General features: G+C 36.6%; 1 protein-coding gene across 4 annotated transcripts; it reads right to left on the minus strand.

Annotated features, from left to right (window-relative positions):
• Nucleotides 1-11,583: 11,583 nt before the first annotated feature.
• ifnlr1 (interferon lambda receptor 1) lies at nucleotides 11,584-54,054 on the minus strand. Of its 4 annotated transcripts, none has more exons than XM_051865344.1 (8): nucleotides 53,886-54,054; nucleotides 26,290-28,087; nucleotides 24,690-24,816; nucleotides 20,163-20,335; nucleotides 19,775-19,941; nucleotides 17,312-17,453; nucleotides 16,068-16,192; nucleotides 11,584-14,316 (listed from the first exon to the last, which is right to left on the minus strand). In XM_051865344.1, exons 2-8 carry the CDS (start codon nucleotides 26,330-26,332, stop codon nucleotides 13,561-13,563), a joined length of 1,533 nt encoding a protein of 510 aa, XP_051721304.1. In that variant the 5' UTR covers nucleotides 26,333-28,087; nucleotides 53,886-54,054; the 3' UTR covers nucleotides 11,584-13,560. The 4 variants fall into 4 exon arrangements, with proteins under 4 accessions (XP_051721304.1, XP_051721305.1, XP_051721306.1 ...); XM_051865345.1 differs by lacking the exon at nucleotides 53,886-54,054 and adding an exon at nucleotides 29,702-30,345 and having other exon boundaries at nucleotides 26,290-26,807; XM_051865346.1 differs by lacking the exons at nucleotides 24,690-24,816; nucleotides 53,886-54,054 and having other exon boundaries at nucleotides 26,290-28,226.
• Between the last annotated feature and the right edge of the window lie 18,035 nt (nucleotides 54,055-72,089).

Raw genomic sequence — 72,089 nt, forward strand, 5'->3', positions numbered from 1 at the left:
TCAAGATCAAAGATCTCAACATACCATGAAACATCTCCAAATAATTGAAGGATCAACATCTGAAGCATAACATTTTCCTCTAGAAACCCTCATTTAAACTCTGTAACATGGAAAATGTGTTGTGGAACGCCTTAAATGTGACCTATAATGCCCCTTTTACAAGATGTAATATAAGTCTCTGGTGTCCCCAGAATGTGTCTGTGAAGTTTCAGCTCAAAATACCCCACAGATCATTTATTAGAGCTTGTCAAATTTGCCCCTATTTGGGTGTGAGTAAATTTTTTTGTGTGTGTCCCTTTAAATGCAAATGAGCTGCTGCTCCCGGCCCCCATTCCAGAAGAGGGCGGAGCTTTAACAACTCGTGCTTTGGTTGCTCAACAACAACAAAGCTGGAGAATCTCACGCAGCCAAAATGAGGATTGTCAGTAACGGTGTTCAGCCTTACATTGTTCAAACCGGAGTCAACACTGATGGAGAGACTCAGGAAGAAGTTACAACTTTTAGAATGAAACGGGACGTTTCTGAATGGTTAGTGGATAAATTTATGTAGTTGCTGTAGAGTGGATTCAACTCATCGACTAGCATGTGCCGTCATGTTAATCTTTTGTGCAAATCCAGCATTGAATTGATCCTCGTTTGTGAAGCAGTCCGGTGTAAAATGATGGCATGATAACAACACTCTACTACAACAACTCTTCCTCTTCTCTAAAGCAGCCCAACATGGCCTCACCCCCTTTGTTGTGTGTTTTCGGGGGCGGGGTTTATGTTAATTTTAGGGTTTGTGATGTCACTAACCCAGGATGAAGCTCAGTGTAGTCCCTACCAGCCGTTTGTTGTAGTCCTTAAAAAACGATTTCTGTAATAGAAAATATCTCCCCTTGCATTGAACTTTGAGCGTCGTAACTTTGCAGATGTTGTTTATGCTCAAACAGCAACATTACACTACATGATCATAATTAAGGACACCAGTGTTCACATTGTAGTATGAACTCTAATAATTTAAATAAACAAGTTCATTAGTTTTAAAGTTCATTATTGTGTGACTACAGACTGTCAAATGTCATAAAAGTGGTGCTTTAATATATAATGTGTTACAGTGTCGTTATTTTAATTAAAACTAAAACTTTTGAAATAAAGCTGAAATAACATAAAATATAAATATTAGAACTTTCTGTAAACTTCAAAAACTTAAATGAAAATAGAAATGTTGGCTTGGCAACTAACTGAAATAAAATATGTTTAAGCTGAAGTAATGAAATTACTAAAAATGAAAACAAAATAAAAATAAATGAACACTAAGTAGATATATAAAAAACCCCAGTAAAAAAGACAAAAATACTAAAAGTTAAACTAAAATTAAAATAAACTAAGAATATAAGAATGTAAGCTAATAACATATTAATAAATAATATAATTATATAACATTTACATTCATTAATTTGGCATATTTTTTTCCCCAAATCAGCTTACAAATGAGGAATATCACAAGCAATATGTCATAAATGGTGCATTTTACAACAGCTTTAAATGCAGCTTATCTAATTTAGAGGTGGAACTTTGACTTTATAGTTTTTTAAAGGTCATTTAACGAGTGTCACATGCACGATACCAACCAGATGTTGCTGTTGCTGTGTTGGGAAAAGTTACTTTTAAAAGTTACAATATTACATTACAATATTGCGTTACTCCCTAAAAAGGTAACTAATTGTGTTACTTAGTACTTTTTCTTATCTGGGCTGGACTTTCTTGTTTGATTTTTAACAACAACAGCAAAAAAGTTCTATTTTTGGCAAATGTTAAGGCCCTTTCACACCAGAAGTGAAATGAATAAGCCTCAGGCTGAAGGAAATGCAAATTGACTCCTGTACAGTAGAGGGCGCAGCTCAAATAAACCTTTCAGCTGTGCAGCCGTTTAAGATTGCAAAAGAATAGGATGCAGGAGAAAAAAGTATAACACTTTTAGGCCCTGTCTCAAATGTCACCCTAAACACTTGAGGTATTGCAGAGTCCGCACTTTCATGACGTAACGCCACTTTAAATTAATGGACGCGCACATGGCGACCATTGTAAGTCAAGACTGTATGTGTATATAAAGTGTGCCATTTGGGACAGGGCCTTACTTCAGCAATAAAAACAAAAAAATCAAACACAAATGTGATGTTTATCTAAAGTCATTTTTGCTTATTAGTATGGTTGCATTGGATCATTGAAGAATAGCAGCAAAGACATTGGTTAATAACGTGAGATTAAATACATAAAGTATATTTGTGTCATTTAACATATTTAATTACTTGTAATTCATTACCCCTGACACTGTTCACAGCGTGTTTGAGTGTACATGACTCAGGTAATGTTCAGGGAGTGAGAGCAGCGCTGAACTCCAGGCTTTGTGTGGAGAGGCTATTTATGAGCATTTATTGCCACACCTGCCGCTCAAATACCACAGTACACAATGTGGTGAGGAGGTGCCTGACCACCTCTACAGTTTCATATGTGACATTGAGACTAAGAATAAACTGCATGAATAGAACAACAGCAGGCGAGCTTTGTCTGTTTCCATTGTGACAAATGCAACCATTCCTGCAGGCCTGTACAGGCCAAAAAACATCCACTCAAATCCGTCCTTGTTGAGCGAGGCATGATTAGAATGTCTGACTGCTTCTGATAATACGGCCAACCGCTGTTACACACAATCACAGTGACATTCAAACAAATAGTCCACCAAAAAATTAAAGCACTGACTTTATTTACTAATCCTCCTGTGGTTTCAAACATGCCATGACTGTCAAGGGCAAAAAACCAAACATAAAAGCAGCATTAAAGTCCTCATGAAACAAAATTCACAAGTTCACACTTAAATATAGTCAGATAGGGTAAAGGTTATGGGTATTTGGCATGCTGTCCGAGAGGAGGGCTCTGAGCTCGGAATTTGGCCCGAACCCAGAGTACAAGGCTGGGATAGGAATAATTAGGAGTGAGGAGATGGGGTGGTGGAGGGATGCTGGAACAGAGGTAAGTCTGCTGTATATATACCTCCTATCGTGCTAACTGAGTTTATCTGAACATGCTCCTCCCAAACTTTGTTAATAAAACATCAGGTTGTGATAGTCTTTTCTTCTCTTTTGTGACATATATCTGAGTGAAGCGGCTTCTGAAACAAGAACAAATGTAGGCCCCGCCCTCACGCCAGTAAACACATCAGAGGATAGAAGATAGAGATAGAAGAGATGTCGCTGCAAGAGAGAGGGGAAGTTATTTTATTAAAAAAAATATATGATATGCACGGATAAATCATTTATGAGAAATACTGCTATATTCCTTATAATATATATATATATATATATATATATATATTCCTTTATAATATAATAAGTAACAGTAACTATATTCTAGTCTTTGAAGTCATATGATGATTTGTGTATTGAACAGACTAAAATGTAATGTTATTTGCAGTATTATTTTAGTATCATTGATAGTTTTTATGTTTTGAATAAGGTTTTATTTTTCTATTTTTGTTTTTAAATGTCTATAGTTTTAATTGTTAGTTTTAGTTATTTTAGTACTTAAAATAAACAAAAATGAGGAATGTTGCCTTGGAAATGTTTAAAGGTGACCTATAATGCCACTTTTACAAGATGTAATATAAGTCTCTGGTGTCCCCAGAATGTGTCTGTGAAGCTTCAGCTCAAAATACCCCACAGATCATTTATTATAGCTTGTCAAATTTGCCCCTGTTTGGGTGTGAGCAAAAACACACCATTTTTGTGTGTGTCCCTTTAAATGCGAATGAGCTGTTGCTCCCGGCCCCCTTTCCAGAAGAGGGTGGAGCTTTAACAGCTCGCGCTTCGGTTGGTCAACAACAACAAAACTGGAGAATCTCACGCAGCCAAAATGAGGATTGTCAGTAACGGTGTTCACCCTTACATTGTTCAAACTGGAGTCGACACTGATGGAGAGACTCAGGAAGAAGTTACAACTTTTAGAATGAAACTAGAAGTTTCTGAACGGTTAGTGGATAAATTTATGTAGTTGCTGTGGAGTTGATTCAACTCATCGACAAGCATGTGTCGTCATGTTAATCTTTTGTGCAAATCCAGCATTGAATTGACCCTCGTTTGTGAAGCAGTCCGGTGTAAAATGACGACATGTCAACAACACTTTACTACAACAACTCTTCCTCTTCTCTAAAGCAGCCCAACATAGACCCACCCCCTTTGTTGCGTGTTCTTGGGGGCGGGGTTTATGTTAATTTTAGGGTTAATGATGTCACCAACCCGTGAAGAAGATCGTTGTAGTCCCTAACAGCCGTTTCTTAAAAAGTGATTTCTGTAAAAGAAAATATCTCCCTTTGCATTGAACTTTGAGCACTGTAACTTGCAGATGTTGTTTATGCTCAATTGCTTTAAATAATATAAGTTCAATTTTTAAATATTTAATTTCAAGTAAAGAATTGCATTGTTGCAGCAGTTTTGAATCGCAACATATGCAAATTTAAAAGCTTTAGTGGAGGGAAAGATTTTCAAAATTTAAGTCTGTTCCTCACACAATTAAAGGATCATATGACTTAAAAGACTTGGAATATTGTGCACAGAATCAAATGGACGAATGTTATATTTTTATGGGTTTTTTTTGTTGATGTCCTTTTTGAAGTTTGCAGTTTGGTTTCTATGAACTGTTGTGTGTTGGAAGAGGTGCAAAATTTCTCCTTTTGTGTTCATCAAAATAATAACATTTTCATTTTTGCATACAGCAGTTTTCTTTTTTTCCTTTTAAATAGCAAGTCATAAAGATCACATTAATATGCAAAAATGGAGGGAATGTGTGAGTGAGTGTGTGCGCGAGCGCCTGTGCATCCAATTAACTCAAACGATGCATCTATCAAGCTGTTTGGTGATATAGTGAAAAAGTGCACTGGAGAGAGAGAAAGCAAATCTGCCCACATGCTAATTAAATGCATTTCACAGTGCAGGAGGAGACGGCATCTGTTAGTCCTCGCTTATGCATGAGACGCAAACATTTTTCACGTGAGTTCTGGACAAAGAACATCACTCATAGAGGTGGAAATAATCTGCGACATATCCTCTATGAGATGAATAAAACATTGAAGTATTCAGTGTCCACCATACTAAAGCCTATACATTCAGATTAGCACACTACAGTCATTTCTGCAGTACACATGTGTGGTTTTCTTAAAAATGAATAAGAATCCTGTAAAATGAAATGACATTGACTTGTATCATGTAGAATTGAAAGATCAGGGTTAGCAGGTTAATATGTATATATATTAGGAAAGTGTTTCCTATTCATTACCTAGACCGTTGGCATTAATATAGCCGTGGAATATCGAATATGACCATGATGTGTCTTCCTACACAGTTGTTTAAGAAATGAAAAGCTACACACTCCATTAGTTAGGGTTAGAAGAACAGATGCCAAACATATAACATGCTAGAAACATAATAATCACAGCAATAATGATCCAGTCATAGACTCTTAAGCATTTGCCTATTTAAATCCAAACGACTTTTCTTTTTTTTTTTTTTGGCCGGGCAGTGTATAACATATATATATATATATAACATCACTAGCGTAGCCATATATAACCGTAAAACCCTTGTGAGATTTACACCTACAATCCTCCAGCTTGGAGATCATTCACTTCTCATTTACACACCTGTGAGGAGTGAATGTTTAATCACCGATCTCACATTAATGCCCACAATGCACTGCTCTTTACAACAGACTGACATTCTTTGGAAAGATCATTCTTCAGTCATATCAGATCTGTCAGATAGGATCAGAGTTCAAGGAAATGTCCATCTCATGTGTCAGATAAAGCAATCGCTGGATGAATCTTCTGGAAACACTCCAGGCCAACCAAGATAAAAAGATAAAAAACAAGATATTATATTTTTGCTTAATTAAAGATAGTGAAGTCTATTCTGTTTTCTTTATTTTGGCTTTTATTGCAGAACATACAAAAATATTGAATAAAAGTCACACTTAGAGTCACCATAAAATCAATATTGACAATTCATATTTTTTATGGAATATTGCAGTTTTTTTTTTCAAATAAAAATTAAATTAAATTCATGTTCCTTGTAATCTTGAATACAAATAACTTCTCCTCCCTCTCACAGCGACATCTCTTCTCTTCTCTGATGACGAGGGCGGGGCAATCTGTCACTCACATGAGATCCACCAATAGCAAACCACAAAAATCCAATCCATTCCCCATGGATAAAAGTCCCGCCCTACATTTGTTCTTTTTTGAGAAGCCATTTCACTCGGATATACGTCACAATAGGGAAGAAAAGACTATCAAAACTTCCAAATGGCAACTTTAAAATGGCATAGAAACTATGCCTGAAGTTCACTAATTTCTACACACTGAGCTCAGTAAAAAAAAGTTACAAACTTACACAAACTCCTGAAAATTAACATTCCAACCTTCATTAACAGGGCTGATAAAAATACAAACATTATGCATTCATGACCATGGGATGATACACCTGTTCTATGATTTGATTATTGCTCATTAAACACACATTAAGTTAATTACCTGTCTCAAGCAAGCACAGAATGACTCAGAATGCAAAACTCCTTCACAATTAATGAACTGAACAGGATTAGGCAGATTAACTAATTAACAAGCACTAACTTCATAATAAGCTATGAAAATCCAAAAATATATCTAATGAGTGTATTTCTTTTGGAATAAAAAGGAGATCTAGTGTACCAAATTATTTTCGCACTGGAACAGAAGCAGATCTGAATGAATTACGCCTCAATATGAGACACTGAAGATAAATAACTGATGAGAGATATTTAACATCATTAAAGATCTACAGATCTATAACTATACTGACATATATAGATCTTGTTTACAAAAAAGTTTGACTGAAACCCATTAAAAACCTGTGTTATACAGTTGTGGTCAGAATTATTGGCATCCTTGATAAATATGATCAAAGATGACTGTAAAAATAAATCTGCATTGTTTATCCTTTTGATCTTTAATTCATAAAATTTGCAAAAATATAACCTTTCATTGAAGGGAAATATTTGAAAGTGAGGGGAAAATCACTTATGAAATAAATGTTTTTCTCCAAAACACGTTGGCCACAATTATTGGCACCCTTTTATTCAATGCTTTTTGCAATACTAACCCTAACCCTAACCCTAACAGCTCTGAGTCTTCACTTATAATGCCTGATGAGTTTGGAGAACACCTGACAAGAGATCAGAGATCATTCCTTCATACAGAATCTCTCCAGATCCTTCAGATTCCCAGCTCCATGTTGGTGCTTCGTCTCTTCAGTTCACTCCACTCATTTTCTTTAAGGTTCAGGTCAGGGGACTGGGACGGCCATGGCAGAAGCTTCATTTTGTGCTCAGTGACGATTTTTTGTGTTGGTTTTGATGTTTGTTTTGGATCATTGTTCCGATGGAAGATCCAATCACGGCCCATTATTGGATTTCTAGCAGAAGCGATCAGGTTTTGATTTTTTATCTGTTGGTATTTGATAGAATCCATGATACCATGTATCTGAACAAGATGTCCAGGACCTCCAGCAGAAAAATAGGCCCACAACATTAAAGATCCAGCAGTATATTTAACCACGGACATGGGGTACTTTTTATCCATGTGTGCACCAAACCCATCTGGTGGGTTTGCTGCCAAAAAGCTCTTGTTTTAGTTTCATCTGACCATAGAAGCCGGTCCCGTTTGAAGTTCCAGTCTTGTCTGACAACTGAATATGCTGGGGATTGTTTCTGGATGAGAGCAGAGGATTTTTCTTGAAACCCTCCCGAACAACTTGTGGGGATGTAGGTGCTGTTTGATTATTTTTTTTAGGCTTTCTGAGACTGAAGACTCAACTAATCTCAGCAATTCTCCAGCTGTGATCCTTGGAGGGTCTTTGGCCACTCAAACTCTCCTCCTCACCGCGCATTAGGACGATTTAGACACACGTCCTCTTCCAGGCAGATTTCAAACATCTTTAGTTGATTGGAGCTTCTTAATTATTGCCCTGATAGTGGAAATGGGGATTTTCAATGCTTTAGCTATTTTCTTACAGCCACTTTCTATTTTGTGAAGCTATCTTTTGCTGCAGATCAGAACCATATTCTTTGGTTTTACTCATTGTGATGAATGATTACGGAATTTGGCCTTTCTGTTTCCTGATGTTTATACTCCTGTGGAACAGGAAGTCATGGCTGGACAATTTCATGTTCATGATCACCCTGGTGTGCTTAAAAAATTTAAATATGAATGGGAATATACTTCAGAGATATTTTACTCATAAAAAATTCTAGGGGTGCCAATAATTGTGGCCAACATGTTTTGGGGAAAACATTTATTTCATAATGTGATTTCCCCCCACTTTCAATTCTTTTCCTTAGGTTAGACTTTTGCTAATTTTATGAATTAAAGATCAGAAGGATAAACAATGCAGATTTATTTTTACAGTCATCTTTGATCATATTTATCAAGGGTGCCAATATTTCTGACCACCACTGTATTTCATATATATATATATATATATATATATATATATATATATATATATATATATATATATATATATATGTATATATATATATATATATATATTGCACAGCATAAATGAGCACACCCCCTCTGAACAAATACAAAAGATGTATTTTCTTTATGATCACTAATACAATTCATAGAAAGATGGCAAATCTAAAATGTATTAAACATATACATAATAAAAACTGAGAAATATATGTCATTAATAGCCATAAAATAAGTAAATTAGCCAATTTTGTTTAAATTAAGGAATGCAGAAATGAGTACACCCTAGATTTAATTCAGCAAATGTATAATATTCTAGTACTTAGTATGCCCTTCATAATTTTGAATATACTGCTCTGACCCTTCTCGGCACGGACTGTACAAGTTCATGACACATTGTCACATCTGTCCTGTTTAACTCCTGGATGATGAGCTCCTTAAATGCCCTGATCTTTAATGGGGAGATTCTCTACAGAATCCCCCACAGGCACTCAAGAGTGTTAAGATTGAGAGCAATACATGTCCACAGAAGCTTTTTCACCTTTGGAGAATGCATATCCTCATTGTCATGTTGAAAAAATGCACAACAATGCAGGGAATGAGGAAAGGGTAACATCTTCTGCTTCAAGTTTGTGTATTAAATTACACAGTGGTGTAGGAATTCATGGCAGCATTGATAAAGCACAACTCCCTCACACCTTCAGCACTCATACATCCCTATATAAGAGCTTTACTACCACTGAACTTCACTGTGGGAACCAGGCACTTCTCACTGTACTCCTCCTCTAGCAACACCAGAACATTTTGGATGCTGTTAGAAAGTATTGATTCCCAGAATCTATATTTTGTAAATATGGGCTTTGGAAATGGCTAACTGACTTTATTGTGCTTTGGCTACAGTAGGTAGTTCCAGTGAGAACAACAACCATGCATGTCATTTCTGCAGGCTGCATCTTACTCTGTGAGATAAACAGTCAGTCTTTTCATAGCTTCTGCTGGCTCTGAGACACTCGCTTGCTATTTCTCCTGCTCTTTGTCTAGGAAAAAAATCACTCATCACTAAATGAAAGCTTAAAATGAAGGCCTGATTATTTTAGGGGCCTTGTCACAAGTCCATTGTTTTTGAATTTCTGTGTTACTTTTGCTATATTTTCACACTTAAAACAATGATTTGGTAATCATCTTATACCACTGTCCTCTTTTGTGCTAAGAAATAATTCTCCTGACAGTTCTCTCCCAAGTGGTTTCATTGTTGTCAGCATTAAGTCTGAGAATGATTCAGTGGGCTATATAACACTTTTAATTGTCAAGAAATTACTTCTCTTTAAATGTTTTGGTTCAACATACTTACCTGTTGATCAAACATTGCCTTAAACTTACACCAGAAATTTTTTATTTCTAATTAGTAATTTTTTAGTAATTTTTATTTAGTAACTTTTAGGAGGGTGTACTCATTTTTGCTACACAACATTTTATCACCTTGATAAGAAAATCTTATTTTCCTGAATAATTTTCACATGCTTTTTGGTAATTAATTAAGCAGATTTGCTGGAACATTATATCTCTAAAGAACCATAACATGTCTTCTAAATAATTGAGTAATTGCTGACTTTCAAAAGTTTCAGAGGGGGTGTAATCATTTATGCTGTGCACTGTATATATATATATATATATATTAACCCTGGTAGGTGGAAATTTCTATTCAGCCCCTTTAACCAGATTTCGCTTCTCTGTTTGCGATCAGATCATTTTAAGCTGCTAAACTTCGGGAAAGTTTTCAGTCCAATGATCCAGTAAGCGAATTCATTCAAACAATCAGTCCAAAACAGTGCTAATGTAAAGAAAACATCCCATAATGTTTTGATTTGTCGTGTATTTTGCTGTGTTTAGTAATTCTGAATGAATCTGTGTACTGTAGAAGGAAATTGCAGTCAGGTCAAGGCAGTTGGTTTAGGTTTTTTTTTTTTTTGTGGCATCCCCATGTGGCCCTGTTCGGTATTGCAACTTGATTTGTTTAAAATGTAAACAAGCTCTTTGCTGTTGCTTTATACACATACTCCGAATTCGGAAAAGTTTTTTCTGTATTCTTATTTTTTTTTCCATGGGTGCTTTGGTGTACATAAATTTATGAATTATATGGACTCATATCATTTGGTTATTGGTGTCCTTTTGGAGTCTCCAAGTGTCATTTTTTGGAAAGACAACTAAATTTACCTTGAAAAAAGCTTGCAGAAAATACAGTTTTGTGAGAACCACCCATTAATTTAAAGGTTTACTTTGCTGGATGTAGCAAATGATGACAAAATAAGCGAGATAAAGAATGTAGATTAGTATGCGATATATATATATATATACAGTCAAACCAAAAATGATTCAGACATTTTTGATATATTTTTACTAGTGGGTGCAGGACACTATAGTTCATTTATGTAAGTGAGGATAGCAAAATAAAGTAAACTGTGTCATATTATACCCAAAAATTCTTCATACAGTGGACTACCAGTAAAATTTATAAAAATGTGGAACCAAAAATTATTCAGACACTTTGACCTGACCATGTTTTGCTTAAGTGTTATCTGACATAATTAAGATTATTTTTTTCTGACACAGTTGAGATCTTGTCATATTTTATTACCATTTTTTTTAAACTATAGTGAATAAACTGTAATAATGAATGAAATGTTCAAGGTGTTGGAATAAATTTTGGTTTGACTGTATGTATGTATATATATGTGTGTGTGTGTACTTTTGATTTTAGGGTGAATTCTGACCTGTTTTGTGAGTTTAATCCTTATTTGTCAAGCAACAACAGAAAAAAACTTTGCACGTTTAGACAATGATCAACTCATATTTTATCACTGTGAACGGTTTATGACTGTGGAAAATGATTGACCTTTGCATTGTTTGCTCTCTGTGCCTAGTTTAAACCTGCAAAACAGGTGATGAGTTTCATGCAAAAGCAGCTGACGTGCTCATAATTTATAGTAACAAAACTTGCAGTAGAACATCAATATACTGTATAACTGACAATGACTCAAAGATTAATAGAATTCAATTTAAACTTTACTGAACCAATGAAATCAATACACTACTAATCAAATGTCCAACATAAGATGGGCAGTACATTATATAGATAATATAAAGAAAGTGACATGTTTGAGGGACAAACATCTGTAAATCTTGCTGCAGGATTAGCTGAGATTACAGAAGATTTTGACTATTAAGTCAGAAGATTTTCTTCCCCCAAAGCAAACCCCAAACTCACTGAATTACCACAGTGTTTGTTTCCTCCATAACAAAGAGCTTTTGTCTCACGCATCTCTGAACACACTTCAGCACTTCCTCATAACTACTAAATGTGAAATCCCCACAAAGCCTTTCACACAAACTCCAAGGAACATGAGTCTTTTGTCTGGTATGCAAATACATGTCATTCACGACTGGAAATTTCCAGCATTATGTTTAAGAGGTGCTTTAACAGAAACGCCTCCCAGGTCTGTAATTGTTTTCCACTGAGCAGCACATTAAAATAAAGTCAAACCCTTCAATGTCATTTTGCTTTGATGACATATTTACAAAGAAAGCTGAAATGTACGTCAGAGGAGTTTTTAGCAGATATTTAGTACTGTAAATATTGAGTGTCAACCACTGACCAGTTTGTAAGATGTAAGAGATGTAAAACAGACATGATGTAAGCATGCATATCACGACAAATTCATGCATGTTCACGAGGTATTTTTGAGTCCAATTCACATTCAAGTGTTTATATTAGGGGTGTGATGAGATCCCACGAAATCAATGTGACGAGACTTCTGAAAAGCTCTCATGTGATATTGCCATGACGGAGTGTGAGGGTGAAATTAGGATAGAATATTCCACCGCTATGTTTACATTACACCTCCACTGTCGTTTTGCTTTTTATAGAAATAAAAACCATTTAATTCATTTGGATAACGGTCACTTCAATCCCATCCAGCTCATCCAACACAAGCTGCAGAGTCAGGAATCAGAGTTCACTGATCACGTGTCGAGATGACTGACAAGACCATGGCGGAGGATTCGTTACACAACAGAACCTAAACGTCTGACAAATGTCTTGTATTTTAGATTGCGCGCTCAGCACCGCCGCTCCCTATTCACAGAGTACGCGCGAAAGCGAAAGTAAAACGCAAGCGCGGGTATTTCAATACCCCGCATTTTGAAAGCGGCTCCGTGATGCATGCAAATTTCTCCCAATATGAAAGCTATCTTAAGCCTGATTTATACTGCAGACTATTTTTCTAGTCATTGAGGATTTCTTAAAAATACTGTGTAAAAATCTTTTGTCTCGTTCTCGTGAACTCAACCTCGTGTCTCATCACACCCCTAGTTTACATGCTTAATTTTTTCCTGTTTATCGGATAATATCAGGTCAACACCATCCCTTTCAATCCGTTTGAAACTGTACATGTTTACATGAAGGCTTCTCAGTCTGACTGAGCCATCAATCCGATTGTAAACAGATATGTAAACGTAGCTATTGAATATCCTGTTTCACTCTGAAATACGTCAGAAGTTAAATAGGTTTTGATCAGAATGCCGACTTTCACGTTATTCAGTTTAGCGCAACAAATACTGTCAAAACAGTCAATGTCAAAATGTTTTGCAATGCAGTAATGAAATGTTTCACCACGTACTTCAAGTTTACCTACATTTTGACTCATGCATCATGCATTCATTTAATAAGTTAAAACATTGATTTGTGTGGAAAAATGAAATGGGATAACACTTGTGAATATGGCAATGCTACAGATAAGCTTCGTTTCAGTCAAAGTGCACAACCAGTGTGAAAACACTCGCTGCTTTTGAAATTCCCTTCAGTGTTGCCGGTGTCCATCACACGGTCCATCTACCTGACGCAATGAGCTGGCGAGAACCAACAGAAGATGTTCTGTCACCTTTAGATGACCATCAAACATCTCTTTGTCTTGCATTGACGTACTCAAATGAGCACTGGAAAGAGTTAAACGCTCCGCCGGTTAGTTGCAAGACAAAGACAATCCCTGCATCTCCAGCGCCCATCTGTCTAGAATAATCACACCAACTCTAGGTTCCTCTTCATCTCTGAAGTCCTCCTTAGGTTCAGTTAAGTTCTGCAGGTGGTCTGTCCTCAGAATATAAGTCCTCTGGTCTTGTTTTCCCTCAAGAGGAATCCCCGGCAGCCAGTTCTGCCTGTAGTTTGACGTCACAATGTCAGAAACATGTACAGGCAGGTAGGCTGAGTTACACCTGGAGTCCTTCTGAATTAGATCAGTTAGTAAAGGTGTTTGTTCTCCAGTTAAACCTTCTAAAACCTGAGCTACAGCTGGAGAACTTAGATCAGTGTCAAACTGAAATAAACTGTCATGAAACTGCAGCGCACCATTTTCAGTGGGCCTAACTGGTACCACCAGAGTCTCGCTGCTTCTTACAGCGTCTGAAATGATCAAAACGGATTCTGAACCAGTTGAATCCAAGCTGGTCTCCTCTGTTCTGCCGTTGGATGATGGTTTGTTGGAGTTTTGGACTGGCAAACAAAAGCTGTAGTGCACTGAAGACTCTGCGCTGTCATGCACCGGGACTTCCTGTTGACATCTGTAGGGCTCCTGAGATGCATAAGCATTCACATTATCCACGATCTCTGACTTCTGCTGGGGAAATATGGACAGTGGATCATATCCAGGCCACACTTTCACTTTAGATATGTCGTCCCGGGGATTTGAATAAAATGGAGGACTGTTGTTCTTTGACAGTATCTGTTTTACAGAAAGAGGAGAAAGAGCATCATAATTTAGTTTTTAAGTCTCAAACCGGGTAGTTTCAAAAGATGCTATTTATTTCATTGAAATTAATGTTCTTGATTAAAAGTCATTTTTTGTGTCATATGTTTTTTTTTCTTCTATTTTATCTTTTTTTTTTTTCATTTTTGAACAGAATCGGATGCAAATTACATGTTGTTTCTTGCATATTTAATTTAAAGTCATTGAGCGTATTAGATAGAAGCAGGACGCCCGGTCACTTCATTCACTTATAACAGGATTTCCCAAATCACGGGTTGATGAAGAGCAAATAATTAATTCAATTATAAAAAAATTAAAATAAATAAATACATTTAAAACAAAAACAATCAAAATAAAAATCAAATAATAAAATGTTTTTCTTTTAAAATGATTGATTTGTTTATTTTAATTTGACATTTTTATGATTTATTTGATTTTTAGTAAGGGTGTATTTTGATTTATTTTAAAAGGATTCATTTATTTAAATTTTAAATCAAAATAAAACATTTACTAAAAAGCAATTAAATCTTATTTTTTTAAAATAAATAAATAAATAATTTTAAAATAAAAACAAAGTATACCCTTACTAAAAATGTACAATTAAATAAAAATGTAAAAAAAAAGTCTCTTAAACTCTTAAACTCTAATTAAACTTTACTAAAAATCAATTAAATCCTAAAAATGTAAAATTAAAATAAATAAATAAATAAATATAATCCAAATACTTCAATCAAAATAAAAATCAAATAATAAAATATTTTTCTTTTAAAATAATTAATTTTAATTTTTAGATTTTTATGATTTAATTGATTTTTAGTAAGGGTTTACTTTAATTTATTTTAAAAGGATTAATTTATTTTAATTTTAAATCAAAATAAAACATTTACTAAAAATCAATTAAATCATAAAAAAATATTAAAATAAATAAATAAATAAATAATTTACAATTAAATAAAAATGTAAAAAAAAAAAGTCAAATTCAACTCTTATTAAAAATCAATTAAATCCTAAAAATGTCAAATTAAAATAAATAAATAATGATAAAACCTAAATAATCAAAATACTTACAAAAAAAAAAAAAAAAAATGTATTTGTTTACCTGCATGTCATATGACCATTAATCAACATCAGAGAACCGTAAACATGCAAATGTGTTGTTAAATTATTGATATATTTACTCCGAGGATATGTCAAGTAAATATTGTAGGTCAAATGAATTCGGCTGAACTTATGTACAATCCGATTGATTCTGTATTTGAAACAGAATGGTTTCATCAAACGAGCAGTGGTCCACAGGGAAGTTTAAAAGTGAAAGACGTTTTGTCAATGAAGCCAAATATTGACTTGATTAACATGAGGTTACACAGAAACCCAAGCTGAGCTCATTTACTGAGCAAATATTAACATGCATGATTTATCTTTTCTTTTTTTATTTTTAACTCAAATACCAAAACGGGGTAAATAAGCCATGAAAGCACTGAAGTGCTCTGAGGAAAATCTGTGACTGCTGATCTGGCAGCAGATGTTTGTGCTAACCGCAATCGACATGATAAACTCATTCTGTGCTGCCAAGAGCAATGCGGATAAGACACATTCCTTCAGGAAGCTTAAGGGAAACACAACGCACTTGTCAAACAGGACTTTTCACTGCCAGTAAGATGGGAAGGAGTCGATTCCAAGTATGTTCACCTGGAACTTCCCAGAGTGATTATGAAACAATCACTTACCAGAGTTTTCGGTAAGGAACGCTTTCTCTTTACATACAGCTGGCAAAACATAATTGGGAGACTGATGAGCAGCAGCAGAGCCAGCAGACCAGGCCACATTAAGATATGAAACCAGGAATTAGGAGCTGAAAGACACAGAGATTGAATATAAATAGAAACCATTTGCTGAGTTAAGTCTGTTGCCACTTTGTGGTAATTCTACTGATAATTGTAAATAGTGCACATATTAGGATTTCGTTTCATTTCAGCAATTTTGTGCATGTTTCAATTTGCTATAATTTTTTTTTGCATTATATATACTATTTATAAGGAGCTCCGCACATGACATGCAAGAAAAAAAAAAAAGTAAATTGTTTCCTCGATTTATAAATCATGCGCACAACTTAGCAAATCGAGGGAACGAAATATTAAATCGTGCGCACGATTTAGCCTATTTTTTTCTCTGCATGTCATGTGCGGGGCTCCGTATATTTATGTCTAAAATATATATATAAAAAAAAAAAAAAAAAAATATATATATATATATATATATATATATATATATATATAAATAGATCAATTAAAAATGAAAAAAAAAAAAAAAATATATATATATATATATATATATATAATTAAATAAAATAAATTAATTAATGAATACATACATACAAAAAACCCCCCAAATAAATTAATTTAATTGTTTGTTTAGTTAGGGGTCTTATTATGCTAATTTACAGGCTCATAATTTTGTTTATGGGTCTACTAGAATACATTTACATCATTTACTATTCAAAATACCTCATTATTTTACTTATAATTTACATTGTTGCAGCACCTGTTTTTACTGCCTGTCTGAATGCTCTGTTTTAGTTTCGTTTCTTTAAAACCCCGCCTTCTGAAAAACACAGTCTGCTCTGATTGGTCAGCCGGCTCCAGTCTGTTGTGATTGGTCTACCGCTTAAAGCGCTTGTCGGAAACGTAACGCCCCTTACTATAAAAAAAACTCAAGACTACAATGAAGGCGTTTCAGGGAGTTTAGAAACAGCGTGCGCTGATATAGAGAATAACTCTGTGCTTTGTAACTTTTTCATGCTCAAACAGCAACATTACACACTAAAGAAAGCTGAACGTGTAAAATAACATTATAGGACCCCTTTGAAGTAATAAAACACTGAAAACATGAATTGCTTTCCTAAATAATGGGTGTTCAGATTCAGTCAAGGCAGTTTTCTACACATCAACCAAAGCACAAGCTGTTCAATTACCTGAGACATTCACACAAAAGGAGGCGCTTTGACTGTGATTGGACCAGCCGGGATGTGTGAGCGTATATACCACATCGCCACAGTACTGCACGTCTGTTTCCACAAGCCATATGAACACTGAGCGAGAGGTGTTCTCAAATACCTTCAAAAACAAGACACATTTAAGATGTTTAGTTGTCTTCCATTGGTGAAACTGATGAAATATGTCCAGGTCACATTTCATAACAGAAAAAAACAAAACAAAAACAAATTATGCATACATGTTAAATATTTCATATATATACACACATACACATATATACACTCGCTGGCCACTTTATTAGGTGCACCTGTTCAACTGCCCATTAATGCATTGCAAATATCTAATCAGCCAATCATATGGCAGCAATTCAATGCATTTAGATATGGTCAAGAGAACTGAACATCAGAATGGGCTAGAAAAGTGACTTTGAATTATACATGGTTGTTGGTGCCAGACGGGCTGGACTGAGTATTTTAGAAACTGCTGATCTACTGGGATTTTCAGAGAATGGACTGAAAAGGAGAAAATATTTAGTGAGAGGCAGTTCTGTGGGTGAAAATGCCTTGTTGATGCCAGAGGTCAGAGGAGAATGACCAGACTGGCTCCAGCTGATAGAAAGGCAACAGTTACTCATATAAGCACTCGATACAACCGAGGTCTGCAGAAGAGCATCTCTCAACGCACAACACGTCCAACCTTGAAGCAGATGAGCTACAGCAGCAGAAGACACACCGCTGAGAACTGCAAACTGAGGCTACAATTCACACTGGTTCACCAAAACTGGACAATAGAAAATTGGAAAAACGTTGCCTGGTCTGATAAGTGTCAATTTCTGCTGCGACATTCTGATGGTAGGGTCAGAATTTGGCGTAAACAACATAAAAGCATGTATCCGTCCTGCCTTGTATCAACAGTTCAGGTGGTGCTGGTGGTGTAATGGTGTGGGGCACATTTTCTTTGGGCCTCTTAGTACCAAATGAGCACCGTTTAAACACCACAGCCTACCTGAGTATTGTTGCTGACCGTGTCCATCCCTTTATGATCACTTCCAGCAGGATAACGCGGCATGTCACAAAAGCTCAAATCATCTCAAACTGGTTTCTTGAACATGACAATGGGTTCATTAAACTAGAATGGCCTCCACAGTCACCAGATCTCAATCCAACAGAGCAGCTTTGGGATGTGGAGGAACGGGAGATTCGCATCATGGATGTGCAGCCAACGAATCTGCAGCAACTGCGTGATACTCTCATGACAATATGGACCAAAATAAGCACCTTGTTGAATCTATGCCACAAAGAATTAAAGGATTAATTCACTTCAGAATCAAAATTTCCTGATAATTTACTCACCCCCATGTCATCCAAGATGTTTATGTCTTTCTTCAGTCGAAAAGAAATTAAGGTTTTTGAGGAAAACATTCCAGGATTTTTCTCCATATAGTGGACTTCAACAGTTACCAACGGGTTGAAGGTCCAAATGTCAGTTTCAGTGCAGCTTCAAAGAGCTCTACACGATCCCAGACGAGGAATAAGAGTCTTATCTAGAGAAACGATTGGCCATTTTCTAAAAAAAATAAAAATTATATACTTTTTAACCACAAATGCTCATCTTGCACTGCTCTGCAATGTGCCACGCATTACGTAATCACGTTGGAAAGATCATGTGTGACATAGGCGGAAGTACCGAGCAAGCGAATGTGCAAAGACTGAGTCAAACGTCCTTTACAAAAAAAGGTAAAACAAGTTGGAGGAAAATGAGATGGAGTTTTTCACCCTACCGCAGTACTTCCACCTACATCACACGTGACCTTTTCAACATGATTACGTAATGTGTGGTGCATCACAGAGCAAGACGAGCATTTGTGGTTAAAAAATATATAATTTGTAATTTTTTTTTAGAAGATTACCAATCGTCTCTCTAGATAAGACTCTTATTCCTCGTCTGGGATCATGTAGAGCTCTTTGAAGCTGCACTGAAACTGACATTTGGACCTTCAACCCGTTGGTAACTGTTGAAGTCCACTATATGAAGAAAAATCCTGGAATGTTTTCCTCAAAAACCTTAATTTCTTTTCGACCGAAGAAAGAAAAACAAAAACATCTTGGATGACATGGGGGTGAGTAAATTATCAGGAAATTTTAATTCTGAAGTGAACTACTCCTTTAAGGCAGTTCTGAAGATAAAAGGGCTCCAACCCCGGTACTAGTAAGGTGTACCTAATAAAATGGCCGGTCAGTGTGTATGTATATATATATATATATATATATATATATATATGCACAAACAAGCAAAAAAAAAAAAAAAACATTATATAACTATGCATAAATACATCTTGCTTTGGTAACACATTTTCAAATGTTTGCTTTAAGAGAGCATTAAGAATATGAATCCCAATTAAACTGGACGCATATGACTGAAGGAGAATCGAGAATAATAACCTTTCCCTTCATTGACTTGGGATGTGTCAGATGAACTATGTACTTAACGCCTCCCCAGGACTTGATACTTTCAATGGAGTGATTCCAAGGGATCATCGGCGGGGACACCGTCACATTCAGATGAGTTTTGTTGGATACTACTGACAGCTGTGGTGCTGCCAAAGTGGCTAAAATGAGTGAAACAGAACAGTTATAGAGAGACACTGTATAGATTTAACATTTAAGATATAAACCATCATGCAAATCAAGCAGTTTTTCAATTTATTATGATTTTTATAAACAGATAAACTGTGTTGGGTCAATCAGAGTCCTGCATTAAATCCATCAGAGAACCACTGATCTAAACACAAATATAATTGAAATGAAAGTCTACATTAGAATATCTTACTTTGCCGGAATGGAGCAAACTTGACTTCACCCACACACTGTCCATCGACAGTGATTTTGGCATGACATTTAATGGTCAATTTGGTCAAGACATCACTCATCACATGAGTCAGTTCACAAACAGGAGCGGAGATGTTCTGGCACCATGTCACCGGTTGATACGAATTCCCATAACTGCGACAGAACAGACATCAGTCAGAAGAACATTTACAAACTTACAGTGAAAACATTAAATAAAGATGTGCTGCATGCAGTGCTGGGTAGATTAGGTACAAATTCCTTGTAATTGTAGTTACTGATTCCAAATTACATGACTAAAACTGTAATTAGTAACATAATCCATTGCATTACACATTTTAGGTAATATGATCAGACCTAACATCTGACCTAACTTGTTTATCACATTTAATTGAATAGGATAATCTTGTACCACATTGATATAAAATACACAGAAAAAGAAAACAACATGAAGTGCATTAAATATTACATTATGTCAGGGTTTCCCAGACTGGGGTTTGTGAATGAACTACAGGGGGTTTATGACTTTAATGAAAAGCTAATAATTAAATCATAAAAATGTATTTTTAAATATTTAAAAAAAAAAAAGTGTTTGAAAGCCTTCCAAAGACATGGTAATATGGTTAAATGACTCACTGAGTGATAATTACAATAATAATTGTGTTCATCAGGAGTTGATTAGATATGCAATGTTGCAATGGTGAGAAAACACTCCTTAAAAATTGTATTGATTTCTGTAAATCCTGTGTGGTCCATGTGTGCAGCTCCATAAAACCAGAAAGCTTTTTTTGAAAGGACAATTTAAAAGATGAAAAAGAAGAATTAGGTAGAATCAATAGATTATGAATGATTTATTGCCATTGTGTGAGTAATATGTAATCATGCAATCAATAAAAATGTAATATAATCTAATTACAGGTACTTATTTTTTGGAATCCAATCCAATGTTACTACCAGTGTAAAACCTGAAAGGTACTTTTAAAAGTAATGCATTACAATATTGCGTTACTCCCTAAAAAAAGTAACTAATTGGGTTCAGTGGTGTAACTTTGTTTTAAAAAGTGTGTGGGGCGTGAATGTGTGTAGTGGGGGTATTGTAATTGTATTATTACAATAATAAATGCACCAAATTTATTGACATAGACCTCATGTTTAATATGATAGTTACCTCTTTAAATCTACTATTATACAATATATTGTTAGTCTTGAGAATGTTTGCATCAGTCAATAAATACATGGATCCACATTCAGTATTAGATTGTCTTGATGGACTAGTGGTAGAATTTTTGTTCAGCGTGTCAGAGGTTCTGGGTTCTAATCCGCCCTCGTGTTATTTATTTATTTTTTTTCATTAAAACCAAAGATGTTCATCAGTGATTGTATATCAAGAGCAGGGACATTGTGTGCATTTTGTTTTGTGATTTCACTGAAACGAGTCTCCGCAACAGCGTTAAGCGATAGATTGAAGTGCTCGGAAACGCATATTCACTACTGTACAGTAGATCAAACCTTTCGGCTGTGCTGGATTAAAGAAGAATAGGATACAGGAGAAGGAAGTTCTTATTTCTAAATCTAATCTCAAGTAATTTTTGCTTATTAGTATAGTTGGATCAGATCATTGAAGGTCAGCAGCAAAGACACTGGTTAATAAAGTGAGATTAAATACATAAAGTATATTTGTGTCATTTAATATAGTTAATTATTACAGGTTTGCATTTCACTGTTTTTATTCATTTTGAAGTAAAATGTAACTTAGATATTTTGTTGTAAATTTAAAAAGAGTTGCTTTACTTTAATAGTTGCTTGTAAAAGTAATCTGATTATGTAACTCAAGTTACTTGTAATGCGTCACCCCTGACACTGGTTACTACCCAGCACTGGCTGCATGTACTGTAACAGACAACACAAGTAAATTAATCATCACCCATTAATCACAGTTCTTGTTTCATTACAGTCCTGGTGGGTGTACACAGAAACTGTTTTAATTGACCAGACCAACCAGACTCTAACTATTCTACACATTACACACCCTGTTTACTGTGTGCATGTGTCATATAATGTGTAATAATGTTACATGTGAGTATCTGATATTGCATGTTTATTGTTATCTTTGGAGCAACCCTTCATATAATAAGTCAGTTCCAATGCTCATTCTCAATGCAATTGTAACGCATTTCCAATGTGTAAAATCTCTTTTTGTTGAACTAAACAGAGCAAACTGAGAAATGAAAAGCCAGGAAACAGTATGAAGGCCATTCAAAGCTCCTATTGCTCCTGTATGAAGCGCTGGCCGGATGAGAGAGGAAGAATGAGAGGTTAAGAGGTTGGACTGGTGTGTGCCGGCGAGCAGCAGCTCCACATTACAGTCGTGGGATTATCTGGAGCTTCTGAAGCTTTCGTCCCTCATCCCGTCAGCCTCACTGACCCTCCCAGCATGCACTGCTGCTCCCTCCGTTCCCATCAGATTTATTTTTTCCCATCAGTTTTTCTGCAAAGCGTAACTGTGACTGGTGCAAAAGATTCGGTGCCAAGGCCAGAAAGGGCCCACAAAATTTCGCAGACGCAGCTTCTTCCTGCTCCGATTCTAATTGCAGTTCACAAACCGAAGAAAAGATTCACAGCCGGGTGATCACAGCGTGTCCTTCACCAAAGCAAAGTCATGAGTCTGAGACTTTGTGCTGTTATTCACAGAAAACAGAAGGACTGAGAGGAAAGATTTAAACTCATGGCCAGCTAAAGCTTTATTTCAGTTATATATATATATTTTTTAAAAATTTGGTATTATTTCAGATGTTTTTTTAACTGTAAATGCCATGTGATTAATGACTCTAATGCTGCAGGAAATTATGTTATAACAACACAGCTCAAGGAAGAGACAGAAGAATAGTAGCCTAAACATGATATAAGCATGGAAAAACAGGTGCTAGAAGAATGGAAATAAAGGAAATAAAGAGAAAGAAAATCAGATGCAATGTACTGTATCTAATGTGTGCGTTTTCTACAATAGACTTCCGCTGTATTTCGGGTTTCTCAGAAACGGAAGTCGTCATAGTTGGGTAAACTTCTATAGCAGTGAATGAGAGATTACAATAAATATATTTCTTGTGTTCACACTGGCTCAAATAGCAAAAGAAAAACTTCACAATAGTGTTTTCACAACTTTCAAAAAAAGGAAAAAATAGAGAGCGATTGATAACGGCAGTCAGAAGAGAGAAAGATGTCATTTTTACCGTCACTCCCGCAGCCGCTGTGTTAGAAACACCCTCACAGCAGCGTTAAATAGTTTTTTGTAATTTGATGCAAAGGTAATATAATACTAAGTGTAGTGTTATAAATGTACATGCGTTTTTTTTTTAAATGAAAATATAAAAAACTTTTAGGATTTACAATGCTCATCACAGTCTGTGAAAAGGGTTCACTACAATGATTTGCTTTTTTCTTACAAAAAATTGTTCCCATTATTTCAAAAGACTCTGTCAAACTCCTTTTAATTCCTCTATACTTGGTGCGAGTAATTTTATATCTATAATTGCATCACAATATAGATATTTTTGTAGAAAAACCAATGAAAAACATATATTAACATATTGAAAATATTTTATTATTATTACATATATTAAAATATGTTTACATATGCTAATCTCTCTCTCTATATAATATAGATTATAATAAATTAATAATATTATTTTCTGCAGGAAAAGCAATGAAAAAATGTATTAACATTACATAGCATGTATATTTTAATAGATGTAATATTTTTTAAATATTAATGTTTATATATATATATATATATATATATATATATATACATATACACATACATATATAGTTGTATTAATATATCACATTAAAATATATTAATATATTTATAATAATATATATTTATTAAATATTTGTATATGTACATATTTTAATATATGTAATTTTTTTTAAATATATATTAATGATATATGATATTAATCATTACATTAATATTATAATACATTTATACATCAACCGATACATACATGCCTTGCAGCAAGGTATAAATGCTATGGATGTGCTCAAAGCCTAAATCAGAATTCGGAAAGGCACGGACAATGAATAACGCATTCTACGGAGCCCCTAAAGGGACATAGGCTTGCTGCATTAGAGTACAGTGCATCAGATTTCACGTATCACGTAGTACCTCTGCTCCTTAGAGTACGTGTGATTACGAATTGGAAAGTGAAAGTGAAAAACGAGCACGCATTCAAAAGCAATTTCAATACCTCGCATATCAATTGCTGAAGTCCTCAGATTATATACAATATAATTAGCCAACTATAAAATTGCAAGAGAATCTAAAAGCATTGAAATATATTTATGTCCCTTCCGTAGATTGCGTCATTTCCTTTCCGAATATAGTATTCGGCTTTGGGCACATCCCTAATAAAATCTCTACTGGACACATTCGTACTGTCAAAAAAAAGACAAAGGAAAAGCAAAGGAAAAGTAGTCAGTCAGGTTTTCCTCTGGCTCCGTCACTCACAGGTTGTACTGAACACTGTAGAGAACCGTTTGACCCGGAATGTCAACAGCATCCCAATGGAGAACGCTGAAGAAATTCTTGGACTTGAAATAAGCCTTCGTCAGATTACAGCTCTGGCACCAACAACCTACACACAAATAGGAGACGAGAGAAATAAAAGTGACTCAAAACTCTGAACATCTTCCATTGTGGTGTGATGATAGAATAAATCAGACTTCTAGACTTAATGTCTTTTGTCTAAAAGTAAAGTGGATCCTTTCTTCCTTGGGAAGGTTTTCCATTTATACCCTACAGTTGCTGTGGTTACAACACACACATAACAGCACTAACACACATCAGAACAGACACCAGCACCCACATACACACGGCATAAGCTCCCATAATAATCATTCTACACGCTACCAGGAGAGGAAACAACATCCTTAAAGCTACATCCACAAACCCACTCCAGTTATTCAGGCTGTTTGGACATGAATCAATAAATCGTAGCATAATGCTACATAACCTTTAAACCTCAACTTTCCTCTTGACAAACTTTCCTTTTCTACTTTCAGCAATTGATGGACAGAGTTTGATGAGTATCTGACAGCAAGATGATGATCCCAGTTCTCCATCGATCATAAGCCTAAATGAATAATCTCTTCACGTTTTGGTTTTCCTCGAGGAAAACTGAACAGCTCCAAGCATACCAGAAGGCCTTATGACTTTTGCAGAAAGTGTAAGACAAAGCCCAAGTAACTTCTAGAGACGGTGCAACACTCACAGAAAATATGAATAAAAATAGGTTTTGATTAAATAAAATGTGCCAGGTGGTCTGTAATTTGATTAGAAACTGAAATATAATACTAAAGGAGTTCAAGTACACAGACTTTAAATTCCTTTTGTGTCTGCACAAATACTACTAATAAAAAACATTAAAATAACGAACCAACTTTAAGCCCCACATGCTTTATGACCTTTAGTTATAAGGGAAACACTTTAAATATACTGATTCATTTCTTTTGCACAGGAAAAATATGTATGTAAATATGTAAAAATACTATAAAAAACATAATGTTGATGCAATCTCAAATTATGATTAATTCCCTGTAATTTTAAATGGTAAAACTTTAAATTACAGCACATATCCGCATTTCATTGTTTGACAAAAAAAGGGAAAATTCTGTAAGTAAATAAATAAATATATATATATAATAAAAAATACAGACCATTACCTTGTACCATTAATATATACCATTAATATATACTATTACCTTTGTGATGTAAAGTGAATAATTTAGACATACTGCTCAAATTAAGCAAAAATCAAAACTTGCGCTAATTGTCACAAATGTGCAAGGAAAAAACAGCTAAATAAATATATATTGTCACTGAGAGAAAAAAGAAATTAAAATAAAATAAAACTAAAACATTTTAAAAATGTAAAAATATTTTTAAATCAATAAAATGGAAAATAAATTTTTTTGTGGCCATTAACTATTTATAAATATTTATTTTTATGTTTATTTTATATATAGAAATATTCAGCCCATACATTTTCTCAATTAAAAAAAAAAAAAGAGTTGATTTTAGACAAATTTTTTGGTTTTATTTTACTCACCAGCACAACAGAGCAAAAAAATGGCAGCTCTGAGAGGCCACATATCCAGACGTGTGAGAATATCTCCAAATGAGAAACTTCAGATAAAAATCCACTGGTCAGAGACACAATCCTCTCATTATTTCCTTGAGACTCTCCCACTAATTGTCATTTCCACAAAAAAAATCACATTAAGTTGTACGGTGGGACATGCGCAACACAATGACAGAGTCCGTCCCCGCTTTACACGCTCTGGTACATCTCTAACCAGTCTGGAGAAACGTCTACCCATCCTCAGGTGTGCCTGTGAACTTTGGAGCGTCTTATCAGCATGTTCCTGTTTTCTGCTGTTGGCCTCCACCCATTAAGGGGCGTCTATAGAGGTGTCCTCACCACAACCACATCTAGAATTTCAGGTTTTATCAGCTGAAAAACTGAAACTGGAAATGAAGCACTTCACAGAAAGGTGTGGGAGAAAGGAAGCACACCTTCGGGCTGGGATGAGGGTGGTTCAGTTGGCATGTGCTGTACTATATTACCTGTAATGACATAAAACACAATCATTTTACAGCATGACATCACATGTAACTGAATGCGTGACTGACGAACAAAAGTAAACAAAAGGTTAACTTTGGTTTATGAACAGTGTCGGGTGTAACGCATTCCAAGTAACTTGAGTTACAGTATGTAATCATTTTACTTTTTCAATTAAATAGTAAATGAATGCATTACCTTTTCAATTTATGACAAAATATCTAAGCTACTTTTTCAAATAAGTAACCAAGTAACTTTTTCACATTTATTGACTGACAGCTCTGCTGTGCTTATTCATTTCACTTTTGGTGTGAAAGGGCCTTTACATTAACCAAAAATAGAACTTTTTTGTTGTTATTAAAAAACAAACAAGCAAGCCCAGCCCAGGTGAGAAAAGTAATGCAAAAAAAAGTACATAATTAACACAATTAGTTACTTTTTTAGGGAGTAACGCAATACTGTAACGCATTACTTTTAAAAGTAACTTTCCCCAACACTGTTCATTAGTCCTTGTTAGTTAAGGATTAGTATTTGCGTGTCTATCAGTGGGCAGGACTGTTTTGAGTAATTTACACATGACAATGATGAAGACACATGGTTCAACATGGGCGACCAAGGCTCATTGATGCACGTGGGGAGCGAAGGCTGGCCCGTGTGATCCGATCCAGCAGACGAGCTACTGAAGCTCAGATTGCACAAGAAGTTAATGCTGGTTCTGATAGAAAGGTGTCAGAATACACAGTGCATCACAGTTTGTTGTGTATGGGGCTGCATAGCTGCAGACCAGTCAGGGTGCCCATGCTGACCCCTGTCCACCGCTGAAAGAGCCAACAGTGGGCACGTGAGCATCAGAACTGGACCACGGAGCAATGGAAGAAGGTGGCCTGGTCTGATGAATCACGTTTTCTTTTACATCACGTGGATGGCCGGGTGCGTGTGCGTCGCTTACCTGGGGAACACATGGCACCAGGATGCGCTATGGGCAGTGTGATGCTTTGTGCAATGTTCTGCTGGGAAACCTTGGGTCCTGCCACTTTGACACGTACCACCTACCTAAGCATTGTTGCAGACCATGTACACCCTTTCATGGAAACGGTATTCCCTGGTGGCTGTGGCCTCTTTCAGCAGGATCAAAAAAGCAAAGCAAAAATGGTTCAGGAATGGTTTGAGGAGCACAACAACGAGTTTGAGGTGTTGACTTGGCCTCCAAATTCCCCAGATCTCAATCCAATCGAGCATCTGTGGGATGTGCTGAACAAACAAGTCCGATCCATGGAGGCTCCACCTCGCAACTTACAGGACTTAAAGGATCTGCTGCTAACATCTTGGTGTCAGATACCACAGCACACCTTCAGGGGTCTAGTGGAGTCCATGCCTCAACGGGTCAGGGCTGTTTTGGCAGCAAATGGGGGACCAACACAATATTAGCAAGGTGGTCATAATGTTATGCCTGATCGGTGTGTATATATATATATATATAAATATAAATACAATCAGGAAACTGAGGTTGAAGAGCCAGAAATGCTGCTCTCACAGGCTATTTGTGTAGTATGTTTCAGGCTTTACACCATCCCTGCTCTGTGAAAGACGTGTCATCTAGCATGTCTGTCTAAACAATAACATCTCTCCTATTCTTATTTGCTGTTTGAGTCTAGTTCTGTCAGATGTGATTCCTCACAACTCCTATTTCACTGAGATCTGTCATGCAGAAGGACATTTTCTGCAAGCTATTCCATAAAAAAAATAATCGCTAGCACCTTTAATCTCAAACAGATAGTGAAGTCAATGGCTGAAATCCAGACAGTGAGTGGAAAATAATCTGACACTCTCATTGATGAGACGGAATTCATACATGTGAAACACAAAACAGGTAATATGATGCACTGCAGGAACAAACCCAGTTCCACTTTTCAGGATACTGTATTTTAAAGATATCTTTGTAAAATCAATAAGCTTTACAGATCTTAACAGGCATGTGTTTAAATAATATTTTTCATGCTTGTACAGTGAACCAGTTATTGCACATACACCTGTGGAACAGTCCTTAAAGGGACAGTTCACCAAAAAATGAAAATTCTGTCATCATTTACTCACCCTCAAGTTGTTCCAAACCTGTACATATTTCTTTGTTCTGCTGAACACAAAGGAAGATATTTGGATGAATGTTTGTAACCAAAGCGCGAGTTGTTAAAGCTCCGCCCTCTTCTGGAAAGGGGGCGGGAGCAGCAGCTCATTTGCATTTAAAGCGACACACACAAAAACTGTGTGTTTTTACTCACACCCAAATAGGGGCAAATTTGACAAGCTATAATAAATGATCTGTGGGGTATTTTGAGCTGAAACTTCACAGACACATTCTGGGGACACCAGAGACTTATATAACATATTGTGAAAAGGGACATGATAGGTCCCCTTTAAAGAACATTTCTGTGACATTATTTTCATGAATATATATATATACAGTCAAACCAAACATTATTCAGACATTTTTTATATATTTTTACTAGTGGGTTCAGGACACTATAGTTCATTTATGTAAGTGAGGATAGCAAAATAAAGTAAACTGTGACATATTATACCCAAAAATTCTTCATACAGTGGACTACCAGTAAAACTGATAAAAATGTGGAACCAAAAATTATTCAGACACTTTGACCTGACCATGTTTTGCTTAAGTGTTATCTGACATAATTAAGATACATTTTTTCTGACACAGTTTAACTCTTGTCATATTTTATTATAATTTTTTAAACTATAGTGAATAAACTGTAATAATGAATGAAATGTTCAAGGTGTCTGAATACATTTTGGTTTGACTATATCCAACTTTATCTGCATATATACAGTATACTCACGTACGGCGATATATACAGCACCAAACATACGCTGATTGGCTTACTTCTGTTTTGTCTTCAGACTGTTCTGAAGGTGCTTTTGAGTTTCATCTGCTGGCTGACTCCCGTCACTGAGACGATTCAAAGCGAGTGTGGCCTGACTCCGATGGCAGCTTTGAAGTCAGTCAACGGTGGAGACAGATCTGAGCTTCTCAGCCTCAGGAAACCCATCGCTGACTTTCCTCCAACGCACTGCCACAGTCACAGCTAATCCAAGCGTCAAACACGCCTCATGCCTCATCAACACACCAAATAATTGTGTACCTTGATCTCGGGGGAGACGATCATGTCAAGAATAAATGAGGCAAATCTTCTTCAGGGTTACGTCTCATCATGATTGAAGCACTGTGTCATATGAAAAATATGTTTTGCAAAACATCAGGTGTAAAGGTCAAGTGTGTAATTTCTGCAGCACCACAATTACAATCTGTTAGATTGAGCGGCCCGACTGGACGGAACATTACATGTTATGGCATTTTTTGCTGGGGTTTTATCTGCTTGTCTGATCAATGGAAGAGTGTGTGCATTATTTCTGTAATTCTGTTTGGTGCCACTAGTGCAGAAACGACACACTTCTCCTTCTACTTACAAATTAGAAAAAAGGAAAGATAAAATGTCGTGAAGCAACAAAATTCTAGCGACAAAATCAATCAAAAATCACAGCCAATTAGAAGAGCATGTGGGCGGAGTCTCTCTTTAAGCACACTGCACTTGCAATTAAATTGATAAGTACATAATCAAATTCATATATATTACACCATTTTAACATTATTAAAAAATACATACCTTTGTCACTGAATACACTTGTTTGTTCACATTGAGTGCTGCAGTGATGGTGTATTTTTGTAGGCCAACAAGGAAGTTCGCAACTTCACATCAGACCAGTATTGCCAAGTCTGTGGTTTTCCTGCGGAAATGGGCTACTTTTACACTGTTGCCGTGGGTTGTTTTTCATATCGCAGGTTGAAGCGACCCCAAATAACATGATATTTAGCCCCTGGAATGCAGAAGTTACCAGGGGAACACCACCAAAAATGCAGATTTTACCCCCCGGAACGTGATTTTTGCCGTGGGACCCCTCCCCTAAAAGGCGATTGGGCTAGTTTTGAACTAGTTTTGAATAGCAATTGGGCAGGTTTTGTTGTAAGTTAATGATTCATATATGTTTTGTCCATCAAGATCATTTTCACAAATGAACCCAACTTTTATGAATGATGAAACCTAAATACAATCACCAAAAAATAAAAAGCTAAACATAGACTATAAACGAACTACACCACGGTCACGTCTTCAAAGTCACCATCCGTCTGACAACTCTTTCAGTCTTTATTAAAAAAAAAAAAAAAAAAAAAATCCCTGAAAGGTCGAGTTATAATATAGTAGTCAACATCTGAAGTGGATCAAAACCTTTCATCAAAGTTGTCCTAAAACTTTCCTCTTAGGACAACTTAGTTCTTAGGACAATTCTGATTAACTTTTTTGATCCACTTCAAATGTTGACTACTGTAGTTTGAAAGGGCATGATTCTAAACAAAACGAGGCTGTAAAAGCAGCTAGTGAGTAGATGAGTTTACCTGTTAATGACCCCAACCCAAATCCAATCAAAAAATTCACTTTGAGACGATTGAACTGAAAGTATGTCATCTCTGCAGCACTCAATTGAGTTTACAGCTTAAACGTTCTTATTTCCTTTAATTTTTTTTCAATTTGTAAATTAACCATTGTTGCTTTCAGTATGGCTATAATGGTCACGCAAAATGATATTAACATTAAAAAAGCACATAAATCAGTACCGGAGATTATCATTGTCATACTTTGTACGTTGTTGTTCCAGCCGCGAAGTCACAGAAATAAAAAACGTTTCTAAAATAGAATCCTCTGTCGCTCTGACTTGCGACTCTACAAAAACTCTGATAAAGATACCTCAATAATTTTGTAATGCATTAAACAGCAACAAAAAAACTCATTACTGTAATATGCAATAATCAATTTCTTAGTTAAATTGTGAAAAAGATTAAAAGCAAAAAAAAAAAACTACTTCACATTATTACAGCAATGAGGATGTAATGTGAATCGCCACTGAGAAAGAGAAAAATGTTGCAAAAAATTAATTGTTCTAAAAAAGCCTTTCATTTTCTTTAAGTAAAAATAAATAAAAAGAAAAGTAATATTGTGAAATATTATTAAAATTACTGTTTTCTATGTGAATATACTGTAAAATGTAATTTATTCCAGTGATCAAAGCTGAATTTTCAGCATCATTACTCCAGTCTTCAGTGTCACATGATCCTTCAGAAATCATTCTAATATGCTGATTTGATGCTCAAGAAACATTTCTGATTATTATCTATGTTGAAAACAGTTCATATTTTCGTGGAAACCATTACATTTTTTTTCAGGATGCTTTGATGAACAGAAAGTTCAAAACAATATACATTTTTTCCTGTTGATTTTGGGGTAAAATATGATCTGCACATGTTTTTCACTCTGATAGTATTTGGGGCAACTGTGCAATTATAAAATTGAATTTCCAGGTTAGGCACATAAATTCCCTCAGGTTTCAGAATGAATCACAATGAATAGCCACCTATGATGTCATGATCATAAATAACCACCAACGTCCTTATACTTCACTAACAACCTCGTGGAAGGACTCTTTGTCAAGCGATTGCACTGTTCGCTTCGAACATCCCTACGGATAGCATGCCCATTCCCACAATGTCCTTCAGGGATGCAAAAAAGTCATTTGGAATCCGCCTGTGTGTGAAGCACTCAGAATGTGAGATGACTTTAAACGCAAACCATAAATGAGAGAGAAGACGCAGCATTATCAAAATCACACAGCTACAAAATGCAAGGTGTTCTTTGTCTCCATGGAAGAAAAGAAACTAATTACACAGCAGTGACAGCTCGATCGATAGCGCCGCAGAGCCTTGCGGTCGTATCCCTTGGAAACTGAGCTCACCTGCAGAACTGGAGAAGAGATGAGCTCTCACAGACACTCAGTGATAATTGGAGGACACGTCTAACCTCACACCGCTCGCTAACCTGTCCTGGACCTGCAGAGTTATTTTAGTACCATTGAGATACTATTATAGATTTTATTCATATTTTGAAATTGTTTTTATTTATTTACTTTTCCCCCAATTTTAATTTTAGTAAAAATTTTATATATTTATTATTAATTTTTATTTGAGTTTTAGTTTCAGTTATTTTAGTACATTAAGTTAAAGAATTAGTTCACTTCAAAATGAAAATTTTCCGTATGCAGCCTTCAAATGTGACCTCCGGAGGATGCAGTCTTCGAAATGAGACGCAGCTTTGGTCGGTGTTGTATTTGTCCCGCCCCTCCTCCACTCTGATTGGACGGCTGGCTAAAAAGTGACAGTGATGAGCGCAGCATTTTACTCAAAGTTAAACATACTTCAACTCAAGGCAACCGGTAAAAAACGCCATGAAAAAGACGCTCAGCGCCTCGTTACGCTCCTGCTGTTTAATAAACGTGGTTCTTCCTTTGAAAACAATTGGAAAAGTATGCTAGCGGCTGAAAAAAAAAAAGCTTTGGTGGACACACGGCCTAATGACTGGCTAGCTGACATGGAGTTTCAAAATTACTTATAGTTAGTAGAATGTCTAAAGTGGACTATGGAAATAAAGTACTACCTAAGTTAAACTAAATGAAAATGAGAAATATGTCCTTGGCATCTAGCTGAAATAAACTTTAAGTTTAATATTTTATTTTATTTCAGTTAACATTTATTTCAAGTTAAATAATTAAATAATTTTTAGTTTTAGATTTAGTAAACTATATATGTACAACCCTGGTAACCAGAGGGAAAGTTCATTCAAAAGAAAAAACAAACAAACAAACAACAACAACAACAACAAATAAATCATCACACTCACCCTCATGTTGACTTTTCTGACATTATTTTCCGTCTTCCATGAAGCACATAACAAGATGTTTCTGAGTTTCTGTTTTTCCATACAATGAAAGTAGATCATAGATGCTTATTAGCTGGACCAGCCTGAAAAATGATTTCAAAAACATTAAAAAAAAGAGACAAAACATTTACAAGATTTTCTGAGCTCCAGCAGAGACAATCTGAACACAGTTTGAGACATTGTTGATCTTTTCTGAAACTCTACAGGAGATGTGCTGGGGTCATTTTCTCAGGAGAAACATCTGGATGCTAAAGACAGATGCTGCGTCCCAATTCACCTACTTATACAATGCCCTAAAAATACTGTTTTTGTGAAGAAAAAGGACAGCTCTGTCACTTAGTTACGTGCATCCTGTCACCGTTTAAACTGCCCTGTCAATCACCAGTTAAAATCCTCCACATTTAATTTTAATTTAATTTCCTACTGTTTTGGAGAGAAATGTAGTCGCACGTTGATCTGCTAGTCGTGGGTCTTTCATGCAGAGAACTCTCCTCATGTATTTGCAATTTTCATAATGATGCCTTTAAAAGTTAATGACCAAACATATCATTAAAAAAGTTCACAATGCTGTTACAGATGAAATATAATGTGGATAACATTTAATAAATATCTTTTCGTCAGGTTAGATAATGATAATTAATCTCTCAATCCCCTTTATATAAACCTCTTAACAGTTGGACTTGCACATCTGCCATGTTTGTAGTTTTTTAACACTTTTAATTCATGTTTGTAGTTCTAATCAAATCCTCGTCCAATGTGCAATGGGCTGTGGGCAATATTAGCCATTAGAGTGTGCATGTACCTGCACCTTCGGATTCTAATCGGAAAAAGTACATCATCCGGGTATATTTGGAATACAATTTGGGACAACCTAATTCTAATTTTGAATACAATTTAAGATGGATAGTATGCAAACTGGGACACAGCATGAGTCTCATTTTGTTCTGCATTCAATCTCCTTGTTGTCCAAGAGAAACAATTGAGATATTACTGAGATGTCATTTGTGATTTTTCTTTTCTCATGGCACAATCCAGGCAGCCCGATTGCACTTAGATCGATTTTGTCTCTGCCCGACGGATCAAATCACTGACCTCCAGAAACATTTTTCTAAATTTCATTTGCCGTGACATTTTCCTTAATTATTGATTACCGTGACACGGAAAGCATGTTGAATAACAATAGCTCCTGTAAAATGCGAAAAAGCCAATTATCTGGGCGCTAAAAGACTTTAATATTAAAATACCGCCAGAGAAAAGGCAAGATGCATGCATTAAATGCAAGACTGTGAAATTGTTACCCTTTAGGGTACGTGAAATGATCAAAATATGCTGTGAAATGCTGCTTCAGATACTGTACGTACCTCACCGATCCGCTCAGAACCACACAGAGAGGATGAGCGGCCTCTGGGAATTCTGCTCCTTTATGCTGGAGCGAGTAAAACTTCAGAACACAAAGAGAAAACAAGGTAAAAGCACTCGTAACTTTCAAGTCACTTAAGATCCTCTACGGCAAAGCTTTTAAACAATGTCAAAATCTGACTGAACACCAAAGTCAGAGCCCAGAAGCTGCACAGCAGCACAATCAAACACGGCTCCCCTCAGAAGTCTTTCTCTCTGTTATTTTGTGCTTTCTGTAGAAATGACTGAATTCTCAGTATTGTCTGTGGTGCTGCGGCATATACTGTATGGAGCTGGGCCATACATCAAATATGTATAATATATTTGCTATCATTTAGCAATACTTTCAATACTGTTATGATCTAACGGTGCGTGTCCACTGGCATGGAACGAGTGGAGCAGAGCAAGCATTTTCAATTAATTCCTATGGAAATTGAACTTCATGCTCAAGTGGTGAATTGTGGGATTGAAGAGGACCAGAGGAAGCAATGAGAGTTGAGGCTGCGTCCGAAAACTGGAAAATGCTGCCTTCGGAGGACACATTTCAAGGTAGGAAGACATGAGAGGTAGGAAGACCTGAGATACCTTCCTCTGATCGATTTTCGAAGGCAGCATAGATATATCCTTCACTGCCTTTGATATCCCACAATCCTGTGCTTTCCATTCTGTGACAGTTGAGCTAGAACAATAAAGATGATGTCTGAAAGTTGTGTTTGTGTGTAAATGTACGTTTTTGACCAACATTTTCCACTTTTGATGTCATTTCTAGCGAGAAATTACTACTGTAGTAATTAAATATTTGTTTAGCTCTCACCAAAGCTCGCACTATTTTGCGGTAGATCATTAAATTGTTACACTGCCTCAGAAGTCTGTCTGGAATCAGTTTCGTGAGGTGCCTTTATGCACAAATGCTGCCTTACAAGTCATTGCCTGATAGGGCAGCGAGGCAACAAGTCAGCTGCCTAGGTTTTTGGATGCAGCCGCAGAGAGCGTGAAAAGGTTGGGCAGTTCTCAACTTTATGCACATATCAAGCCAAAAACGCAGATGGCAGCCAATCGCTGTGAGGTTCAGGTACTGACGTGTGTTTTGAGTGTTTGAGAATATGCATTTTGAGCCGGAGTTTATGCTGAATTTAGTGCATAAATCATACTGTGTGTAAATATTGCAGTTTGGATGCTTTCATTATACTGTTATACTGTGTGATTATACTGGCTGGGTTTACAAAAGTTTATAAAATGGACATACAGTGCCTATAGAAAGTCACAATACCCTGTGGAAATCTTTACCTTTTGTCACATTACACCCTGGAAAATAAAATAAATTAAGTCCAACTTTTTTGAGCTGTATGTACACATTATAAGCTTCATCATCAAAGTGAAAATAACATTTTAAAACATTCTGGAGGAAAATTAAAAAATTAATTAGTGAAATAACTGGTTTGGTAAAGTGATCAGCCCCTAGGGGCTGTTTACACGTCACCACGTTCAACTAAAAACGGTATGCGTTTTGGCCGTTCATTTACACGACATTGGCGTTTTGGTGGCCTTAAAACGCAAACTTTTGAAAACAGGTTTCAAAGTGCAAGTATTTAAAAATGATATCGTTGTCATCACCATGTAAACTGCAAAAACGCAAATCTTTCTTCGCATAATCTTTCTTTACAAAGTTGACATCGGCAATTACTTGTCCTGCATGCGTAATACAGCGCTTTTAGTCATTTTCACAGATCAATGTGAACTGGGATAGTTTTGATAACGTTGTCATCTGTACAAATAAAAAACGTTTCCGTTTTTAGTACATCGTTATTGTGTAAGTGTACCCTTAAGGTGATGATACATGGGGCAACTTTTTGAGCCATGTTCAATGTTGCTTGGGCACTTTCCCATTGAGAATGAGCAACAAATTTCTATCTGGATACTTTAGATTGGTTGTGGGCAATTTTTTGAGATCCTCCAATCAGAATGCTAACAGCCGATCACATGACCGGCTTGGAGATTTCAGGAAAATTTCAAACAAGATGGCGGCCTCTCAGCGGCAGTGGAGCGAAGAAAAGGAGCATGAACTTATATCTTTTTACACTGGTAATGTAAAAAGTTGTAAAAGTTGTCATGTGTCAACCCCAAACAGGGAATTTACCTTATTTAATGCTTAAAATACCAACAGGTGTCCAATTTAATGTGCTTAGGATGTAATTTAGCCATCAAATATTTTCAGTTAATTACTAAAAAGACGCGTTCTGTTTAACGTCTGTAGTGGCGTATGGCACGTGAAAGTAGCTTTTGACGCGATCGACATGGGTTCGAATCCGCCTTTTGCCAAATTCACAAATCACAAATCAGATCAGAAAAGGCATTTATATTTAATAAAAATGAAGAAAATATTTGAAAAGTTGAAATAAAGTGTCTAACAAGTGTTTATAATAAAGTACTTATTGGGTTGGCAATAAATTTGCTCCTCTCTGATTGGTTGCTGCCAACTATCCGTTGCCCTAATTAGTGCCCTGTGTCTCACCAGATTGCCCGTTGACGGCAACATTGCCCAGCAACATTGCTCAAAATGTTGCCCCATGTATCATCACCTTTAGAGTATACTTAGAGAATATAGAGTATAAACTTGCGCAGGTGCAACCAATCAACTTCCAGATCAAACACCAGGCTAATTGCCCCACCTGACATCAATTGTAGTGGTTTTGATTACTTCAGAATAAAACCTGTTTCTTGAAGATTCCATTGTTAGTAGTGCATGGCACTGCAAAGAATTCACCATGGTTGGGAAAGTGCTTTCAAAAGGCCTCCAGGATAAAGTTGTAGAAAGGCACATGTTAAGAGAAGGTTACAAAAACTTTTCAAAGGCTTTAGCTATCCCTCTGAATACTGTTCAGAGCATCATTAACAAGTGGAAAGCTTATGGCACCACCAACACATTGCCTAGATCAGGCCGTCCATCCAAACTGGATGACCGAGCCAGGAGGACATTGATCAGAGAAGCTACCAAGAGGCTAAAGGCAACTTTGAAGGACTTACAAGGCTTTATGGCTGGGACTGGTCGGTGTGTGCATGTGACAACTATCCCACAAGATTTACACAAAGCTGGCCCATTTGGCAGGGTGGCAAGAAAGAAGCCCTTCCTGAAAAAGTGCCACATACAGTCTCCTTTGCGCTATGCAAAAACACACCTGGAAGACTCTGATGCCATCTGGCAAAAAGTGCTATGGTCCAAAATTGACCTTTTTTGGACTGAACTCCAAGCTCTATTTTTGGTGAAAAGCAAACACAGAACACCACCCAAAACACACCAAGCATGGTGGTGGCAGCATCATGTTGTGGGGGTGTTTCTCTTCAGGGGGACTGGCCGATTGGTCAGGATTTAAGGGAAAATGGATGCTGCCAAGTACATCCAAATTCTTGAGGAAAACCTGAGTAAGATGAGCAGGTCATTCACCTTCCAACACGACAATGATCTTAAACATACCGCCAAAAGAACAACGCAATGGCTTAAGGATAGGAAGGTGATGGCCAAATCAGAGCCCTGACTTAAATCCAATAGAAAATCTGTGAATGGACCTGAAGAGAGCAGGCCATTGCCACTCACCACAGAACTTGAGCAATTCTGCAAGGAAGAATGAACAAATATTCCCCAATCTAGGTGTGCAAAGCTAGTACAGACAAATCCAAAAAGATTAATGGCTGTAATTAAAGCAAAAGGTGGCTCTACGAAGTATTAAATCAGGAGACTGATATTTCATTTTTAAAAATTATTTCTGAACTGTTGTCTTTTTCTTTTCTCTTTTTTGTTTTGCTTTGTTGTAAGGCAAAATTTGTAAATAAAGATGATTTTTTTTTTTTTTTTTAAGGGGTTTTGATTTCAGTCTATACGACAAATAAAGTAACTATTTCAAAGGGGTATGATGACTTTCTACAGGCATTGTATATCAGCAAATCTTTACTTAGGGCATTCAGAAACAAAACTTGCCTCTTTCCAACTGTATTCGCTTGTATCATGATTATATTGCCTGTTTGTTGAAAAAAACATAGATTAAACACATTTGCTACTGACACACGTAAAGTGGAGGCATTTTAGCATCATCAGTGGCACTGAGCAAAGTTTTGCTGTTGTAGTGGACATTCACTGTGAAACCCACGTCTAGACACTCATATATGAGAGCATTAAAACATTAAAGTTCAACTAAAAATGTAAATTCAACTAGAATTGCAAATTTCTCACCCTCATGTCGTTCAACCTGTAGGTTATTTTTTTTCTTAGTTTTAGTTAGCCTACTATTTTTTTCCTGCATGTCATGTCCGGGGCTCCGTAATAATATGCAAGGCAATAACATAAAATCTGCAGAAATATTCAATAAAATGCAAGGCAATAACATAAAATGCATTCTAAAAAATGATGGGTTAAAAACAACCCAAACTGGGTTGAAAATAGACAAACTCAGCGACTGGGTTGTTTTATTCCAGTGGTTGGGTTAAATGGTTGACCAACCTGCTGGGTAGTTTTATTTAACTCAACTATTGTTTAAAAATTACTGTATTGCTCACTTAAAATGAACCCAAAATATGTTGGAAATGAACATTTATTAATAAGTTTAATGAATAATAATTAAACAATAAACATTTATTAAATTGCTTATTAATAAATGTTTACCTTTTGATTATTGTTGACATTATGTGTCTGATTTTTAATTTCCAATCTATTTTGGGTTCATTTTAAGCCAGCCATATAGTCATTTTTAAACAATATTTGGGTTAAATAAAACTGCCCAGCACGTTGGGCAAACATTTAACCCAACCGCTGGGTTTGTCCATTTTGGGTTGTTTTTAACCTGGCATTTTTTTAGAGTGTGTAATAAATAAAATTGTATGCTTTTATTTTATAGTTTTTTTTCCCCCTAAAACAATCTGTGCAAAAAAGCAATAAAATGCTATGCAATGAAATGAAAACAACAAATCCCAGATTCGCACTGGGCCTGCTCTTAGCTCACTTTAAGCTTTCAGTTATCAGTCATGAGTCTCAAACACTACACAGTTCCACAGTGTGGCATTCTGACTCGATCGAGAAACATTGCAATGCATTATATGAATGCATGTGCGGTAGATGTTGCAGACCAAGTATGAATCATCATCAGTGTCAGCATCTTCAGTCTTCAGAGAGTTCAGAGAGTCTGTAGAGCTGAGAGACAATGACAACATGAACTCAGACAAATGGCTGCAGGACTTCATTTGTCAGCAAACATCAGTGAAGTCCAGCTATTCCGTCTCCATGGAGAGAAAACCTCAGCTGAACGGTTTAAAACCAACTCAACGTGAAGTCACCCGGGGCTGTTATGGCATGTTTTCCATCAGGGGACATGGGAGATCAATACCGCAGTGAAAATCTGGATCATAGCTGCTTAATTCAATAAGCAAAACACACCTTGAAGGCATCCCAGAGGATTTAGCTGGCGCGCTGTCAACCGAAGCCTCGCAAATGTAGACGGTCTGCCCCAAAGCCATGCTTGCACAGAGACTACAAATTGTTCCATCCTGTACTCTTATCAGGCAGTGCAGCACAGATTTAAGATTGGGAGAGAGGTGGACCTTCACACATAGAAGAGGCCATCTTAGTTTTAGTAAAAATTTGTTTCAGACTAAAAATGTCGACACAATGTGTACTTGCTATGTATGTTCTGAGACCAGCAATATTAATTTCTCATCCATTTTGTTCCATTCTCTGCTTGTTGATGTCGTTGTACAGCAAGAATGTTGTGACAGTTGGTCGGTGTTGTATTTGTCCCGCCCCTTCTCCACTCTGATTGGACGGCTGGCTAAAAAGTGACAGTGATGAGCGCAACTTTTTACTCAAAGTTGAACATTCTTTAACTCGCGGCCACCGGTAAAAAGCGCTGAGCGCTCAGCGCCTCGTTACACTACTGACAAAAATGCGGCGCTCTCATTGAAAACAATCAGAAAAGTATGCTAGCTGCTGGAAAAATGCGCGTTCAGTTTACTCCACGTGCTTGAGTCTGTCGACAACAGGACATATGGAAGAGTAAACAGATCGTTTGTGTCTCTGTACTAAGGGTACCAGCAACAGGAACAAGTTGGTTTATTTTTAATGGTGTCCTGGATTGCGTCGGAGGATTATATGTTTGTTCGGAGCATTTGACTGCAGATTGTTTTGTAAACGAGTGTAGTGGAGAGTTCGCAAAGAAACTTTTGTTGACAGATGAAGCAGTCAACTGTATTGGATCTGACAGCAGCTACTGTATATCACAAACCGCAAATAAATGATTTCATAATGCTTTGTCTGTAAATGACGGTTTTATATGGATAATGTTTTCAAAACACTTACTCACATGAAATAGTGAGTGGGCCTTAATACTTTTCCTAGACAATGACATTAGCCAATCATAACAGTGGCCGTTTACTGACAAGCCTTAAAGGAGCCGTGTCTTAAAAACATAATTTCAGACAGACGGTCAGAATGAAGGTTGAAATTAATTGTTTTTCCACATATATATTTGTTGGGTTTTTTTTGTGTGCAACAAAACTTCATTAACATTTTAAGTTAACTAAATTTAGCATTCTAGGTTTTACTTACTATTGGAGTAAGTGTCATGAACTTAAACTAAAACTATTAACACTTTATTGTTAATTGAAATAGCTAAAATAAAGACTGCATTTTAGTTTTTACTTTCTTCAGGGTTGTTATTATTGTGAACTAAAACTAAAACTATTAAAAAAATAGCTGATTGAAATAATGCTGAAATAAAATAAATATTACAAGAAAAACTTAATATAACAGAATAAATCATATAAAATAAATAACAGTGCTTTCTACATGACTACTACAAAACCCTAATAAGATTCCTGTGATTTACAAGTAGATCAGTGTGAACTTCTTCCACTAAGTAGGTTTTAATGCTTGTTTACATTGTTGTACCTGAGTCAGATGCTGTGGTTACTTCACTGACAAAGGCTATACACAGATTTCAGAGTGGTTTATTGGTATGTTTACTTCTCTTTTGACACAAAGAAGAAGTGTTAACTTCCCTAAACCATGTACACTGCTTTGTGTGTTCAGAGACAATATCCCCTCAGAAATCACGAGATAATTTAACACTCAAACCACTTAACACTGCAGGAAACCAACATAGACTTTACAGCCGTACGCTTCAGTGAGCAAACAATGGTTGTTTCATGTTTAGCCTACAGTTAACTATGCACTTAAAACACACTGCAGATATATTCAATGAAAGCAATGCATCCATCTTTATAAAACCAACATCTTATACAGTTACAGTTGCACAATCGCTCAAGAACGTGCATGTGCATATGAATGAACTAAAATGCCTTTAAGAGTTAGTGCATTAACTTGATTGATTCAGTTGTGCACAGGATAGATTTTTTGAAGTTGTCAAGTTTTTCAGGTAGAGTTAAATAAAGAATAGTGATGGAGAAGGTTAGGGAAAGTGATTTTGTACCTCTTCCAACCCTCTACATTGTGAGTAAATCACTTGCATATGTGACTAAATTTCATGCTAGATGACTAAATGTCTGTGGTTAAAGGGTTAGTTCACCCAAAAATGAAAATTCTGTCATCATTTACTCACCCTTATGTTGTTCCAAACCTGTACGATTTTCTTTCTTCTGTTGAACATAAAAGAAAGTATTTTAAACAATGTTGGTAACCAGACAGTTGACGGTAGCCATTGACTTCCATAGTAGGAAAAAAAAAAATACTATGGAAGTCAGTGGCTACCGTCAACTGTCTGCCTGTCTCATACAGGTTTGAAACAACATAAGGGTGACTAAATGATGACAGAATTACCTCAAAGGTCAATGCAGATGAGGTAACTGAGTTTGGTAATAAGCCTTAAATATGCCATTTATACTTATATAGTCAATAGTTTGATTCAGTTGCAATGCATCATGGGAGTAATTCATTGAATTAAATTCACCGTCTAGTATCTAGTGTCACTTTTTTTACTTTAAATCAAAGATGTGATTCATCTGGGAGCTGGTTAGTTCAGTTCATGGCTTTGAACTCTTTATTTAAAGGGTTAGTTCAGCCAAAAATGAAATTTCTGTCATTAATTTGATGAAATCTGAGAGGTTTTTTTATCTCCCATAAAAAGCAACATAATTACCACATTCAAGGTCTAGAGAAGTAGTAAAGGTAACTGACTATTTTAACGATGTCTTTACTACTTCTCTGGACCTTTAAAGTGGTAATTATGTTCCTTTCTATTGGGGACTAAAAAAAAACCTCTCGGATTTCATTAAAAAATATCTTAATTTGTGTTCCAAAGATGAGCGAAGGTCTTATGGGTTTGGAACGACATGAGGGCGAGTAATTAATGACAGAATTTTCATTTTTTGGTGAACTAATCCTTTAAGCCGTTTCAGATGTGCATATGAAGAGAATGAATGGGAGAAATCTTTCTAGAACCAAAGATGTTGAAATAGTGGACTCACTGCTGTGCTCTACTTCTTTACGCAAGAAGTAAACATGTCATTCACATACGATCAACTCAACGGGAGACCATCCCGAAAAGGCTGTTATTGTGGACCATGTGCAATTAAGATGCATCTTTCACACCCCTTATTATAAAACAAACAGCTATGAGTCTAAATTCTGTGCTACATTCAAAACTGTTGTAAAATGTCTACATGTTAATGAACTATATTACCTGGAATTTAAAAAAAAATGTTCAAGGTAATATAGCGTCTCCCAACCCTAGATTGGGAGAGCTTGTAACAAGTGGGGGCTCGTCCGGGATTTGAACCTGGGACCTCTCACACCTGAAGCGAGAATCATACCCCTAGATATGATAATTTACAATAATTGCATTGAAATAAATTATATTTTAAAGTATATTAAAATAGAAAACCATAATTTTGAATTGTAATAATATTTCACAATATTATTGTTTTTTTCTGTATTTATTATGAAATAAATGCAGCCTTAATGAGCATAAGAGACTTCGTTCAAAAACATTAAAAATAGTAATGTTTCCAAACTTTTGACTGGTAGTGTATATATATATATGTATATTATACACTGTGTTCCAATTTATTATGCAAGTGTCATATCAGGAGAATTTCACTACAATAAACATTCAGATTTTAGTTTTTCAAAGAAAGTGTTTGTTTTATTTCTCCGTATCTTTTTAGATAACTGTTATCAATCTCAGACAAAACAGTCTGCCAGGTCTACTTAGGTAAATGGAAACCCTACTTAAAGAGGTTGTTCCACATTATTAAGCAAGTCACAGTTCTCATGCAGTATGGGGAGGAAGAAAGATCTTTCTGAAGATGAAAAGCATGAAAAGCAACACCGGCTGTTTTTTTTGTTTTGTTTTTATATATATATATATATATAAAAAAAAAAAAAAAAACAGCCGGTGTTGAGCAGCAAACAGGTATTTGAAGCTCCTGGTGTCTCTGGAGTCTCAAGAACCTCTCCATGCTGGCTGGCAGTTGTGCGTAAAGTTGCATTTCAGCCACCCCTAACCAAACCTCACAAAGAGAAACATTTACAGTGGGTGTAGAAATAAATGAAGACTCATTTTTTAATAGTTGTATTCACTGACGAATGCCGTACTACAATGGATGGTCTAAATGGATGGACTTCTGGATGGCTGGTGACTGGCCACCACATTCCAAAAAGACTGTGACATCAGCAGGGAGCTGGTGACTGATTTGGGCTGGAATATTGGGAAGTGAGATGGAAGGTCCCTTTAGGGTCTCTGAGGGTGTCGAAATGACTTCTGCAACTGGCCATTTTCAGCTTTGGTATAAAAAGAAGGATAATGCCTTCTGAAATACAATGCACTATGCACTATTCTATGCTGCAAAAAAACACCACAGCAATAAAACTGTTTGAAAATGTATTTCTACACCCACTGTAAATGTTTCTCTTTGTGAGGTTTGGTTTGGAGTGGCTGAAATGCATTTTTACACATAACTGCCAGCCTGCATGGAGAGGTTCTTGAGACTCCAGAGACTCCAGCAGCTTCAAATACCTGTTTGCTGCTCAACACTGGCTTTTTTTTTATTTTTTTTTTTTTTTTACAGCTGTCCTTTTAATACAATTAACTTGTCTGACAACAATTAACTTTAAGCCTTTATCTGACCGAGTTCTGCTGTGCTCTAAATCACTCACAAATCTTATGATAGTTCCATAATCTCCATTCACTTTTCACACAATATTAGTTGTTTTCATGCCTTTTGCATAACATTGCACCATTTCATGCTTTTCATCTTCAGAAAGATCTTTCTTCCTCCCCATATTGCATGAGAACTGTGACTTGCTTAATAATGTGGAACAACATCTTTAAGTAGGGTTTCCATTTACCTAAGTAGGCCTGGCAGACTATTTAACAAACCTGTCTGAGATTGATAACAGTTATCTAAAAAGACACGGAGAAATAAAACAAACAAACACTTTCTTTGAAAAAGTAAAATCTGAATGTTTATTGTACTGAAATTCCACTGATACGTCACTTGCATAATAATTTGGAACACAGTGTGTATATATATATATATATATATATATCTCCTAGTAATATACATGCTAATAAGCAACTGGTTAATAGTGAGAATTGGACCCTAAACTAAAGTGTTACCAACATTTTTGTTCCATGAATAAAATATTCATTAACTGAAATAAAATAATATATCTTCACACTCTAGTTTAGGGTCCAATTCTCACTATTAACTACGACTTTTGCCTCAATAAACTCCTAATTACTGCTTATTAATAGTTAGTAAGGTAGTTGTTAAGTTTAGGGTAGGATTAAGGGATGTAGAATATGGTCATGCAGAATAAGGCATTAATATGAGCTTTATTAGAACAAATAAACAGCCAGTATCCTAGTAATATGCATGCTAATAAACAACTAGTTCATAAGAATTGGGCCATAAACTAAAGTGTTACCAAAATGTTTTTTTTTTTTTTAAATGGTTTTAGTTTTAGTATACTAACCCCAATGACTACATAAGTAAACCCAAAAGGTTTGTGCTGAAACTGTGGTGCGCACTGTGTATTAGTGTATTAGTATGCTAACAGTGTTTCTCTCTGAACATAATATCTTTAAGAGTAATGGGGCGAAAAAGGGCAGGACATTGTACAAACACAATTAACCCCATGTGCAGTCCATCATGCTAATATAAACACCTAGTATTATGGGATATTCTGAGGCATTAAGCTTTTAAATAGCTCTAGAACATAGGAACAAATGTTTACTGAAATCAGTGAGCCCAACCCATGTCAACACTCTAGAGCTAATAGCACTATCCTGTCAAAAAAAACAGCGGGTTTCTATTTCTATAATGCTTCTATAATAAGTCCTGCTCGATTTAAACCTAAATGACAAGACACAGGTGGCAAGAATATGGAAGACTGAAGACATGCCGGTCACATACGTGTCTGTCCGGTCTAATTACCTAAGCTAGTGTGAGATGACTCTGGGAAAACAGCGGGTGTTTGTAATGTACACACACTAGCAGGTGAACGTCCCTTTGCATGGTCCAAAAATGCCTCTGGTGTACACACAGCACAAACTGAGACATTTGCATTAATAAAAGAATAGGCCACTTGAGGCTGTTACAGTAATCTGCTTCACATTGTGTATAACAACACACTTTAATTTGGGTAAAATCACTTTAACACAAAGCCTTGAGTGGCTTATTGTTTTTAAACAGCAATGTGTTAAAAGACAACAATGTTCAATAAGTACATTAAAGGAGTGTTTAAGCCAAAAATAATAATTCTGTCATTATTAACTCACCGTTATGTCAATCTAAATCTGTATGACTTGCTTTCTTCTGTGGAAGATAAAATAAGACGTTTAGTGGAATGTTCATGTTGTGCTTTCATTAAATGAAAATGGATGGTGACCAAAGCAGTAGTCATATCAATTAATTCAAAATTATAATAAAATTTTTTTATATTTTAATTGAAAAATTTTAACCAGTATTTGTGTATGCTATGTATGTCATATATAGCGTATAGAAGTCAAGCCTCTCGTATAAGTGCTATTTTTACAGAGTTGCTGTCTACATAGTGTTCAAAATTCATTTTTTCACATTCATTTTTTTCACATTCATATTGTGGTTCATTTTTTAACCACAATATGTTAAATGACACCAGTGGTCCATAAGTAAATTTTTTATTATTTATTAAAGTCCCTTAAAACTCACCTTTGGTAATCAAAATGACATATTTAAATGTTTTTTTCCTATAAAAATGATTTATTCATGCCTTAAAATAGCTTGAATGTAACTCTACACCCTTGCTTCATTTAGTATACACGGAACCATGAATATGCAAATTAGTCTCCGCCTCCACTCACTCACACCAGCTCGGATTACCTGATCTATTTGGTCAACTTTACTGTAGTAAACACATCACAATGGCAAGTGGAAATACTGGTTTAATTCAGCTGCCTATGTTTAAACCAGAAACTGATTCAGAAGAAGAGGAAGAGTGACTCATACAGGCACGTCAACAAGTTGATGTATCAGAATGGCATTTATGTATTGTTCTCTACAACATCAGACATATGACAGTAATTGATGTGATTAGCCTTTGGCTTGACTTTTAAACAGCTAATAATGTGTTGATAATGTTACACTAACCATGTTCCCATTCACCATCTCAAGAGTCAGACAGCTGTTTTTTCTTGTGCTCACCTTCTAGTTACTAACAAGGACAAACTTTTAAAGATAACTCATTTGGCTAGTAAAATTATTGGTATTCCTACCCCTAACTTATCAGATTGCATTACTTCAGCTACGATTCGGAAAGCATATGTAATCCTAAATGATCCAGACCATCCACTCCTTCAGTATTTCATTCCCCTTCCTTCTAGGTATAGATTACCTATGTGCAGAAAGGTCAACTACAGTAGGAGTTTTGTACTTGTAGCTATACAGGCCTTAAACACTTAGGAAATCAGCCTTCATTTCATGCTTTTTTTATGTCTTGTGATTGCTTTGATCGTATTGTGATATGTTTATATGTATTGTGCTGTTGTGTGGGTGTTACATACGTACCCATTGTGAAGATGAATTTCCTCTTGGAGGACAAATAAATGATCTGTCAATCTATCTTCTGAAAATCAGTATCCTTAGAAACGCTTTGAACATCATATAGCTCATCATAACAGTGTAATATACATCATATACATATTCACCTGCTATATTGCTATGTAGCCTACCCAATTTTTCCTGTCCCTTCTTAAAGGTGTTCTTGTGCTCACTGTTTAAAAAAAAATAAAAAAGGTAATTGCAACTTTTATCTCTCGCAATTGCGAGTTTTTAATCAATTTCATTCTGACTTTTTTTCTCAGAATTGTGAGATATAAAGTCAGAATTGTGAGAAAAAAGTCACAATTACCTTTTTAAATTTTTTTTTTAAAAATACGTCAGTCTTTTTTCCCTCACAATTGTACATTATAACACACAATTGCGAGTTTATATCTCACAATTCTGACTTTATATAATGCAATTCTGATTTTATATCACGCAATTCTGACTTTATATCACGCAATTCTGACTTTATAACTCTCAATTCTGACTTTATAACTCGCAATTCTGACTTTATATCTCGCAATTCTAATTTTATATCTCGCAATATATATCTCGACTTTATATCTCGCAATTCTTACTTTATAACTCGCAATTCTGATTTTATATCATGCAATATATATCTCGACTTTATATTACACAATTCTGACTTTATATCTCGCAATTCTGACTTTATAACTCTCAATTCTGACTTTATAACTCTCAATTCTGACTTTATAACTCGCAATTCTGACTTTATATCTCCCAGTTCTGACTTTAAATCTCGCAATATATATCTCGACTTTATATCTCGCAATTCTTACTTTATAACTCGCAATTCTGATTTTATATCATGCAATATATATCTCGACTTTATATTACGCAATTCTGACTTTATAACTCTCAATTCTGACTTTATAACTCGCAATTCTGACTTTATATCTCCCAGTTCTGACTTTATATCTCGCAATTCTTACTTTATAACTCGCAATTCTGATTTTATATCATGCAATATATATCTCGACTTTATATTACGCAATTCTGACTTTATAACTCTCAATTCTGACTTTATAACTCGCAATTCTGACTTTATAACTCGCAATTCTGATTTTATATCATGCAATATATATCTCGACTTTATATTACGCAATTCTGACTTTATAACTCTCAATTCTGACTTTATAACTCGCAATTCTGACTTTATATCTCCCAGTTCTGACTTTAAATCTCGCAATATATATCTCGACTTTATATCTCGCAATTCTTACTTTATAACTCGCAATTCTGATTTTATATCATGCAATATATATCTCGACTTTATATTACGCAATTCTGACTTTATAACTCTCAATTCTGACTTTATAACTCTCAATTCTGACTTTATAACTCGCAATTCTGACTTTATAACTCGCAATTCTGATTTTATATCATGCAATATATATCTCGACTTTATATTACGCAATTCTGACTTTATAACTCTCAATTCTGACTTTATAACTCTCAATTCTGACTTTATAACTCTCAATTCTGACTTTATAACTCGCAATTCTGACTTTATAACTCCCAGTTCTGACTTTATATCTCCCAGTTCTGACTTTATATCTCGCAATTCTGAATAAAAAAAGTCAAAACTGTGAGATATAAACTCGCAATTGCAAGAAAAAAAGTCAGAATTCTGTGATAAAAAGTTGTAATCACCTTTTTTATTTTTTATTTCATGGCAGAAACAAGCTTCCATACAAATCTGTATGACTTGCTTTCTTCTGTGGAAGATAAAAGAAGATGTTTAGTGGAATGTTCATGTTGTGCTTTCATTAAATGAAAATGGATGGTGACCAGAGTAGTCATATCAATTAATTCAAAATTAGAATTTAATTTTTTTATATTTTAATTGAAAAATTGACTATTTTAACCAGTATTTGTGTGTGCTATGTATATAGGGCATATATAGCATATAGAAGTCAAGCCTCTCGTATGAGTGCTATTTTTACAGAGTTGCTGTCTATATAGTGTTCAAAATTCATTTCCAGTTCAATTCCTTATAAGGTAGCTGTCTACGTAGGCAGTAGACACAAAGTGCACTAGGTTTTGGAGCCACAGACTCTTTCAAAAACACCATCTTTTGTTGCCTACCTACAGCCCTTTAATGTGTTCTTCGCACTGATTGTAGCTCAACTGTAACTTCATTCACTTCACTGATAGCTTCTCTCAGATTTGCTAACCTCAGCAGAGAGCAGCCTAGCATAGGCGCCAAGAAATGAGAGAACCGATTCACTGGAATCTATTCTGTAACCTTTGCCGTCCTCATCTTTTCACTTTTGTGCTTGGTGGTATGTCTTTGAAATTCATAGAGCTGAGCAGAAACTCTCTGAACACATAAAGGAAGTAAAGGCAGCGAGAGTTCATCTGAGGATGAAAGATTGCTTTGGGGTTGCCATTTGTAACAAAAGACTGCAGCTTTCTGAAACCTTCTTGTGGGGAAACAAAGAGATCTTGATCACTCACAGATGCACTTTATCTTCTGTGTGCTGCAACTCGAATACACATGTATAAACGAGCTGGGAAAGATACCCATAGTTCCCCTCAGCAAATTAATTAATCACAAGCATATGCGGCGTTTCAGACAGACACACTGCAGAGTGACTTCTGCATTCAAACGCAGGAGTGAATCCCCTCAAAATACTTATATATTTGTATATGGTACATCTGAATATTTGCAATAAACTGAAAGGGATAGTTCTAAGCAGCAACCTTCCATTCTCTCTCTTGAAACCAACACGGAACATGCAATTCATCGACTGGCCGCTAGAGACAGGCTACAAAAGGGAGTCAATCCCATAGACCCCCATGTTAAAATGCCCAACTTTACAACAGAAAAAAATATGTTTACAGCCTGGTACAAAAAGTGGTTTTGGTCTATACAGCTAATTTTGCCCATCATGACAACTGTGAGGGGGGTGAATTTTTTTATAACTCATCCGTTTAAATTATATTAAGCCTTAAAGTTCTGCATAATTAAGGGCGTGGCCACTTGAGTGACAGGTGGATTACCGCTGCTGTCACTACTAGCCGTTTGTCTGCTTTCTGTTAGCCGTCACGTCACCTCCAGCCGCTGAACTTGGCATCGGAAGATAAACAGAACACATCGCATTGTTGGATCGTCTTGGCATTTGCTAAAAGTTTTGTTCGTCAGATTTACTACAATGACAATGGCTGGAGAATATGCCTCTCACGACACCACAAAATACGACATCACTGCTTGGATATTAAAACTAAAACTGCTGCACTATTTTAAAGAATATACTTTGGAGGGGGGTCCATTTGTTTGTGAGAGTCTAATGTATACGATCATATACAGTTTTACAACATAAACCGAGCTCTGATTGCATAATTTCTTGAAGAACGATGATAGAGAGCAGATCATTCAGAAGAAATATGACACAAACAATGGACAATATATCAATATTTCATGGATTTAACGCTTTTGTGGACAAAAAGTGCTGTTGGATGTTTTTCATGGACATTTCACCCAAGTGTGACGGATTGGATTCATCTCGCGATCACTATTTCATTACAATTTTGCGTGTTGTCATTTGCACACCCGACACAAATTACAATATTACTGTTTCTGGTGCATCTACATCGTAAAACAGACACCGTAGATTGACAGTAAACCCTTAGAACTTTCAAATGATGTATAATTTGTTATCTTTATTAATATTTTAAATAGTATCTAAGATAGATAGCTCCTTAGCCTGAGCTAACTTGATCACGTCGAGCTAGGCAGGCGTGGTTTCAGCAACCAGGCACCTCAGCTCCACCCACGTCCCGCCTCTTTGCCCATTTACGGTAATCCGGCAGTGCCAAGATGGCACTTCCTCTTCTTCTGGCTCCGCCCACTTTGGGCTTCAAAAATGCTCTTCAGAAACCTACGGGTGACGTCACGAACACTGCGTTCATGTTTTCAAAGTCTCTGTGCTAAAATGAGTAAATGGCAAAATTTCCATTTTTGGGTAAACTAACTATTTAAAATGTGTTGTGTTTAGTGGTGGATGAAGTACACCAATCAAGTACTTGAGTAAAAGTACAGATAATAAAATATTACTTGTAAAAGTACAAGTACTCACTTTCAATATTACTTGAGTAAAAGTACAACAGTAATTGATTTTTAATGTTCTTAAGGATTAAAAGTAAAAAGTGCTGATCGATGAAGCATGTTTATTATATTGTAGGCAGTACTACTCATTAGTCAGCAATAATAAGAAAGATTAGTGCAGACATTTAATATGTATTGATTTGTATTGATTACACTGCAGTGTTGTGGAAACTGCCCTATAAAATCCTCATATCACAATAAATTCAAGAATAATGAAAAAAACACAACAGATAAAATATTCCATACTATTCGCTATCAAGGAAATGTCATGGATACAAATAGGAAAATTTTTAATTTTGAGAAAGAGTTTTCTGCTCCGTGTCGACACTGCAATCAGCTCATTTATCTATATTACTGCTAATGTTATAAGGCAGACTGCATCTCTGAGATTTCTCTCAGTGAAAGTGAAGTATATATCACAGTCACATTATATTATGTGCAATTAAATTTGTATTTCCTGAAGGAAACAGCAGTGTTTGCAGGGCAGCTAAAGGATGATGTTGAGTTTTTAGTTTCTGTGTGAATGAAATGCTGTTGTCATGATGCTCAACACACGTCTTGTTTTCAGCTCACCATTCTATAGATGGTTTAAATATATGCAAGGAAGACTGATCATAATTCAGTAATTAAACAGAAGTAAGGAAAAAAGACCATCCGCAAACATGCACTACCGTTCAAAATTTTAGGTTCAGTATGATTTTTTTATGTTTTAAAGAAGTCTCTTCTGCTCACCAAAACTGCATTTATTTGATCAGAAATACAGCATAAACAGTAATATCATGAAATATTATTTCTATTTAAAATAACTGTTTTCTATGTGGACAAAATTTAAAATGAAATTTATTTCTGTGATCAAAACTGAATTTTCAGCATCATTACTCATCTTCAGTGTCACATGATCCTTCAGAAATCATTCTAATATGCTGATTTGCTGCTCAAGAAACATTTCTGATTATTATCAATGTTGAAAACAGTTTTTGCTGTTGCTCAAATTGCTCAAGAAGTTAATGCTGGTTCTGATAGAAAGGTGTCAGAATACACAGTGCATCACAGTTTGTTGCGTATGGGGCTGCATAGCCACAGACCAGTCAGGGTGCCCATGCTGACCTCTGTCCACCGCCGAAAGAGCCAACAGTGGGCACGTGAGCATCAGAACTGGACCACGGAGCAATGGAAGAAGGTGGCCTGGTCTGATGAATCATGTTTTCTTTTACATCACGTGGATGGCCGGGTGCGTGTGCGTCGCTTACCTGGGGAACACATGGCACCAGGATGAATTATGGGAAGAAGGCAAGCCGGCAGAGGCAGTGTGATCCTTTGGGCAATGTTCTGCTGGGAAACCTTGGGTCCTGCAATCCATGTGGATGTTACTTTGACACGTACCACCTACCTAAGCATTGTTGCAGACCATGTACACCCTTTCATGGAAACGGTATTCCCTGGTATCTGTGGCCTCTTTCAGCAGGATAATGCGTCCTGCCACAAAGCAAAAATGGTTCAGGAATGGTTTGAGGAGCACAACAACGAGTTTGAAGTGTTGACTTGGCCTCCAAATTCCCCAAATCTCAATCCAATCGAGCATCTGTGGCATGTGCTGAACAAACAAGTCCGATCCATGGAGGCTCCACCTCGCAACTTACAGGACTTAAAGGATCTGCTGCTAACATCTTGGTGCAGATACCACAGCACACCTTCAGGGGTCTAGTGGAGTCCATGCCTCGACGGGTCAGGGCTGTTTTGGCAGCAAAAGGGGGACCAACACAATATTAGGAAGGTGGTCATAATGTTATGCCTGATTGGTGTATATGCAAGTATTACAATGGGTTTATAACTGTGGGTTTCATTTCGAAGTCAATGAGAGATATATTGGGACTTAAATCTTAAATTTCTTTGGTAAAAATGATAAAATTGATAAAAACGTCTATGTTTGATTGCAGAAGTTAGTGTTATGTGGATTGGAACAAACCCTGAGCTGCACAAACACGGTAAGGTCAGGCTTTGAAAAACAATCCTTCATACCATGTTACATTTTTCAAAGCTCCACCCTGGTTATCAAGAATAGCAGAACAATGTCATTGCAGTGTTACTGAATTTTAGGCCAATCACACAATGAGTTTGTTTGCCAATTACATTCATTCCAAAGTGAGTCTCACACTGACCTCAAGTTTCAGGTTTCACTCCTCATATTTCTCATTCTGTTTAGAGCAGCAGGTACATCAAGTAACATAATTCCCCTGAGAAAAACTATTCTCACACCAGACTTTCCTCAATCAGTAGACCTGAAGTACACATTGACACAAACTAGAGATGTTCACAAAGCTTGAATTGAGAGCAGTTTTTTGGCATTCACATGAATTATGCATTGTGTCCAACGCATCTGCTGAGATGTGGCAGGATATGAATGTTGCCTCCATAAATCAGCGTTATTTTGACAAGCTTTCAACTCAAAGGCTGAATAAATGGGTTGCTGAAGCTGTTTTAGAAAAATGGCCAGATTTGTGTACGCCGATGACGATCGCTAACATCGCTGATTTTTATCGCCGCTGTCAATCATCACGGCTGGTTGCATCAACCGTGCGTCTTTTAAATGAGTATTTAAAATTAGGCAGCATTTAATTATTACACTGACTGAAGATTTCACTGAATAACAAGAATTTTCAGTGAATGATGATTTAAATCTCGTTCTGTTTCTCACACAAAGCAATCGTACAATAGCCTTGGTCATTAATGATCACTCTACTTTGATCATGCTTTAATGGTTTGTTTTCGTCCTTTTCGGACCTTGACAGCTCAGAATCACTGTCTGGAAACTTTCTGAGTGGCTTTATGAAACAGAAAATGAAGTGGAAAAGATGTGCCAGCTCTTTTATCAATTTTGTAAAGTGATAAAACACTAGGGTAAAGCTTTTAGGCACAAAATAATAGGCACTGTCCTTGAAATGTTTCACCACATTAATGGATTGTAAATCAACAATCCCTCCTGACTGGTAAATTCCCAACCTTTGATAACATATTTACAATCACAAATATTAGACAAGCCATGCAATCTCTACACAGCTATACCTGTATCTCTTAAGGCAAGACACAACAGAAAAATACCATTGGTGAATTTTGAGATTTTGGTCTATTTTGTTTCCATAACATCTTTCAGACTAGTGGAAATAAAACATTCAAAATACACACGTATCTTTAAAGAAGGTGAGTCAGAAATCTCCACTTCAGCAGCTTTACATACACCAAACTTTACAGTTTTATTCATATCAATATTCTTTTAAAGAGGGGTTTGTTCATATAAGATTCACCTGATTTTATTCCTAAATTTTCTTTCTGACTGTTGACAGTATTTTCTGATTTATGGAGTGATTTTGAACCTGCATGGCTTTATCCATTGTTCAGATTTCTGTTCTGGGGATTTTTGCAAATTAGTGCATATTTATTTAGAGAATAGCTTTTAAGCATTTAATTTCAGAAAACTTGCAATATAAAACAATTGTCTTAACATACTGTGATTAATCAACTGGGGAAAGCATGGTGATATCTGTTAGATACAATTTTTATTCTATTCACCTGTGATGTCTTGCCTTAAGGCGGGAACACACCAAGCCGACGCCGACGAACTAGTGGCGACGAAAGCCGACTGCGGGGTTGGCTCACGTCGGCAGTGTCTGTGTCCAAAGTTTCCTTGACACACCAAACCGACGCTCGACACCCGACGGCCAAGTAGCACGTCATTCTGCGCCTGCGCAAGATGAAATGCATTTCCGTACCAGCAGGTGGCAGTAGCCGACGGACCGGCGAGCTCCGACGCCGATTCAACATTTCGAATCGGCCAAAAAAAAGCCGACAAGGACCAACTTTAGCCGACGGTGTGGAACACACTGAGAAAACTTAGTCAGTCGACGAACAAAAACTGCCCGACGGCCGACCGTCGGCTTGGTGTGTTCCGGCCTTTAAATAGCATCATATTGGATTGATGTTTGCAGTACAAAAGTAAAAAACATTTCTTACAAAGGCTCAAGGACAATGCTAACAAAAACAAGAAGGTTCAGTTTATAATGCACAAGACATTTAATGCCCAAACAAACCAGTGGGAAGCTACTATGATTTCCAAGTTTTTAAAGCTACAAGCTACTCATAATGTTAAAGAGGACCTATTATGCCCTTTTACAAAGTCTTGATTTTGTTTTTGGGCTCTACTAGAACATGTTTTCATGCTTAAATGTTCAAAAAAGCAGCCCAGCTCCTCTCTTCCCAGTCTGTCAGTAACGCTCTGTTTAGTTCCTGTCTCTATGAAGCCCCTCCTTCCGAAAAGCACAGTGTGCTCTGATTGGTCGGCTGCACCAGTGTGTTGTGATTGGTCATGGTCAAGTGCTTCAAGTGTGTTTGGGAAATGTCCCACCCATTACCTTAACCATGAGTTTCAACAAACTACTAACTAACTCAACCAGGCCCCACCCCTTTATTTTGCATATGCATGCCGTGGCCGGGGATTATTTAAATGAGGAATATTGTGAGGTGTTCGTTCTCAGAAGAAAACTCGGTAACACTTTAGTATAGGGAACACATATAAACTATTAACTATGACTTTTCCCTCAATAAACTCCTAATTTACTGCTTATTAATAGTTAGTAAGGTAGTTGTTAAGTTTAGGTATTGGGTAGGATTAAGAATGTAGAATAAGGTCATGCAGAATGAGGTATCAATATGTGCTTAATAAGTACTAATAAATAGCCAATATTCTAGTAATATGCATGCTAATAAGCAACTAGTTAAAAGACCCTAAAATAAAGTGTTACCGAAAACTCAAGACTACAATGGAGGTGTTTCAGCGAGTTCAAAAAACAGTGTGTCAAACAAAAAAACAAACAAAAAGAAAGTCTATAAGTCTTCAAGGCCATACAGGTCTAGAATCTGAATTTATGAATCCTACTATGATAAAGGCATTGCTCATGAATATTAATTGGGTGATCTAAATAGGTGGCCCAGGTCAAACCAGCTCATCGGAGCCTCCACACTTCAGACGCCCCACAATCCAACACTCATGACCTGCATGAGATACGAGATGCAGTGAAGATCGATGCTCTGACATAACTTGAGTGCGAAACATGTAGTTTTTGAGTGTAGAACTGCATGTCCTCTACAAGACAACATCAGTATGAACTGATGACTCATCAAATATGGCTCATTTTAAATATATTCCTCCTACAGCATGACCGTAAGGTCACAGCGCTCTTGGTTTGAGAAATTAGCATCCTCCTCAGAAAATGACTCTCGTACCAGATTGCAATCGCATTAACATTTCAAGTGACCTCTTTCACAAGCCTGGACTTGTATCGATCAGCGAATGCAATTCAGGTCACAGTTTGGCAATGAAATAACAAGGACAGTGTTAGATCTTTACTAAACCAACTGCAACAATATCAATAACGACATCAACACCTCTACGGCCCACCCAATGCCTTGGATCCGGACGAGATCTCTGTGTGTCCTCAGCAACCCTTTTATCTGTCAGAATACAGTCCTTCAGAAATCTAATCTGCTGAAGCTCAGACACTTTAACTTCATGATTACTTACTCAAATGGAGAGAAAATGAGCAGGATGGTAAAAAAGAGTTACAGTTAGTCACCGATTAGTGAGGGATTGACAGCTAACTAACATGAGGATGACAATTTAAAGATCATATTTATATTTTCAAAACATTTTCTGATATTTTGACATCAGAGAATTCATTAAATCAGTCCAATACTTGACTTCACAAGTAAACAAACAAGATGGCGTGATCACTTAGCATTCCGGATGGCACGACTGCCAGCATTCCGGAACTGACTGGAATGCTGGCAACTGTCTGGAACAGCATTATCCATGAAAAAAACATGGAAATGTTGTTTGCTTCACTTTTTACTTATGTTTTGTCTTGAAACTTCACATGCACAGAACAGCACTTGCATTTTTTGCATTCAATAGGCTTTATGCCGAACGTCACATGAACAAACAGGAAAACATTTCATCCGCTTGTCGGAGAAAGTGTTAATGGCATTACAAACTGACAGACTTTTAAGGTAATCAGCTAACCAAGCTAGTTCTTTTTTTGTTGTTTTTTAAAAAAAAATTTAAATATGTAAATGTTAGTGAGAAGAAGAAAAATAAAAAAAACTTGTAGATATCAATCTGCATATGTGACGGTTATGCTCATCTTTGCTTGCTCCTTTCAAGGTATCGTGAGTAAAACAGCTCTGTATTTAACGAAGCACATACAAAACACCTGAACCAGAAGTGATGCATCTGTTTTACAGAGTACAGAAGTTATATAAGTTGCATATGAATGTACTCACCCAGTTAGCCTCTTATATTTCGCATTTTTAACCCAGTTTTTTTATTTAAAATCAAATGATGACAAAAAAAAAATGCAGCTTTTTGTGAGATATAAACTCACAATTGCGAGAAAAAAGTCAGAATTGCGAGTTTATATCTTGACTATAACACGCAATTCTGACTTTATATCACGCAATTCTGACTTTATAACTCGCAATTCTGACTTTATATCACGCAATTCTGACTTTATATCACTCAATTCTGACTTTATATCACGCAATTCTGACTTTATATCACGCAATTCTGACTTTATATCACGCAATTCTGACTTTATATCACTCGATTCTGACTTTATATCACTCAATTCTGACTTTATATCACTCAATTCTGACTTTATATCACGCAATTCTGACTTTATATCACGCAATTCTGACTTTATATCACTCGATTCTGACTTTATATCACTCGATTCTGACTTTATATCACTCAATTCTGACTTTATATCACTCAATTCTGACTTTATATCACGCAATTCTGACTTTATATCACTCAATTCTGACTTTATATCACGCAATTCTGACTTTATATCACTCAATTCTGACTTTATATCACGCAATTCTGACTTTATATCACTCAATTCTGACTTTATATCACGCAATTCTGACTTTATATCACGCAATTCTGACTTTATATCACACAATTCTGACTTTATATCACTCGATTCTGACTTTATATCACTCAATTCTGACTTTATATCACTCGATTCTGACTTTATATCACTCGATTCTGACTTTATATCACTCAATTCTGACTTTATATCACTCAATTCTGACTTTATATCACGCAATTCTGACTTTATATCACTCGATTCTGACTTTATATCACTCAATTCTGACTTTATATCACGCAATTCTGACTTTATATCACTCAATTCTGACTTTATATCACGCAATTCTGACTTTATATCACTCAATTCTGACTTTATATCACGCAATTCTGACTTTATATCACTCAATTCTGACTTTATATCACGCAATTCTGACTTTATATCACTCAATTCTGACTTTATATCACGCAATTCTGACTTTATATCACGCAATTCTGACTATATATCACGCAATTCTGACTTTATATCACTCAATTCTGACTTTATATCACACAATTCTGACTTTATATCACTCAATTCTGACTTTTACGGAAGCCCTAAACGGCCATGGATTATTATTTTTTTCTATCTTGTTTTGTCATGATCACGACTTATTTTCTCGTGATCTCGAGATAACAAAAGTTGTTTTGTCGTGATCACGACTTAATTTTCTCGTGATCTCGAGATAACAAAAGTTGTTTTCTCGTGATCACGACTTTTTTTGTTGTTTTTTTAAAAAAAATTTAAATATGTAAATGTTAGTGAGAAGAAGAAAAAAAAAAAAAAAAGTTGTTTTCTCGTGATCACGACTTAATCTCTGCTGTAAATTACACAAATGTGCCAACAGGTGTCAGTATATTACCAAATATAACTGATGATGTGCGGTAAATTTCCACTTTACTGTATTAGTTCATATTGGCCCAGATTGTACGAGTTTCGGACAGAGAGTCTTCGTGATCGCTTTATTTTGTGCAGTACTGTGTGCGTTAAGTAATTAACTGAACTGTTAAATGCTTGAATATGATTATTTTGCTTGAAAGTGTATCTGTTATCGTTCTGACTAGTGCATGGCTCACCACAGTTTCACGACCGCAATAGTTCGGTGTGATACTAAACTTACTGCTTATTAAAACTAATTTTGATGTCACTGTATAGTATTCTGTTTGCACCTTATTGTGTATCTTTAAGACGCCATTTTAATCATCGCAGTTTCAGTGTTCGTTTCACTCACTCAATGTATATTGATAAGAAATATGATCCATGCAGAGCATTCAACATCTCAAGCGCAGCCAGAGTACCTTCAGAAAGATGCCAGATTATTCTATAATTCTATAAATTATTCGATTAAACCCACTTTATTTTCCTCATTCGTTTGAAATAAAATTATATTACATAATGTGTTTGTTATTTTTATTCGTCATGTAGGATAGGCTGTGATTAAACTGTCTTCCTCCAGTTTCCATTAAAAAGAGGTGCAATACTCCAGATTTCCAAAAAACAAAACTTTAATCCAGTTGATATAGGCTAAAACAATCTTGGGATGCTGTTTGAGAAGAGTGTTTATGTATGTGTGTTGTTTCCAACAAAGAAATGTAGAAAATAGGTTACACACTATCACTGAATTAAATGACATAGGCTATAAATCATATTGCGGTCGTGAAACTGTGGTGAGTCCATGCACTAGTCAGAACGATAACAGATACACTTTCAAGCAAAATAATCATATTCAAGCATTTAACAGTTCAGTTAATTACTTAACGCACACAGTACTGCACAAAATAAAGCGATCACGAAGACTCTGTCTGTCCGAAACTCGTACAATCTGGGCCGATATGAACTAATACAGTAAAGTGGAAATTTACCGCACATCATCAGTTATATTTGGTAATATACTGACACCTGTTGGCACATTTGTGTAATTTACAGCAGAGATTAAGTCGTGATCACGACAAAACAACTTTTGTTATCTCGAGATCACGAGAAAATTAAGTCGTGATCACGACAAAACAACTTTTGTTATCTCGAGATCACGAGAAAATTAAGTCGTGATCACGACAAAACAACTTTTGTTATCTCGAGATCACGAGAAAATAAGTCGTGATCACGACAAAACAAGATAGAAAAAGGGCTTCCGTAGACTTTATATCACGCAATTCTGACTTTATATCACTCAATTCTGACTTTATATCAATCAATTCTGACTTCATATCACACAATTCTGACTATATATCACGCAATTCTGACTTTATGTCACGCAATTCTGACTTCATATCACGCAATTCTGACTTTATATCACGCAATTCTGACTTTATATCACTCAATTCTGACTTTATATCACGCAATTCTGACTTTGTATCACGCAATTCTGACTTTGTATCACGCAATTCTGACTATATCACTCAATTCTGACTATATCACTCAATATGACTTTATATCACTCAATTCTGACTTTATATCACGCAATTCTGACTTTATATCACTCAATTCTGACTTTATATATCGCATTCTGACTTTATTTCTGAGAAAAAAGTCAGAATTGTGAGATAAAAATTTGCAATTACCTTTTTTTTATTTTATTTTTTTATTTAGTGGCAGAAAAAAGCGTCCATAATTTTCAACTTAAAAACTGTATTAATTAATTACAATTTTGTGCATTTGTTTTATTTTATATAGAAATAAATGGTGCAAAATTTAGAGGTGAACATTGTCCAGCACCATGAAATCCCCCCAAAATACAAAATATTAAAGAATAAATGTTACTGAAACATAGTGCATTTATTTCATTAAAAAAAATTATGCTTATTGTCTTCAGTCTGTTTTGATCGCTGGAGTGTGAAACACCAGACTGTTAATGTGATACCGCAGAAAAGGTAAAAGTACTAGTATGTTAGTATGCTATTCCACAGCACAGCCTGATAGTTTGATTGATTATTCAACGCCACAGCAGCCGCTTTCCTTAACAACAGTTCTGTGTACCACTCATCATCTGCATGATGCCATCTGTTATATAATATTGGCTTCATATCTCCAGATTGTCTGCTCTCATATATTTACTCAGGAACAGGTGTAAAGCATCAGATGAGTTATGTTTATTCAAGTATTCATTTTCTGTCTGTGGGACCGTCATTAACTGTCATGTCATTATGTGAACTGATATTTTAAAAAATAATATCATCTGTAATTCAATTACACATGCCACAAAACAACACAAACTGCAGCTGCACACTTTCGGTCAGGCAATCTCTTCCTAAGTAGTCGTTTTTGGCCAGAAAGAGCTGTGGATCAGACTTCAAGCCAAAAGTCTGGTTACGCAAGACAAGCTACAAACTCCCATTTCTCGACCCAAATTGAAGAATAACCTGAGCCTCAGAGTGAGAGTTTCATATCGCCTTTATGCCTGAACATTTACATAGGCGTAATTTCATTTGTGCCTCTTCTACAGCGGGCTGTGATAAGATTTGGCAGACTGATAGTGGCTGCTTCAGAGATCAAGACGGAGGCTGTTTGTGGGATGAGAAATGCTCTAGGCAAGATAGGCAAGGCTTACAGATAGCGGATGAAACATGTCTGTAACTCTAGAGCCTTTGGGAATGCTTTGTTTCTCCCAAACACCCGTTTTAAATTTCACTATGGATATGACATACAGGCAGAAACACTTCAGTTGTTGCGAAAGATTAATGATACTGAAACAAGCTCATATAAATTCATTATTCCCTGACCCTTGTTCATCGAGATGTGTTAAGAAGATACAGCTGGATTTGCATTTACTGCTCATTCCTGATAGACCAGGCAATAAAAAGCATGTAGACTTTATATGAATTGCATTCTAGGAGTTTTGCTTTATTGTTAGTGTATATGATGGAATAGTTCTGCCATTAATAACACTTCTGGCATTAGTTACTAACATTTGTTCCACATCTGTGTGGAGCAAAAAAGGGTCATTTTTTAGATCTGAGAAAAAAAAAAAAAGCATTCAGCTTTGTATTTCTTGTATTGTTTCCTTTTCTTCAGTAACTGTTTGAGGACATTTTACTACATTAGTTAGCCTAGTATTAGATTCTGCATAGAAATTGGTATAGAGAATTGTGAAATTTCACTGTTATCATAGCATGGTGTGTTGTTATCTTAGCAAAAATATACTAGATATACTGTATGGCAAGCCGTTTTGACTTTTATTCATTCCCAGGACATGGATTCTTGTTATCAACAATTCAATTTTCACTGGTTAAAATGATAATTCTTGATATCAGGAATTATATTTCTACTAGTAACAATGGCAATTTTTGATATCAGGAATTACATTTCCACTAGTAAAAATGATTTCTTGATATCAAGAATTAAATTTCAACTAGTAAAAACTATAATTCTTCATATCTGTAATTGTATTTTCACTAGTTAAATGTCACCATAGGCTGCCATTCAAATTCAGTTATTGATATCAAGAATTGATTTCTTACTAGTTGAAATTCTAATTTCTTATATCAAAAATACAATTCTTACTAGTAAAAATCATAATATCAATAATTACGTGGTTACTAGTGCAAATGTCTGTTCTTGATATCAACAACTGAACTGCTACTACACTGTAAAAAATAATTTTCATGGTTTGTTATGACCATTTTTTCTTTTGTCAAATCAACTTAAATAATTAATGTGGTTCAAATAACATAATATTTTGAGCTTCTGTTGATTAAACCAATCGCCTTCATTGTTGTTACAATACAGAAGGGGACAGAGACACTGGAGTGCAGGTAATGTAGTTTATTGAACAACCAGGAGCTACAACAGAGTGCAGGTAAGTGAAGGCAGATATATCAGGTGGCAGATATGGATACTGGAGTGATACTTGTCTTTTCTCTTGCAGATATCGCAGGCTGGTGACGGACTGGAGCTGAGCAGACACAGAGGAACTCACACGAGACGAGGAACAACGAAGGAGACTTGGGAACACACTGGAGACAGGTAAGTATCTTGAAAGGAGTCCTTGAGGTGAGCATTTAGGTAAGACCATATGCCAACGAGACCGGACAGTGACTGTGTGAGTGCGTGTGCCTTTTGTGCTGCTGCTGATGACTGTGCTGATGGGATGCAGGTGTGCGTGATTAGAACTCTGGTGATGACGTGCGCTGTGGTTGGGTGATGGTAGAGCCTGGCGTGTCTGTGACATTACCCCCCCCCTCCACAGCCCGCTCCTGAGGGCCGTGGACCCCGACGTCGTGGTGGTCGGCCTCTGCCACGGGGTGCAGGTCTCTCTGGACGAGTGGCATGGAAAGTGTGAAGCAGGCTTGGATCGAGTATATCATGTCTGGGGACCCATGAGCGTTCCTCGGGACCGTAGCCCTCCCAGTCCACGAGGTATTCCAGAAGACCACCACGGCGCCAGGAGTCCAAGATGTCGCGCACCTGATAAGCAGCACCGTCGTCCACGATGAGAGGAAGAGGGGGTTCTTCGGCTGCGCCAGGCTCTGTGGGAACAGAAACAGATGGGTGGTGAAATTTCAACAAAGATACGTGGAAAGTGGGGTGAATTCTATACTCAGGTGGGAGCTGGAGCTGGTAGGTGACGGGGTTGATCTGCCGAACAATGGTGAAGGGGCCAATGAATCTGGGACTCAGTTTCTTGCAGGGCAGGCGCAGTCTGATGTCCCTTGTTGACAGCCAGACCTTCTGCCCGGTTGGTATGCTGAAGCGCTGGAGCGCCGAAGGTCGGCTGTCATTCTGCGCCTGCGTAGGGCCCGTTGTAGCTTGTGGTGTGCGGACTCCCAGACCCTCTCGCTCTCTCGGAACCAGTAGTCGACCGCTGGTACGTCCGAGGGCTCCCCTGACCAGGGGACCAGTGGGGGTTGGTAGCCGAGTACGCACTGAAATGGGGTGAGTCCAGTGGTAGGCTGTCGCAAAGAGTTCTCGGCCCAACCCAGGAACTGGTTCCAAGAGTCCTGGTGGCCGTGACAGAAGGTACGAAGGAAGCGACCGATCTCTTGGATCTTCCGCTCCGTCTGCCCGTTCGTCTGTGGATGGTATCCTGAGGAGAGACTGACGGTCACACCTAGGAGTGAGAAGGCTTTCCATACCCTGGAGATGAATTGCGGTCCTCTATCCGATACGATGTCCTCAGGAATTCCATAATATCTGAATATATGATTAAACATAAGTTCAGCAGTCTCCATGGCCGTGGGTAGACCCCTTAAAGGAATCAGACGACATGACTTAGAAAATCTGTCAATTACCACCAGAATGCAGGTACAATTATCTGAGGCAGGGAGGTCGGTGATAAAATCTACTCCTAGGTGTGACCAGGGTCGGTTGGGAACGGGCAGAGGATGGAGTTTCCCGGAGGGAAGATGTCGTGGGCTCTTCGAGATGGTGCATTCCTTGCATCCCTGCACGTACCTTCTGACATCAGATGCCATGTTTGGCCACCAGAAGCGCTCTTTTAGCAACGAAAGGCTTTCATTGACCCCAGGGTGGCCAGTGCCCAGTGAAGTGTGAGATGCGTGGATGAGGGGAGTGCGCCGTGTCCGGGTGATGTAGAGCAAACCTGGTGGGCAACCCGGCGGAGTGTTGGTGGAGGCATTGGACTCGGGCAGGGTCTCTTTGGACCAGACAATGGGGTTGACAAAATGTTTCTTGGACAGGATTGGTTTAGGAGTTTCAGAGCTTTCTTCGGGATTGTGAATAAGGCGTCTGCCTTTACATTCTTTGACCCCGGGCGATAGGAGATGGTAAAGTTGAAACGAGTGAAAAACGGCCCACCGTGGGTTTAGTCGTTTGGCGTCTCGAAGATATTCCAGGTTCTTGTGGTCAGTTAGAACAACAAACGGGTGTTTAGCTCCTTCAAGCCAATGCCTCCACTCCTCAAGGGCCAGCTTGATGGTGAGAAGCTCCCTGTTGCCAATGTCATAGTTGATCTCCGCCGGGTTGAGTTTGCGGGAGAAGAAGGCACATGGGTGGAGTCTACTTGGGTTCCCCTGCTGCTGTGACAAGACCGCTCCCACTCCGGTGGTCGAGGCGTCGACCTCCACGACAAAGGATTTTTCTGGATCGGGATGAACCAGGGTAAAGGTAAAGGTAAAGGCTTCTTTCAGGGTTTCGAAGGCTTGGGTTGTGGCTGGGTTCCAGGACAGAGATTTGGGCTTATTCCGTAGGATTTGGAGTGGAAATGATGCTGTAACCTTGAATGAACCGACGATAGAAATTGGCGAATTCTAGGAATCTCTGGAGCTGGTGTATTAACTCAAATTTTTAATTTCAGTGAACTCAAAATTTTAACTTACTTTTTTAAGTTAAATTAACAATTCTTTTGTACAGTGAAGTAAAAATGTTCAGGTTACGCTATTTTAAGGTGACATAGTTACATTGTACTTACTCAAATAAGTACTGAGTAATATTATCTACGTGTACTTACTATAGAGTTACTACGTGTACTTACTTAGGGTTTGGTTTAGGGTTCGTGACTCGTAATTATGCATAATTTCCAGTTATTACTAAGTACATGGTAACGTACCTTAAATAGTGTTACGAATGTTTATTTTTAATATCAATAATTCGATTGTCACTAGTGACAATGTTAATTTCTGATATCATTCATGTGTTTGTTACTAATAAGAGAGACATTTTAGATATCTGAAATTATTATAATTATTAATATCAAAAATACATTTACAGATATCAAGAATTAACATTTCAACTAGTGACAAATGAATTCTAGATGTCAGGAATTTATATTTAACTAGTAACAAAGTAAATGTTTATATTAAGAATTATATTTCTACTAGTAACAATGTCAATGTTTTGATCATCACGAACTATATTGCCATAAAAATGTTAATTCTTGATATCAACAATGACGCCATCACTCGCAGAAATATGAATTCTTGATATCGATAATTTAATTTCAGCTAGTAAAACTATAATTCTTGATGTCTGTAATTGTATTTTCACTAGTGAAATGTCACCATAGGCTGCCATTTAAATTCAATTGTTGATATCAGACATTTTAGATATCTGAAAATACTCTCCTAATTATTGATATCAGAAATACATTTACAGATATCAAGAATTAACATCAACTAGTGACAATTGAATTCTAGATGTCAGGAATTTATATTTAACTAGTAACAAAGTAATTATTGATATCAAAAATTATATTTCTACTAGTAAGAAATACAAAGCCGATATATGTGCTTGGAATTTCAATTAGTAAGAAATCAATGCTTGATATCAACAGTGAAAATACAATTACAGATATCAAGAATTGTAGTTTTTACTAGTTGAAATTTAATTCTTGATTCCAAAAATTCCAAAAAAATCTATTTCTGCGAGTGATTACAATATTGTTGATATCAAGAATTGAATCAAGAACTCTATACTACACAAGATTGTGGCCATATCCCCACTCCTAGTCGTGTTTTGATCGTTTTACCATATAATGAAAGAATTTTCTTTTTTGGGTGAATTATCCCTTTAAATTGCACAGCATATGGATTCAGGCACTAAAAACACTAAAAAATCTTTAACAAGAGTTGAATTGTATCGGTAAGAATACCACTAACATCAAACATTGTGGTCTTTATCTTGGCTATTAAGTCTGGAGAAACACAGAGCTGCTAAATATCCAATGAAAACAAGGATCTGAGGAGGAATGGGGAGATAAAGAATGAGCCAAGACAAAACTGCAGTGAGAAAGAGAGTGTCTGGAGGGATGAAACTCTGAACGGTTGATCTCACTCTCTGTTGTTTATTCACACTACACCGCTCTGAAATCCAAAACACACACCGCATTCACATAGTTAACCAGTTTATAAGCAGCCAAGTTTTGCACAGCAATCAATTGCACATATCTCCCCACAGACCTTCCACCTGCGCTGACTAATAATGGTGCTCTGGATGAATTATTCAGCTGCTGGGGCGGTGCACGTTGTGTCCTACTTTGCATTTGCTTTGCTGACACCTGCTGGTACATCAATAACAGCCGCAATCAGGGCTCAGGCCTCTCTAGGACACCATGATAGTGCACTAAAAACTTTTAATGTTCCTCTCACAGTTTAAAGCGACTTTGCTCTGAATCATTGCCCGTTGCCCGATTGTTTTTACTTGATTAGCTGAAGTCATTTTGCTACTGTCTCATCTCGTTCACAGCTGAACCGTTTCTCCATGCCCTGAATCTTAACATTCGTCTCTGTGATGTATCTGTTGCGTCATGTTTGTGCTGCAAAAACAGAGTTTCGGCCTTGCCCAGAGTGCTGTATTGCTTCATTTAACTCTCTGTTTTCTAATCAGAAATATAATACTCAGGACAGGCACAAGTGCAAAGACTGTTCATATACCTAAACCATGTAAATGAACTATAAATCACAAGCCGCTTAGAGCAATCTACTTGTAAAATGGACCTCATTTATGGGACTTATCTGACTAGTCAAATGACTTCCATTAAGAATCTGTACGTTTGAATACATTTTAGCCATTTAGCCAACCTCAAGCACATACTTTCTTTTCAAAACACCATTCTTTGAAGACAATGTGGACGCCACAGGAGCTCTAAACCCGGAGAAAGCCAACTGTTAGGACTACCATTCATCTCAATGTCCATTTCACACCTTTAAGACTCCAGAAAAATGCAATGAAATATAAAGAATAAACAAAAACATGAACACAAAATAAATAAAGTAAATAAATATTAAAGGGTACCTATTATGCCCCTTTTCACAATATGTAAGTCTCTTGTGTCCCCAGAATGTGTCTGTGAAGTTTCAACTCAAAATACCCCACAGATCATTTATTATAGCTTGTCAAATTTGCTCCTATTTGGGTGTGAGCAAAAACACGCCGTGTCCCTTTAAATGCAAATGAGCTGCTGCTCCCGGCCCCCTTTCCAGAAGAGGGCGGAGCTTTAACAGCTCGCGCTTCGGTTGCTCAACAACAACAAAGCCGGAGAATCTCACGCAGACAAAATGAGGATTGTCAGTAACGGTGTTCAGCCTTACATTGTTCAAACAGAGTCGGACACTGATGGAGAGACTTAAGCTGGACAATGACACCATTTTCTTTAACAGCTGCTGTGCAGCCAAAATTATATACCAGTTATCACTGTAAAGCTGCTTTGACACAATCTGCATTGTAAAAAGCGCTATATAAATAAAGGGAGACTTGACTTGACTTGAAGAAGTTACAACTTTTAGAATGCAACTGGACGTTTCTGAATGGTTAGTGGATAAATGTATGTAGTTGCTGTGGAGTTGATTTAACTCATCGACTAGCATGTGCCGTCATGTTAATCTTTTGTGCAAATCCAGCGTTGAATTGACCCTCGTTTGTGAAGCAGTCCGGCGTAAAATGATGGCATGACAACAACACTCTGCTACAACAACTCTTCCTCTTCTCTAAAGCAGCCCAACATGGCCTCACCCCCTTTGTTGCGTGTTCTCAGGGGCGGGGTTTATGTAAATTTTAGGGTTTGTGATGTCACCAACCCAGGAAGAAGCTCGTTGTAGTCCCTACCAGCCATTTGTTTTAGTACTTAAAAAGCGATTTCTGTAAAAGAAAATATCTCCCTTTGCATTGAATTGACTTTGCAGATGTTGTTTATGCTCAAACAGCAACATTACACACTAACTAAAGTTAAAAAAGTGAAATCATAATCAAGAATCTCTTTAAGCAAACAAACATACAAATTAATGTCAATAACCTTCTTGCTGACTAGTAAGTGGCAAATTATGGGCCATACTCAAATTGTATGAAGTTAAAAGTCGATAGTCTTTTCCTCCCTATTGTGACATATAGTGAAACGGCTTCTCAAATAAGAACAAATGTAGGGAGGGGCTTGACTTTGTCCATGGGGAACTGATTGGATGGTTGTAGTTTGCTATTGGTGGATCTCAAGTGAGTGACAGGTTGCCCCGCCCTCATCATCAGAGAAAAGAAGAGATGTCTCTGGGAAGTTATTTGATTAAAGATTACGAGGCACATGAATTTTGAAAAAAATGATGATGAAAAATGATGATCATGAAAAAAAGATGCGCACAGATAAATTATTTACAGTAACTACCTCTATTAAAAAATTGTCAATTTTGATTTCATGGTGACTTTAAGACTCAGTGAACTGAACATGCAACAGGATGAGGTCATGTTGTTTTGCTGGACTGCGATGTAAAGTAAAAGCATTATGACAAACCCAAACTCCTGGGAAAGAGGCGTGTATTTCCTCTACAGAATTAGCTCAAAAACAATTCCCCACAGCGGGATCTAAATGGCTGTGTGCTGCGGGAAGCCTTTGATGAATTCTTCTCAGTTTTAGAGTATCACTGTACGAGATGACCTGGGGGAAAGCCCTGTTCACGGCGCTTGATGGGAAAATGCTACACCCCACTCACACGAGCCCTCCAGAGACGAGAGACACGGCTAACAAAACCCAGTGGGCTTATTCACAGATTAACACAATGTTTGGAGCGACCGGGGCTTCTTACAGCTCAAATCCTGCTGTAAATAACTGTGTCCATTCAAAGTTGCGGATTTAACTTACTGTATGCGCGAAATTGGAATATCGCATAAAAACATTTAAAGCAGCGTTTCCATCCCGTGTGTTCCAGAGAACAAAATAGTCACTTCCTGGGAAATTGGTACAACACATCTGTAATAAGAACTGCAATCGGGGAAAAAACTGTGGCTGTTTTCCTACATCATAACTGATTTGCGCCTCTGAGTGCGCAGACAAAACACAATAAATGCTGGGAACACAATCATGTGAAACACTTCTGGGAGGATATTAACCTACACCAAATCATTCTGATGACAGTCCTTGGCTCAAGCAGAATGATCAAACCAACATTTGAGATGCTGTGCAATGAAATTGGTCTGCTGGTTAGTCCAGTCATCCAATCACATATTGGATGTATTGGAGTATTTTGTTGCACATTGAGGGATTTTTTGATAAATGTTTCCAGCTTAGTTTATGCACGTTTTCTTATCGGATAAAAAAATGTATCCCGTCAATTGAATGCACAAGTTTTTACGCGCATTTTTAGAATTTATGCGCATCTCGGCATTTCCATTCATTGTTTTTTTGCAATATCCCAAAATGTGCATAAAAATAGGTGGTTGGAAACATAACTAATGACTGTTGCCTACTTAAAGGTGCAATATGTAATATTTTCTGTCCGCTAGAGGTCGCTAGAGGCCTATTCAAAACAAGGGCGTAGCTTGATGACGCCAAGTTTGAGCGCGGAATCTTGGGACATGTGGTCTTCACCTCACAGACGGTGGAAAACAATTGGGATTGGACTCGGGAAGAAATCATGTTCATGGATGCAATTATTAACGTTACTGTAGTATGAAGCAGAGCAGGACCGAGTGTTGTGGGAGCTGAACGAGGCCGCTGGAGCGATTGCGCAACACACGCCGCGAGCGGCGGAGCTTTTATTATGCCACAGTTGCCGGCGCCGCTTCCGCTTTTCCGGTCATGAGTATGAGGTAACGCAGCTCTGTTTATCATATTAGATACATTTGAGAGTGTTGAAAATGATGTTATAAAGTTACTCTGTGCATTCGCTCAGTAGCTGCTGTGAGACACACTGTAGTAAGCTAGATCGATTTTAGAATATATTAAATGCTGGATGGCTTGTGTTGATAAATGGAATGCAATTCATTTTAAAACGTATTGTATGATGGAGAAAATGCGGTATTACTGTTACTAAAAATAAAGCTGCATCTGATTATGCTATGTTAGCTACTTCACAAAATAGTGTTTTCTCTGAGGCATGGTAAAGCATGGTACTCACAAAAAACCAAGAAAATTAGATTTAAACAATAAGACTAAACATGTTGAGCTACATAACAATAATTAGTTTTCTGTCTACAAATATATCAAAACAGTTATTC

The sequence above is a fragment of the Ctenopharyngodon idella genome, chromosome 16 (genome assembly GCF_019924925.1).
Source record: "Ctenopharyngodon idella isolate HZGC_01 chromosome 16, HZGC01, whole genome shotgun sequence".
Classification (NCBI taxonomy): Eukaryota; Metazoa; Chordata; class Actinopteri; order Cypriniformes; family Xenocyprididae; genus Ctenopharyngodon; species Ctenopharyngodon idella.

Excerpts from the sequence above, each read along its gene's own strand:
- ifnlr1 (XM_051865344.1), bottom strand. The coding sequence starts at position 26,332 with ATGTGGCCTCTCAGAGCTGCCATTTTTTTGCTCTGTTGTGCTG. Across the intron at positions 19,942-20,162 it reads GTTTGCTCCATTCCGGCAAA|CCACTTTGGCAGCACCACAG; the intron begins GTAAGATATTCT and ends CACTCATTTTAG. Across the intron at positions 16,193-17,311 it reads CTTTTGTGTGAATGTCTCAG|CTCCTAATTCCTGGTTTCAT; the intron begins GTAATTGAACAG and ends TGTGTCTTTCAG.